Here is a 72,089-nt window from a genome sequence, read left to right on the forward strand (position 1 = left end):
CGCGAAAGCGCATGAAAGCATCGTGATACCTTAAAGAACGATGTCATTTAGCGAGATACAGCGTTCTGTACTGTACTAGGTCGGTGAAAAACTGTGAGGTCATGCAATTATCGTAATTGTGAACGAAACAGTGTAATAGAGCGTTTTTAGATACAAGCGCGAATGTTAGGTAAGGTTAAGATATGAACCGTCGTAAAACCGCATCAAACAATGTCACTTAGTGGGATGCAGTGTTTTTCAATATTACAAGTTGGGAACTTCGATATCTAATGTGAAAGCCTCCGAAACCGTCGTAATGTTGTAGAAAGCATTGTAAAGTAGCGAGTAAAACGATTTCTCACGATAGAAGTGCGAAGGTTATGTTAGGTTGAGTTAGTTTAGGCTAGGTAGCGTCGTAAAACCACCAAAAACGACGTCATCTAACGAGATAGTGTTGTTTAATTGCGAGTACGAAACTGCGATAGGTGAAATATTGTGAAAGCACACAAAACGGCATTAAGAAGCCAGATACTGCGTCTTGTACTGTTACAAGAGCGAAACTGCTATATATTGATATTCTCGTTAAAGCGCATGCAAGCATCGTGAAACCTTAAAGAACGCTGTCATTTAGCGAGATACAGCGTTCTGTACTGTACTAGGTTGGTGAAAAACTGTGAGGTCATGCAAATATCGTAATTGTGAACGAAACAGTGTAATAGAGCGTTTTTAGATACAAGCACGAATGTTAGGTAAGGTTATGAAGCGTCATAAAACCGCAATAAAAAATTTCAGCTATTGAGATGCAGTGTTTTTCAGCATTACAAGTCGGAAACTGCGATATCTAATGTGAAAGCGCATGAAACCGTCGTAATGTTGCAAAAAGCACTGTAAAGTAGCGAGTAAAACGTTTTCTAACGCTAGAAGTGCGAAGGTTAGGTTAGGTTGAGTTGTGTTAGGTCAAGCTAGGTCGCACCGTGAAACCACCCAAAATGACGTCATCTATTGAGATAGTGTTGTTTTTTTGCGAGTACGAAACTGGATAGGTGAAAAATTGTGAAAGCACACAAAACGGCATGAACTAGCTGAGTACTGCGTCTTGTACCGTTACAAGTGCGAAACTGCTATTTTGTGATATTCTCGTGAAAGCGCATGCAAGCATCGTGAAACCTTAAAGAACGATGTCATCTAGCTAGATACAGCGATCTGTACTGTACTAGGTTGGTGAAAAACTGTGAGGTCATGCAAATATCGTAATTGTGAACGAAACAGTGTAATGGAGCGTTTTTAGATACAAGCGCGAATGTAAGGTAGGGTTAAGATATGAACCGTCGTAAAACCGCATTAAACAATGTCACTTAGTGAGATGCAGTGTTTTTCACCATTACAAGTTGGGAACTGCGATATCTAATGTGAAAGCGTCCGAAACCGTCGTAATGTTGTAGAAAGCATTCTAAAGTAGCGAGTAAAACGTTTTCTAACGATAGAAGTGTGAAGGATATGTTAGGTTGAGTTATGTTAGTTTAAGCTAGGTAGCGTCGTGAAACCACCAAAAACGACGTCATCTAACGAAATAGTGTTGTTTTATTGCGAGTACGAAACTGCGATAGGTGAAATATTATGAAAGCGCACAAAACGGCATGAACTAGCCGGATACTGCGTCTTGTACCGTTACAAGTGTGAAACTGCTGTTTTGTGATATTCTCGTGAAAGCGCATGCAAGCATCGTGAAACCTTAAGGAACGATGTCATCTAGCTAGATACAGCGTTCTGTAACACTGTGAAACACTGTAAGGTCATGCAAATATCGTAATTGTGAACGAAACAGTGTAATAGAGCGTTTTTAGATACAAGTGCAAAGGATAGGTTAGGTTAAGTCATTGAGCGACAAAAAACCGCATCAAACAATGTCAGCTATTGAGATGCAGTGTTTTTCACCATTACAAGTCGGGAACTGCGATATCTAACGTGAAAGCGCATGAAACCGTCGTAACGTTGTAGAAAGCGTTGTAAAGTAGCGAGTAAATCGTTTTTCAACGATAGTAGTGCGAAGATTATGTTGGGTGTAGTTATGTTAGTTTAAGCTAGGTAGCGTCGTGAAACCACCAAAAACGACGTCGTCTAACGAGTTAGTGTTGTTTTATTGCGAGTACGAAACTGCGATAGGTGAAATATTGTGAAAGCACACAAAATGGCATGAACTAGTCAGATAGTGCGTCTTGTACCGTTCCAAGTGCGAAACTGCTATATCATGAGATTCTCGCTAAAGCGCATGAAAGCATCCGGATACCTTAAAGAACGATGTCATTTAGCGAGATACAGCATTCTGTACTGTACTAGGTCGGTGAAAAACTGTGAGGTCATGCAAATATCGTAATTGTGAACGAAACAGTGTAATAGAGCGTTTTGAGATACAAGCGCGAATGTTAGGTAAGGTTAAGATATGAACCGTCGTAAAACCGCATCAAACAATGTCACTTAGTGGGATGCAGTGTTTTTCAATATTACAAGTTGGGAACTGCGATATCTAATGTGAAAGCCTCCGAAACCGTCGTAATGTTGTAGAAAGCATTGTAAAGTAGCGAGTAAAACGATTTCTCACGATATAAGTGCGAAGGTTATGTTAGGTTGAGTTAGTTTAGGCTAGGTAGCGTCGTAAAACCACCAAAAACGACGTCATCTAACGAGATAGTGTTGTTTAATTGCGAGTACGAAACTGCGATATGTGAAATGTTGTGAAAGCACACAAAACGGCATGAACAAGCCAGATACTTCGTGTTACCGTTACAAGTGCGAAACTGCTATACTGTGATATTCTCGTTAAAGCGCATGCAAGCATCGTGAAACCTTAAAGAACGATGTCATTTAGCGAAATACAGCGTTCTGTACTGTACTAAGTTGGTGAAAAAACTTTGAGGTCATGCAAATATCGTAATTGTCAATGAAACAGTGTAACCAAGCGTTTTTAGATACAAGTTCGAAGTTTAGGTTAGATTAAGTTATGAAGCGTCATAAAACCGCATTAAGCAATGTCAGCCAATGAGATGTAGTGTTTTTCACCATTACAAGTCGGAAACTGCGATATCTAATGTGAAAGTGCATGAAACCGTCGTAATGTTGCAAAAAGCATTGTAATGTAGCGAAGAAAACGCTTTCTAACGCTAGAAGTGCAATGGATCAGTAAGGTTGAGTTATGTTAGTTCAAGCTAGGTAGCGTCGTGAAGCCACGAAAAACGACGTCATCTAACGAGATAGTGTTGTTTTGTTGCGAGTACGAAACTGCGATAGGTGAATTATTGTGAAAGCACACAAAACGGCGTGAACTAGCCAGATACTGCGTCTTGTACTGTTACAAGTGCGAAACTGGTATATTGTGTTATTCTTGTGAAAGCGCATGCAAGCATCGTGGAACCTTAAAGAACGATGTCATTTAGCGGGATACAGCGTTCTGTACTCTACTAAGTGGGTGAAAAACTGTAAGGTCATGCAAATATCGTAATTGTGAACGAAACAGTGTAATAGAGCGTTTTTTGAAAGAAGTGCCAAGGTTAGGTTAGGTTAAGTCGTGAAGCGACAAAAAACCGCATTAAAGAATGTCAGCTATATAGATGCAGTATTTTTCACCATTACAAGTTGGGAACTGCGATATCTAATGTGAAAGCGCATGAAACCGTCGTAACGCTGTAGAAAGCATTGTAAAGTAACGAGTAAAGCGTTTTTAACGATAGAAGTGCGAAGGTTATGTTAGGTTGAGTTATGTTAGTTTAAGCTAGGTAGCGCCATGAAACCACCAAATACGACGTCATCTAACGAGACAGTGTTGTTTTATTGCGAGTACAAAACTGCGATAGGTGAAATATTGTGAAAGCACACAAAATGGCATGAACTAGCCAGATACTGCGTCTTGGACCGTTACAAGTATGAAACTGCTATATTGTGATATTCTCGTGAAAGCGCATGCAAGCATCGTGAAACCTTAAGGAACGATGTCATCCAGCTAGATACACCGTTCTGTACTGTACTAGTTGGTGAAACACTGTAAGGTCATGCAAATATCGTAATTGTGAACGAAACAGTGTAATAGAGCGTTTTTAGAAAGAAGTGCCAAGGTTAGGTTAGGTTAAGTCGTGAAGCGACAAAAAAACCGCATAAACAATGTCAGCTATATAGATGCAGTGTTTTTCACCATTACAAGTCGGAAACTGCGATATCTAATGTGAAAGTGCATGAAACTGTCCTAATGTTGCAAAAAGCGTTGTAATGTAGCGAATAAAACGCTTTCTAACGCTAGAAGTGCAAAGGATCAGTAAGGTTGAGTTATGTTAGTTCAAGCTAGGTCGCCTCGTGAAACCACCAAAAATGACGTCATCTAACGATATAGTGTTGTTTTTTGCGAGTACGAAACTGGATAGGTGAAATATTCTGAAAGCGCACAAAACGGCCTGAACTAGCCGGATACTGCGTCTTGTACCGTTACAAGTGCGAGACTGCTATTTTGTGATATTCTCGTGAAAGCGCATGCAAGCATCGTGAAACCTTAAAGAACGATGTCATCTAGCTAGATACACCGTTCTGTACTGTACTAGTTGGTGAAAAACTGTGAGGTCATGCAAATATCGTAATTGTGAACGAAACAGTGTAATAGAGCGTTTTTAGATACAAGTGCGAAGGTTAGGTTAGGTTAAGATATGAACCGTCGTAAAACCGCATTAAACAATATCACTTAGTGAGATGCAGTGTTTTTCATCATTACTAGTCGGGAACTGCGATATCTATTGTAAAAGCGCATGAAACCGTCGTAATGTTGCAGAAAGCATTCCAAAGTAGCGAGTAAAACGTTTTCTAACGATAGAAGTTTGAAGGATATGTTAGGTTGAGTTATGTTAGTTTAAGCTAGGTAGCGTCGTGAAACCACCAAAAACGACGTCATCTAACGAAATAGTGTTGTTTTATTGCGAGTACGAAACTGCAATTGGTGAAATATTATGAAATCGCACAAAACGGCATGAACTAGCCGGATACTGCGTCTTGTACCGTTACAAGTGTGAAACTGCTGTTTTGTGATATTCTCGTGAAAGCGCATGCAAGCATCGTGAAACCTTAAAGAACGATGTCATCTAGCTAGATACAGCGTTCTGTACTGTACTAGTTGGTGAAAAACTGTGAGGTCATGCAAATATCGTAATTGTGAACGAAACAGTGTAATAGAGCGTTTTTAGTTACAAGTGCGAAGGTTAGGTTAGGTTAAGATATGAACCGTCGTAAAACCGCAATAAACAATGTCACTTAGTGAGATGCAGTGTTTTTCACCATTAAGAGCCGGGAACTGCGATATCTAATGTGAAAGCGCATGAAACTGTCGTAACGTTGTAGAAAGCGTTGTAAAGTAGCGAGTAAAACGTTTTCTAACGATAGGAGTGCGAAGGTTATGTTAGGTTGAGGTATGTTAGTTTAAGCTAGCTAGCGTCGTGAAACCACCAAAAACGGCGTCATCTAACGAGATAGTGTTGTTTTATTGCGAGGATAAAACTGCGATAGGTGAAATATTGTGAAAGCACACAAAACGGCATGAACAAGCCAGATACTGCGTGTTGTACCGTTACAAGTGCGAAACTGCTGTATTGTGATATTCTCGTTAAAGCGCATGCAAGCATCGTGGAACCTTAAAGAACGATGTCATTTAGCGAGATACAGCGTTCTGTACTGTAATAAGTTGATGAAAAACTGTGAGGTCATGCAAATATTGTAATTGTGAACGAAACGTTGTAATAGAGCGTTTTTAGATACAAGCGCGAATGTTAGGTTAGGTTAAGATATGAACCGTCGTAAAACCGCATTAAACAATGTCACTTAGTGAGAGGCAGTGTTTTTCTCCATTACAAGTCGGGAACTGCGATATCTATTGTGAAAGCGCATGAAACCGTCGTAATGTTGTAGAAAGCATTGTAAAGTAGCGAGTAAAACGTTTTCTAACGATAGAAGTGCGAAGGTTATGTTAGGTTGAGTTATGTTAGTTTAAGCTAGGTAGCGTCGGGAAACCACCAAAAACGACGTCATCTAACGAGACAGTGTTGTTTTATTGCGAGTACGAAACTGCGATAGGTGAAATATTGTGAAAGCACACAAAATGGCATGAACTAGCCAGATACTGCGTCTTGGACCGTTACAAGTATGAAACTGCTATATTATGGTATTCTCGTGAAAGTACTTGCAAGCATCGTGAAACCTTAAAAAACGATGTCATTTAGCGAGATACAGCGTTCTGTACTGTACTAAGTTGGTGAAAAAACTTTGAGGTCATGCAAATATCGTAATTGTCAACGAAACAGTGTAACCGAGCGTTTTTAGATACAAGTTCGAAGGTAAGGTTAGATTTAGTTATGAAGCGTCATAAAACCGCATTAAGCAATGTAAGCCAATGAGATGTAGTGTTTTTCACCATTACAAGTCGGAAACTGCGATATCTAATGTGAAAGTGCATGAAACCGTCCTAATGTTGCAAAAAGCATTGTAATGTAGCGAATAAAACGCTTTCTAATGCTAGAAGTGCAAAGGATCAGTAAGGTTAAGTTATGTTAGTTCAAGCTAGGTAGCGTCGTGAAGCCACCAAAAACGACGTCATCTAACGAGATAGTGTTGTTTTGTTGCGAGTACAAAACTGCGATAGGTGAGTTATTGTGAAAGCACACAAAACGGCGTGAACTAGCCAGATACTGCGTCTTGTACTGTTACAAGTGAGAAACTGGTATATTGTGTTATTCCCGTGAAAGCGCATGCAAGCATCGTGGAACCTTAAAGAACGATGTCATTTAGCGGGATACAGCGTTCTGTACTGTACTAAGTGGGTGAAAAATTGTGCGGTCATGCAAATATCGTAATTGTGAACGAAACAGTGTAATAGAGCGTTTTTAGTTACAAGTGCGAAGGTTAGGTTAGGTTAAGATATGAACCGTCGTAAAACCGCATTAAACAATGTAACTTAGTGAGATGCAGTGTTTTTCACCATTAAGAGCCGGGAACTGCGATATCTAATGTGAAAGCGCATGAAACCGTCGTAATGTTGCAGAAACCATTGAAAAGTAGCGAGTAAAACGTTTTCTAACGATAGGAGTGCGAAGGTTATGTTAGGTTGAGTTATGTTAGTTTAAGCTAGCTAGCGTCGTGAAACCATCAAAAACGGCGTCATCTAACGAGATAGTGTTGTTTTATTGCGAGGATAAAACTGCGATAGGTGAAATATTGTGAAAGCACACAAAACGGCATGAACAAGCCAGATACTGCGTGTTGTACCGTTACAAGTGCGAAACTGCTGTTTTGTGATATTCTCGTTAAAGCGCATGCAAGCATCGTGAAACTTTAAAGAACGATGTCATTTAGCGAGATACAGCGTTCTGTACTGTAATAAGTTGGTGAAAAACTGTGAGGTCATGCAAATATCGTAATTGTGAACGAAACAGTGTAATAGAGCGTTTTTAGTTACAAGTGCGAAGGTTAGGTTAGGTTAAGATATGAACCGTCGTAAAACCGCATTAAACAATGTCACTTAGTGAGATGCAGTGTTTTTCCCCATTAAGAGCCGGGAACTGCGATATCTAATGTGAAAGCGCATGAAACCGTCGTAATGTTGCAGAAACCATTGAAAAGTAGCGAGTAAAACGTTTTCTAACGATAGGAGTGCGAAGGTTATGTTAGGTTGAGTTATGTTAGTTTAAGCTAGCTAGCGTCGTGAAACCACCAAAAACGGCGTCATCTAACGAGATAGTGTTGTTTTATTGCGAGGATAAAACTGCGATAGGTGAAATATTGTGAAAGCACACAAAACGGCATGAACAAGCCAGATACTGCGTGTTGTACCGTTACAAGTGCGAAACTGCTGTATTGTGATATTCTCGTTAAAGCGCATGCAAGCATCGTGGAACCTTAAAGAACGATGTCATTTAGCGAGATACAGCGTTCTGTACTGTAATAAGTTGATGAAAAACTGTGAGGTCATGCAAATATTGTAATTGTGAACGAAACGTTGTAATAGAGCGTTTTTAGATACAAGCGCCAATGTTAGGTTAGGTTAAGATATGAACCGTCGTAAAACCGCATTAAACAATGTCACTTAGTGAGATGCAGTGTTTTTCACCATTACAAGTCAGCAACTGCGATATCTATTGTGAAAGCGCATGAAACCGTCGTAATGTTGTAGAAAGCATTGTGAAGTAGCGAGTAAAACGATTTCTAACGATTGAAGGTCGAAGGTTAGGTTAGGTTAAGTTAGTTTAAGGTAAGTAGCGTCGTGAAACCACCAAAAACGTCGTCATCTAACGAGATAGTGTTGTTTTATTGCGAGTACGAAACTGCGATATGTGAAATGTTGTGAAAGCACACAAAACGGCATGAACAAGCCAGATACTTCGTGTTGTACCGTTACAAGTGCGAAACTGCTATACTGTGATATTCTCGTTAAAGCGCATGCAAGCATCGTGAAACCTTAAAGAACGATGTCATTTAGCGAGATACAGCGTTCTGTACTGTACTAAGTTGGTGACAAAACTTTGAGGTTATGCAAATATCGTAATTGTCAACGAAACAGTGTAACCGAGCGTTTTTAGATACAAGTGCAAAGGTTAGGTAACTTAAGTCATTGAGCGTCAAAAAACCGCATCAAACAATGTCAGCTATGGAGATGCAGTGTTTTTCACCATTACAAGTCGGGAACTGCGATATCTAATGTGAAAGCGCATGAAACTGTCGTAACGTTGTAGAAAGCGTTGTAAAGTAGCGAGTAAAACGTTTTTTAACGATAGAAGTGCGAAGATTATGTTAGGTTGAGTTATGTTAGTTTAAGCTAGGTAGCGTCGTGAAACCACCAAAAACGACGTCGTCTAACGAGATAGTGTTGTTTTTTTTGCGAGTACGAAACTGGGTAGGTGAAAAATTGTGAAAGCACACAAAACGGCATGAACTAGCCGAGTACTGCGTCTTGTACCGTTACAAGTGCGAAACTGCTATTTTGTGATATTCTCGTGAAAGCGCATGCAAGCATCGTGAAACCCTAAAGAACGATGTGATCTAGCTAGATACAGCGTTCTGTACTGTACTAGTTGGTGAAACACTGTAAGGTCATGCAAATATCGTAATTGTGAACGAAACAGTGTAATAGAGCGTTTTTAGATACAAGTGCAAAGGTTAGGTTAGGTTAAGTCATTGAGCGACAAAAAACCGCATCAAACAATGTCAGCTATTGAGATGCAGTGTTTTTCACCATTACAAGTCGGGAACTGCGATATCTAATGTGAAAGCGCATGAAACCGTCGTAACGTTGTAGAAAGCGTTGTAAAGTAGCGAGTAAATCGTTTTTCAACGATAGTAGTGCGAAGATTATGTTGGGTGTAGTTATGTTAGTTTAAGCTAGGTAGCGTCGTGAAACCACCAAAAACGACGTCGTCTAACGAGATAGTGTTGTTTTATTGCGAGTACGAAACTGCGATAGGTGAAATATTGTGAAAGCACACAAAATGGCATGAACTAGCCAGATAGTGCGTCTTGTACCGTTCCAAGTGCGAAACTGCTATATCATGAGATTCTCGCGAAAGCGCATGAAAGCATCGTGATACCTTAAAGAACGATGTCATTTAGCGAGATACAGCGTTCTGTACTGTACTAGGTCGGTGAAAAACTGTGAGGTCATGCAATTATCGTAATTGTGAACGAAACAGTGTAATAGAGCGTTTTTAGATACAAGCGCGAATGTTAGGTAAGGTTAAGATATGAACCGTCGTAAAACCGCATCAAACAATGTCACTTAGTGGGATGCAGTGTTTTTCAATATTACAAGTTGGGAACTGCGATATCTAATGTGAAAGCCTCCGAAACCGTCGTAATGTTGTAGAAAGCATTGTAAAGTAGCGAGTAAAACGATTTCTCACGATAGAAGTGCGAAGGTTATGTTAGGTTGAGTTAGTTTAGGCTAGGTAGCGTCGTAAAACCACCAAAAACGACGTCATCTAACGAGATAGTGTTGTTTAATTGCGAGTACGAAACTGCGATAGGTGAAATATTGTGAAAGCACACAAAACGGCATTAAGAAGCCAGATACTGCGTCTTGTACTGTTACAAGAGCGAAACTGCTATATAGTGATATTCTCGTTAAAGCGCATGCAAGCATCGTGAAACCTTAAAGAACGCTGTCATTTAGCGAGATACAGCGTTCTGTACTGTACTAGGTTGGTGAAAAACTGTGAGGTCATGCAAATATCGTAATTGTGAACGAAACAGTGTAATAGAGCGTTTTTAGATACAAGCACGAATGTTAGGTAAGGTTATGAAGCGTCATAAAACCGCAATAAAAAATTTCAGCTATTGAGATGCAGTGTTTTTCAGCATTACAAGTCGGAAACTGCGATATCTAATGTGAAAGCGCATGAAACCGTCGTAATGTTGCAAAAAGCACTGTAAAGTAGCGAGTAAAACGTTTTCTAACGCTAGAAGTGCGAAGGTTAGGTTAGGTTGAGTTGTGTTAGGTCAAGCTAGGTCGCACCGTGAAACCACCCAAAATGACGTCATCTATTGAGATAGTGTTGTTTTTTTGCGAGTACGAAACTGCGATAGGTGAAATATTATGAAAGCGCACAAAACGGCATGAACTAGCCGGATACTGCGTCTTGTACCGTTACAAGTGTGAAACTGCTGTTTTGTGATATTCTCGTGAAAGCGCATGCAAGCATCGTGAAACCTTGAGGAACGATGTCATCTAGCTAGATACAGCGTTCTGTAACACTGTGAAACACTGTAAGGTCATGCAAATATCGTAATTGTGAACGAAACAGTGTAATAGAGCGTTTTTAGATACAAGTGCAAAGGATAGGTTAGGTTAAGTCATTGAGCGACAAAAAACCGCATCAAACAATGTCAGCTATTGAGATGCAGTGTTTTTCACCATTACAAGTCGGGAACTGCGATATCTAACGTGAAAGCGCATGAAACCGTCGTAACGTTGTAGAAAGCGTTGTAAAGTAGCGAGTAAATCGTTTTTCAACGATAGTACTGCGAAGATTATGTTGGTTGTAGTTATGTTAGTTTAAGCTAGGTAGCGTCGTGAAACCACCAAAAACGACGTCGTCTAACGAGTTAGTGTTGTTTTATTGCGAGTACGAAACTGCGATAGGTGAAATATTGTGAAAGCACACAAAACGGCATGAACAAGCCAGATACTGCGTGTTGTACCGTTACAAGTGCAAAACTGCTATATCATGAGATTCTCGCGAAAGCGCATGAAAGCATCTTGATACCTTAAAGAACGACGTCATTTAGCGAGATACAGCGTTCTGTACTGTACTAGGTCGGTGAAAAACTGTGAGGTCATGCAAATATCGTAATTGTGAACGAAACAGTGTAATAGAGCGTTTTGAGATACAAGCGCGAATGTTAGGTAAGGTTAAGATATGAACCGTCGTAAAACCGCATCAAACAATGTCACTTAGTGGGATGCAGTGTTTTTCAATATTACAAGTTGGGAACTGCGATATCTAATGTGAAAGCCTCCGAAACCGTCGTAATGTTGTAGAAAGCATTGTAAAGTAGCGAGTAAAACGATTTCTCACGATATAAGTGCGAAGGTTATGTTAGGTTGAGTTAGTTTAGGCTAGGTAGCGTCGTAAAACCACCAAAAACGACGTCATCTAACGAGATAGTGTTGTTTAATTGCGAGTACGAAACTGCGATATGTGAAATGTTGTGAAAGCACACAAAACGGCATGAACAAGCCAGATACTTCGTGTTACCGTTACAAGTGCGAAACTGCTATACTGTGATATTCTCGTTAAAGCGCATGCAAGCATCGTGAAACCTTAAAGAACGATGTCATTTAGCGAAATACAGCGTTCTGTACTGTACTAAGTTGGTGAAAAAACTTTGAGGTCATGCAAATATCGTAATTGTCAATGAAACAGTGTAACCAAGCGTTTTTAGATACAAGTTCGAAGTTTAGGTTAGATTAAGTTATGAAGCGTCATAAAACCGCATTAAGCAATGTCAGCCAATGAGATGTAGTGTTTTTCACCATTACAAGTCGGAAACTGCGATATCTAATGTGAAAGTGCATGAAACCGTCGTAATGTTGCAAAAAGCATTGTAATGTAGCGAAGAAAACGCTTTCTAACGCTAGAAGTGCAATGGATCAGTAAGGTTGAGTTATGTTAGTTCAAGCTAGGTAGCGTCGTGAAGCCACCAAAAACGACGTCATCTAACGAGATAGTGTTGTTTTGTTGCGAGTACGAAACTGCGATAGGTGAATTATTGTGAAAGCACACAAAACGGCGTGAACTAGCCAGATACTGCGTCTTCTACTGTTACAAGTGCGAAACTGGTATATTGTGTTATTCTTGTGAAAGCGCATGCAAGCATCGTGGAACCTTAAAGAACGATGTCATTTAGCGGGATACAGCGTTCTGTACTCTACTAAGTGGGTGAAAAACTGTGCGGTCATGCAAATATTGTAATTGTGAACGAAACAGTGTAACAGAGCGTTTTAGATACAAGTGCGAAGGTTAGGTTAGGTTATGAAGCGTCATGAAACCGCATTAAACAATGTCAACTATTGATATGCAGTGTTTTTCACAATTAAAAGTCGGAAACTGCGATATCTAATGTGAAAGCGCATGAAACCGTCGTAGTGTTGCAGAAAGCACTGTAAAGTAGCGAGTAAAACATTTTCTAACGCTAGAAGTGTGAAGGTTAGGTTAGGTTGAGTTATGTTAGTTTAAGCTAGGTCGCGTCGTAAAAACCACCAAAATTGACGTCATCTAACGAGATAGTGTTGTTTTTTGCGAGTACGAAACTGGATAGGTGAAATATTCTGAAAGCGCACAAAACGGCCTGAACTAGCCGGATACCGCGTCTTGTACTGTTACAAGTGCGAGATTGCTATTTTGTGATATTCTCGTGAAAGCGCATGCAAGCATCGTGAAACCTTAAGCAACGATGTCATCCAGCTAGATACACCGTTCTGTACTGTACTAGTTGGTGAAACACTGTAAGGTCATGCAAATATCGTAATTGTGAACGAAACAGTGTAATAGAGCGTTTTTTGAAAGAAGTGCCAAGGTTAGGTTAGGTTAAGTCGTGAAGCGACAAAAAAACCGCATTAAAGAATGTCAGCTATATAGATGCAGTGTTTTTCACCATTACAAGTTGGGAACTGCGATATCTAATGTGAAAGCGCATGAAACCGTCGTAACGCTGTAGAAAGCATTGTAAAGTAACGAGTAAAGCGTTTTTAACGATAGAAGTGCGAAGGTTATGTTAGGTTGAGTTATGTTAGTTTAAGCTAGGTAGCGCCATGAAACCACCAAATACGACGTCATCTAACGAGACAGTGTTGTTTTATTGCGAGTACAAAACTGCGATAGGTGAAATATTGTGAAAGCACACAAAATGGCATGAACTAGCCAGATACTGCGTCTTGGACCGTTACAAGTATGAAACTGCTATATTGTGATATTCTCGTGAAAGCGCATGCAAGCATCGTGAAACCTTAAGGAACGATGTCATCCAGCTAGATACACCGTTCTGTACTGTACTAGTTGGTGAAACACTGTAAGGTCATGCAAATATCGTAATTGTGAACGAAACAGTGTAATAGAGCGTTTTTAGAAAGAAGTGCCAAGGTTAGGTTAGGTTAAGTCGTGAAGCGACAAAAAAACCGCATTAAACAATGTCAGCTATATAGATGCAGTGTTTTTCACCATTACAAGTCGGAAACTGCGATATCTAATGTGAAAGTGCATGAAACTGTCCTAATGTTGCAAAAAGCGTTGTAATGTAGCGAATAAAACGCTTTCTAACGCTAGAAGTGCAAAGGATCAGTAAGGTTGAGTTATGTTAGTTCAAGCTAGGTCGCCTCGTGAAACCACCAAAAATGACGTCATCTAACGATATAGTGTTGTTTTTTGCGAGTACGAAACTGGATAGGTGAAATATTCTGAAAGCGCACAAAGCGGCCTGAACTAGCCGGATACTGCGTCTTGTACCGTTACAAGTGCGAGACTGCTATTTTGTGATATTCTCGTGAAAGCGCATGCAAGCATCGTGAAACCTTAAAGAACGATGTCATCTAGCTAGATACACCGTTCTGTACTGTACTAGTTGGTGAAAAACTGTGAGGTCATGCAAATATCGTAATTGTGAACGAAACAGTGTAATAGAGCGTTTTTAGATACAAGTGCGAAGGTTAGGTTAGGTTAAGATATGAACCGTCGTAAAACCGCATTAAACAATATCACTTAGTGAGATGCAGTGTTTTTCATCATTACTAGTCGGGAACTGCGATATCTATTGTAAAAGCGCATGAAACCGTCGTAATGTTGCAGAAAGCATTCCAAAGTAGCGAGTAAAACGTTTTCTAACGATAGAAGTTTGAAGGATATGTTAGGTTGAGTTATGTTAGTTTAAGCTAGGTAGCGTCGTGAAACCACCAAAAACGACGTCATTTAACGAAATAGTGTTGTTTTATTGCGAGTACGAAACTGCAATTGGTGAAATATTATGAAATCGCACAAAACGGCATGAACTAGCCGGATACTGCGTCTTGTACCGTTACAAGTGTGAAACTGCTGTTTTGTGATATTCTCGTGAAAGCGCATGCAAGCATCGTGAAACCTTAAAGAACGATGTCATCTAGCTAGATACAGCGTTCTGTACTGTACTAGTTGGTGAAAAACTGTGAGGTCATGCAAATATCGTAATTGTGAACGAAACAGTGTAATAGAGCGTTTTTAGTTACAAGTGCGAAGGTTAGGTTAGGTTAAGATATGAACCGTCGTAAAACCGCATTAAACAATGTCACTTAGTGAGATGCAGTGTTTTTCACCATTAAGAGCCGGGAACTGCGATATCTAATGTGAAAGCGCATGAAACCGTCGTAATGTTGTAGAAAGCATTGTAAAGTAGCGAGTTAAACGTTTTCTAACGATAGAAGTGCGAAGGTTATGTTAGGTTGAGTTATGTTAGTTTAAGCTAGGTAGCGTCGGGAAACCACCAAAAACGACGTCATCTAACGAGACAGTGTTGTTTTATTGCGAGTACGAAACTGCGATAGGTGAAATATTGTGAAAGCACACAAAATGGCATGAACTAGCCAGATACTGCGTCTTGGACCGTTACAAGTATGAAACTGCTATATTATGGTATTCTCGTGAAAGTACTTGCAAGCATCGTGAAACCTTAAAAAACGATGTCATTTAGCGAGATACAGCGTTCTGTACTGTACTAAGTTGGTGAAAAAACTTTGAGGTCATGCAAATATCGTAATTGTCAACGAAACAGTGTAACCGAGCGTTTTTAGATACAAGTTCGAAGGTAAGGTTAGATTTAGTTATGAAGCGTCATAAAACCGCATTAAGCAATGTAAGCCAATGAGATGTAGTGTTTTTCACCATTACAAGTCGGAAACTGCGATATCTAATGTGAAAGTGCATGAAACCGTCCTAATGTTGCAAAAAGCATTGTAATGTAGCGAATAAAACGCTTTTTAATGCTAGAAGTGCAAAGGATCAGTAAGGTTAAGTTATGTTAGTTCAAGCTAGGTAGCGTCGTGAAGCCACCAAAAACGACGTCATCTAACGAGATAGTGTTGTTTTGTTGCGAGTACAAAACTGCGATAGGTGAGTTATTGTGAAAGCACACAAAACGGCGTGAACTAGCCAGATACTGCGTCTTGTACTGTTACAAGTGAGAAACTGGTATATTGTGTTATTCCCGTGAAAGCGCATGCAAGCATCGTGGAACCTTAAAGAACGATGTCATTTAGCGGGATACAGCGTTCTGTACTGTACTAAGTGGGTGAAAAATTGTGCGGTCATGCAAATATCGTAATTGTGAACGAAACAGTGTAATAGAGCGTTTTTCATATACTTAGAAATTTGGCGCAACCTCGACTCACGCAAACACTCACACAAGCACACACACTTACACCAGAGCAACACACACGACACGCAGCGCTGTCGTGTGTGTTGCTCTGGTGTAAGTGTGTGTGCTTGTGTGAGTGTTTGCGTGAGTCGAGGTTGCGCCAAATTTCTAAGTATATGATGTATAACCAACTAGCCCAACAACAAGTTTTATTGAGCGTTTTTAGTTACAAGTGCGAAGGTTAGGTTAGGTTAAGATATGAACCGTCGTAAAACCGCATTAAACAATGTAACTTAGTGAGATGCAGTGTTTTTCACCATTAAGAGCCGGGAACTGCGATATCTAATGTGAAAGCGCATGAAACCGTCGTAATGTTGCAGAAACCATTGAAAAGTAGCGAGTAAAACGTTTTCTAACGATAGGAGTGCGAAGGTTATGTTAGGTTGAGTTATGTTAGTTTAAGCTAGCTAGCGTCGTGAAACCACCAAAAACGGCGTCATCTAACGAGATAGTGTTGTTTTATTGCGAGGATAAAACTGCGATAGGTGAAATATTGTGAAAGCACACAAAACGGCATGAACAAGCCAGATACTGCGTGTTGTACCGTTACAAGTGCGAAACTGCTGTATTGTGATATTCTCGTTAAAGCGCATGCAAGCATCGTGAAACTTTAAAGAACGATGTCATTTAGCGAGATACAGCTTTCTGTACTGTAATAAGTTGGTGAAAAACTGTGAGGTCATGCAAATATCGTAATTGTGAACGAAACAGTGTAATAGAGCGTTTTTAGTTACAAGTGCGAAGGTTAGGTTAGGTTAAGATATGAACCGTCGTAAAACCGCATTAAACAATGTCACTTAGTGAGATGCAGTGTTTTTCCCCATTAAGAGCCGGGAACTGCGATATCTAATGTGAAAGCGCATGAAACCGTCGTAATGTTGCAGAAACCATTGAAAAGTAGCGAGTAAAACGTTTTCTAACGATAGGAGTGCGAAGGTTATGTTAGGTTGAGTTATGTTAGTTTAAGCTAGCTAGCGTCGTGAAACCACCAAAAACGGCGTCATCTAACGAGATAGTGTTGTTTTATTGCGAGGATAAAACTGCGATAGGTGAAATATTGTGAAAGCACACAAAACGGCATGAACAAGCCAGATACTGCGTGTTGTACCGTTACAAGTGCGAAACTGCTATATCATGAGATTCTCGCGAAAGCGCATGAAAGCATCGTGATACCTTAAAGAACGATGTCATTTAGCGAGATACAGCGTTCTGTACTGTACTAGGTCGGTGAAAAACTGTGAGGTCATGCAAATATCGTAATTGTGAACGAAACAGTGTAATAGAGCGTTTTGAGATACAAGCGCGAATGTTAGGTAAGGTTAAGATATGAACCGTCGTAAAACCGCATCAAACAATGTCACTTAGTGGGATGCAGTGTTTTTCAATATTACAAGTTGGGAACTGCGATATCTAATGTGAAAGCCTCCGAAACCGTCGTAATGTTGTAGAAAGCATTGTAAAGTAGCGAGTAAAACGATTTCTCACGATATAAGTGCGAAGGTTATGTTAGGTTGAGTTAGTTTAGGCTAGGTAGCGTCGTAAAACCACCAAAAACGACGTCATCTAACGCGATAGTGTTGTTTAATTGCGAGTACGAAACTGCGATATGTGAAATGTTGTGAAAGCACACAAAACGGCATGAACAAGCCAGATACTTCGTGTTACCGTTACAAGTGCGAAACTGCTATACTGTGATATTCTCGTTAAAGCGCATGCAAGCATCGTGAAACCTTAAAGAACGATGTCATTTAGCGAAATACAGCGTTCTGTACTGTACTAAGTTGGTGAAAAAACTTTGAGGTCATGCAAATATCGTAATTGTCAATGAAACAGTGTAACCAAGCGTTTTTAGATACAAGTTCGAAGTTTAGGTTAGATTAAGTTATGAAGCGTCATAAAACCGCATTAAGCAATGTCAGCCAATGAGATGTAGTGTTTTTCACCATTACAAGTCGGAAACTGCGATATCTAATGTGAAAGTGCATGAAACCGTCGTAATGTTGCAAAAAGCATTGTAATGTAGCGAAGAAAACGCTTTCTAACGCTAGAAGTGCAATGGATCAGTAAGGTTGAGTTATGTTAGTTCAAGCTAGGTAGCGTCGTGAAGCCACCAAAAACGACGTCATCTAACGAGATAGTGTTGTTTTGTTGCGAGTACGAAACTGCGATAGGTGAATTATTGTGAAAGCACACAAAACGGCGTGAACTAGCCAGATACTGCGTCTTGTACTGTTACAAGTGCGAAACTGGTATATTGTGTTATTCTTGTGAAAGCGCATGCAAGCATCGTGGAACCTTAAAGAACGATGTCATTTAGCGGGATACAGCGTTGTGTACTCTACTAAGTGGGTGAAAAACTGTGCGGTCATGCAAATATTGTAATTGTGAACGAAACAGTGTAACAGAGCGTTTTAGATACAAGTGCGAAGGTTAGGTTAGGTTATGAAGCGTCATAAAACCGCATTAAACAATGTCAACTATTGATATGCAGTGTTTTTCACAATTAAAAGTCGGAAACTGCGATATCTAATGTGAAAGCGCATGAAACCGTCGTAGTGTTGCAGAAAGCACTGTAAAGTAGCGAGTAAAACATTTTCTAACGCTAGAAGTGTGAAGGTTAGGTTAGGTTGAGTTATGTTAGTTTAAGCTAGGTCGCGTCGTAAAAACCACCAAAATTGACGTCATCTAACGAGATAGTGTTGTTTTTTGCGAGTACGAAATTGGATAGGTGAAATATTCTGAAAGCGCACAAAACGGCCTGAACTAGCCGGATACCGCGTCTTGTACTGTTACAAGTGCGAGACTGCTATTTTGTGATATTCTCGTGAAAGCGCATGCAAGCATCGTGAAACCTTAAGCAACGATGTCATCCAGCTAGATACACCGTTCTGTACTGTACTAGTTGGTGAAACACTGTAAGGTCATGCAAATATCGTAATTGTGAACGAAACAGTGTAATAGAGCGTTTTTTGAAAGAAGTGCCAAGGTTAGGTTAGGTTAAGTCGTGAAGCGACAAAAAAACCGCATTAAAGAATGTCAGCTATATAGATGCAGTGTTTTTCACCATTACAAGTTGGGAACTGCGATATCTAATGTGAAAGCGCATGAAACCGTCGTAACGCTGTAGAAAGCATTGTAAAGTAACGAGTAAAGCGTTTTTAACGATAGAAGTGCGAAGGTTATGTTAGGTTGAGTTATGTTAGTTTAAGCTAGGTAGCGCCATGAAACCACCAAATACGACGTCATCTAACGAGACAGTGTTGTTTTATTGCGAGTACAAAACTGCGATAGGTGAAATATTGTGAAAGCACACAAAATGGCATGAACTAGCCAGATACTGCGTCTTGGACCGTTACAAGTATGAAACTGCTATATTGTGATATTCTCGTGAAAGCGCATGCAAGCATCGTGAAACCTTAAGGAACGATGTCATCCAGCTAGATACACCGTTCTGTACTGTACTAGTTGGTGAAACACTGTAAGGTCATGCAAATATCGTAATTGTGAACGAAACAGTGTAATAGAGCGTTTTTAGAAAGAAGTGCCAAGGTTAGGTTAGGTTAAGTCGTGAAGCGACAAAAAAACCGCATTAAACAATGTCAGCTATATAGATGCAGTGTTTTTCACCATTACAAGTCGGAAACTGCGATATCTAATGTGAAAGTGCATGAAACTGTCCTAATGTTGCAAAAAGCGTTGTAATGTAGCGAATAAAACGCTTTCTAACGCTAGAAGTGCAAAGGATCAGTAAGGTTGAGTTATGTTAGTTCAAGCTAGGTCGCCTCGTGAAACCACCAAAAATGACGTCATCTAACGATATAGTGTTGTTTTTTGCGAGTACGAAACTGGATAGGTGAAATATTCTGAAAGCGCACAAAACGGCCTGAACTAGCCGGATACTGCGTCTTGTACCGTTACAAGTGCGAGACTGCTATTTTGTGATATTCTCGTGAAAGCGCATGCAAGCATCGTGAAACCTTAAAGAACGATGTCATCTAGCTAGATACACCGTTCTGTACTGTACTAGTTGGTGAAAAACTGTGAGGTCATGCAAATATCGTAATTGTGAACGAAACAGTGTAATAGAGCGTTTTTAGATACAAGTGCGAAGGTTAGGTTAGGTTAAGATATGAACCGTCGTAAAACCGCATTAAACAATATCACTTAGTGAGATGCAGTGTTTTTCATCATTACTAGTCGGGAACTGCGATATCTATTGTAAAAGCGCATGAAACCGTCGTAATGTTGCAGAAAGCATTCCAAAGTAGCGAGTAAAACGTTTTCTAACGATAGAAGTTTGAAGGATATGTTAGGTTGAGTTATGTTAGTTTAAGCTAGGTAGCGTCGTGAAACCACCAAAAACGACGTCATCTAACGAAATAGTGTTGTTTTATTGCGAGTACGAAACTGCAATTGGTGAAATATTATGAAATCGCACAAAACGGCATGAACTAGCCGGATACTGCGTCTTGTACCGTTACAAGTGTGAAACTGCTGTTTTGTGATATTCTCGTGAAAGCGCATGCAAGCATCGTGAAACCTTAAAGAACGATGTCATCTAGCTAGATACAGCGTTCTGTACTGTACTAGTTGGTGAAAAACTGTGAGGTCATGCAAATATCGTAATTGTGAACGAAACAGTGTAATAGAGCGTTTTTAGTTACAAGTGCGAAGGTTAGGTTAGGTTAAGATATGAACCGTCGTAAAACCGCATTAAACAATGTCACTTAGTGAGATGCAGTGTTTTTCACCATTAAGAGCCGGGAACTGCGATATCTAATGTGAAAGCGCATGAAACCGTCGTAATGTTGCAGAAACCATTGAAAAGTAGCGAGTAAAACGTTTTCTAACGATAGGAGTGCGAAGGTTATGTTAGGTTGAGTTATGTTAGTTTAAGCTAGCTAGCGTCGTGAAACCACCAAAAACGGCGTCATCTAACGAGATAGTGTTGTTTTATTGCGAGGATAAAACTGCGATAGGTGAAATATTGTGAAAGCACACAAAACGGCATGAACAAGCCAGATACTGCGTGTTGTACCGTTACAAGTGCGAAACTGCTGTATTGTGATATTCTCGTTAAAGCGCATGCAAGCATCGTGGAACCTTAAAGAACGATGTCATTTAGCGAGATACAGCGTTCTGTACTGTAATAAGTTGATGAAAAACTGTGAGGTCATGCAAATATTGTAATTGTGAACGAAACGTTGTAATAGAGCGTTTTTAGATACAAGCGCGAATGTTAGGTTAGGTTAAGATATGAACCGTCGTAAAACCGCATTAAACAATGTCACTTAGTGAGAGGCAGTGTTTTTCTCCATTACAAGTCGGGAACTGCGATATCTATTGTGAAAGCGCATGAAACCGTCGTAATGTTGTAGAAAGCATTGTAAAGTAGCGAGTAAAACGTTTTCTAACGATAGAAGTGCGAAGGTTATGTTAGGTTGAGTTATGTTAGTTTAAGCTAGGTAGCGTCGGGAAACCACCAAAAACGACGTCATCTAACGAGACAGTGTTGTTTTATTGCGAGTACGAAACTGCGATAGGTGAAATATTGTGAAAGCACACAAAATGGCATGAACTAGCCAGATACTGCGTCTTGGACCGTTACAAGTATGAAACTGCTATATTATGGTATTCTCGTGAAAGTACTTGCAAGCATCGTGAAACCTTAAAAAACGATGTCATTTAGCGAGATACAGCGTTCTGTACTGTACTAAGTTGGTGAAAAAACTTTGAGGTCATGCAAATATCGTAATTGTCAACGAAACAGTGTAACCGAGCGTTTTTAGATACAAGTTCGAAGGTAAGGTTAGATTTAGTTATGAAGCGTCATAAAACCGCATTAAGCAATGTAAGCCAATGAGATGTAGTGTTTTTCACCATTACAAGTCGGAAACTGCGATATCTAATGTGAAAGTGCATGAAACCGTCCTAATGTTGCAAAAAGCATTGTAATGTAGCGAATAAAACGCTTTTTAATGCTAGAAGTGCAAAGGATCAGTAAGGTTAAGTTATGTTAGTTCAAGCTAGGTAGCGTCGTGAAGCCACCAAAAACGACGTCATCTAACGAGATAGTGTTGTTTTGTTGCGAGTACAAAACTGCGATAGGTGAGTTATTGTGAAAGCACAGAAAACGGCGTGAACTAGCCAGATACTGCGTCTTGTACTGTTACAAGTGAGAAACTAGTATATTGTGTTATTCCCGTGAAAGCGCATGCAAGCATCGTGGAACCTTAAAGAACGATGTCATTTAGCGGGATACAGCGTTCTGTACTGTACTAAGTGGGTGAAAAATTGTGCGGTCATGCAAATATCGTAATTGTGAACGAAACAGTGTAATAGAGCGTTTTTAGTTACAAGTGCGAAGGTTAGGTTAGGTTAAGATATGAACCGTCGTAAAACCGCATTAAACAATGTAACTTAGTGAGATGCAGTGTTTTTCACCATTAAGAGCCGGGAACTGCGATATCTAATGTGAAAGCGCATGAAACCGTCGTAATGTTGCAGAAACCATTGAAAAGTAGCGAGTAAAACGTTTTCTAACGATAGGAGTGCGAAGGTTATGTTAGGTTGAGTTATGTTAGTTTAAGCTACTAGCGTCGTGAAACCACCAAAAACGGCGTCATCTAACGAGATAGTGTTGTTTTATTGCGAGGATAAAACTGCGATAGGTGAAATATTGTGAAAGCACACAAAACGGCATGAACAAGCCAGATACTGCGTGTTGTACCGTTACAAGTGCGAAACTGCTGTATTGTGATATTCTCGTTAAAGCGCATGCAAGCATCGTGAAACTTTAAAGAACGATGTCATTTAGCGAGATACAGCGTTCTGTACTGTAATAAGTTGGTGAAAAACTGTGAGGTCATGCAAATATCGTAATTGTGAACGAAACAGTGTAATAGAGCGTTTTTAGTTACAAGTGCGAAGGTTAGGTTCGGTTAAGATATGAACCGTCGTAAAACCGCGTTAAACAATGTCACTTAGTGAGATGCAGTGTTTTTCCCCATTAAGAGCCGGGAACTGCGATATCTAATGTGAAAGCGCATGAAACCGTCGTAATGTTGCAGAAACCATTGAAAAGTAGCGAGTAAAACGTTTTCTAACGATAGGAGTGCGAAGGTTATGTTAGGTTGAGTTATGTTAGTTTAAGCTAGCTAGCGTCGTGAAACCACCAAAAACGGCGTCATCTAACGAGATAGTGTTGTTTTATTGCGAGGATAAAACTGCGATAGGTGAAATATTGTGAAAGCACACAAAACGGCATGAACAAACCAGATACTGCGTGTTGTACCGTTACAAGTGCGAAACTGCTGTATTGTGATATTCTCGTTAAAGCGCATGCAAGCATCGTGGAACCTTAAAGAACGATGTCATTTAGCGAGATACAGCGTTCTGTACTGTAATAAGTTGATGAAAAACTGTGAGGTCATGCAAATATTGTAATTGTGAACGAAACGTTGTAATAGAGCGTTTTTAGATACAAGCGCCAATGTTAGGTTAGGTTAAGATATGAACCGTCGTGAAACCGCATTAAACAATGTCACTTAGTGAGATGCAGTGTTTTTCACCATTACAAGTCAGCAACTGCGATATCTATTGTGAAAGCGCATGAAACCGTCGTAATGTTGTAGAAAGCATTGTGAAGTAGCGAGTAAAACGATTTCTAACGATTGAAGGTCGAAGGTTAGGTTAGGTTAAGTTAGTTTAAGGTAAGTAGCGTCGTGAAACCACCAAAAACGTCGTCATCTAACGTGATAGTGTTGTTTTATTGCGAGTACGAAACTGCGATATGTGAAATGTTGTGAAAGCACACAAAACGGCATGAACAAGCCAGATACTTCGTGTTGTACCGTTACAAGTGCGAAACTGCTATACTGTGATATTCTCGTTAAAGCGCATGCAAGCATCGTGAAACCTTAAAGAACGATGTCATTTGGCGAGATACAGCGTTCTGTACTGTAATAGATTGGTGAAAAACTGTGAGGTGATGCAAATATCGTAATTGTGAACGAGACAGTGTAATAGAGTGTTTTAGATACAAGTGCGAATGTTAGGTTAGGTTAAGATATGAACCGTCGTAAAACCGCATTAAACAATGTCACTTAGTGAGATGCAGTGTTTTTCACCATTACAAGTCAGCAACTGCGATATCTATTGTGAAAGCGCATGAAACCGTCGTAATGTTGTAGAAAGCATTGTGAAGTAGCGAGTAAAACGTTTTCTAACGATTGAAGGTCGAAGGTTAGGTTAGGTTAAGTTAGTTTAAGGTAAGTAGCGTCGTGAAACCACCAAAAACGTCGTCATCTAACGAGATAGTGTTGTTTTATTGCGAGTACGAAACTGCGATAGGTGAAATATTGTGAAAGCACACAAAATGGCATGAACTAGCCAGATACTGCGTCTTGGACCGTTACAAGTATGAAACTGCTATATTATGGTATTCTCGTGAAAGTACTTGCAAGCATCGTGAAACCTTAAAAAACGATGTCATTTAGCGAGATACAGCGTTCTGTACTGTACTAAGTTGGTGAAAAAACTTTGAGGTCATGCAAATATCGTAATTGTCAACGAAACAGTGTAACCGAGCGTTTTTAGGTACAAGTGCGAAGGTTAGGTTAGGTTATGAAGCGTCATAAAACCGTATTAAACAATGTCAACTATTGATATGCAGTGTTTTTCACAATTCCAAGTCGGAAACTGCGATATCTAATGTGAAAGCGCATGAAACCGTCGTAGTGTTGCAGAAAGCACTGTAAAGTAGCGAGTAAAACGTTTTTTAACGATAGAAGTGCGAAGGTTATGTTAGGTTGAGTTATGTTAGTTTAAGCTAGGTCGCGTCGTGAAACCACCAAAAATGACGTCATCTAACGAGAAAGTGTTGTTTTTTTCGAGTACGATACTGGATAGGTGAAATATTCTGAAAGCGCACAAAACGGCCTGAACTAGCCGGATACTGCGTCTTGTACCGTTACAAGTGGGAGACTGCTATTTTGTGATATTCTCGTGAAAGCGCATGCAAGCATCGTGAAACCTTAAGGAACGATGTCATCTAGCTAGATACACCGTTCTGTACTGTACTAGTTGGTGAAACACTGTAAGGTCATGCAAATATCGTAATTGTGAACGAAACAGTGTAATAGATCGTTTTTAGAAAGAAGTGCGAAGGTTAGGTTAGCTTAAGTCGTGAAGCGACAAAAAAACCGCATTAAACAATGTCAGCTATATAGATGCAGTGTTTTTCAACATTACAAGTCGGGAACTGCGATATCTAATGTGAAAGCGCATGAAACCGTCGTAACGTTGTAGAAAGCATCGTAAAGTAGCGAGTAAAACGTTTTTTAACGATAGAAGTGCGAAGGTTATGTTAGGTTGAGTTATGTTAGTTTAAGCTAGGTAGCGTCGTGAAACCACCAAAAACGACGTCGTCTAACGAGATAGTGTTGTTTTATTGCGAGCACGAAACTGCGATAGGTGGAATATTGTGAAAGCACACAAAATGGCATGAACTAGCTAGATACTGCATCTTGCTCTGTTACAAGTGCGAAACTGCTATATTGTGATATTCTCGTGAAAGCGCATGAAAGCATCGTGAAACCTTAAAGAACGACGTCATTTAGCGAGATACAGCGTTCTGTACTGTACTAGGTTGGTGAAAAACTGTGAGGTCATGCAAATATCGTAATTGTGAACGATACAGTGTAGTAGAGTGTTTTAGATACAAGTGCGAATGTTAGGTTAGGTTAAGATATGAACCATCGTAAAACTGCATTAAACAATGTCACTTAGTGAGATGCAGTGTTTTTCACCATTACAAGTCGGGAACTGCGATATCTATTGTGAAAGCGCATGAAGCCGTCGTAATGTTGTAGAAAGCATTGTAAAGTAGCGAGTAAAACGTTTTCTAACGATAGAAGTGCGAAGGTTATGTTAGGTTGAGTTATGTTAGTTTAAGCTAGGTAGCGTCGGGAAACCACCGAAAACGACGTCATCTAACGAGACAGTGTTGTTTTATTGCGAGTACGATACTGCGATAGGTGAAATATTTTGAAAGCACACAAGATGGCATGAACTAGCCAGATACTGCGTCTTGGACCGTTACAAGTATGAAACTGCTATATTGTGATATTCTCGTGAAAGTACTTGCAAGCATCGTGAAACCTTAAAAAACGATGTCATTTAGCGAGATACAGCGTTCTGTACTGTACTAAGTTGGTGAAAAAACTTTGAGGTCATGCAAATATCGTAATTGTCAACGAAACAGTGTAACCGAGCGTTTTTAGATACAAGTTCAAAGGTTAGGTTAGATTAAGTTATGAAGCGTCATAAAACCGCATTAAGCAATGTCAGCCAATGAGATGTAGTGTTTTTCACCATTACAAGTCGGAAACTGCGATATTTTATGTGAAAGTGCATGAAACCGTCCTAATGTTGCAAAAAGCATTGTAATGTAGCGAAAAAAACGTTTTCTAATGCTAGAAGTGCAAAGGATCAGTAAGGTTGAGTTATGTTAGTTCAAGTTAGGTAGCGTCGTGAAGCCACCAAAAACGACGTCATCTAACGAGATAGTGTTGTTTTGTTGCGACTACGAAACTGCGATAGGTGAGTTATTGTGAAAGCACACAAAACGGCGTGAACTAGCCAGATACTGCGTCTTGTACTGTTACAAGTGCGAAACTGGTATATTGTGTTATTCCCGTGAAAGCGCATGCAAGCATCGTGGAACCTTAAAGAACGATGCCATTTAGCGGGATACAGCGTTCTGTACTGTACTAAGTGGGTGAAAAACTGTGCGGTCATGCAGATATCGTAATTGTGAACGAAACAGTGTAACAGAGCGTTTTTAGATACAAGTGCGAAGGTTAGGTTAGATTATGAAGCGTCATAAAACCGCAATAAACAATGTCAACTATTGATATGCAGTGTTTTTCACAATTACAAGTCGGAAACTGCGATGTCTAATGTGAAAGCGCATGAAACCGTCGTAGTGTTCCAGAAAGCACTGTAAAGTAGCAATTAAAACGTTTTCTAACGCTAGAAGTGCGAAGGTTAGGTTAGGTTGAGTTATGTTAGTTTAAGCTAGGTCGCGTCGTGAAACCACCAAAAATGACGTCATCTAACGAGATAGTGTTGTTTTTTGCGAGTACGATACTGGATAGGTGAAATATTCTGAAAGCGCACAAAACGACCTGAACTAGCCGGATACTGCGTCTTGTACCGTTACAAGTGCGAGACTGCTATTTTGTGATATTCTCGTGAAAGCGCATGCAAGCATCGTGAAACCTTAAGGAACGATGTCATCTAGCTAGATACACCGTTCTGTACTGTACTAGTTGGTGAAACACTGTAAGGTCATGCAAATATCGTAATTTTGAACGAAACGGTGTAATAGAGCGTTTTTAGAAGTGCAAAGGTTAGGTTAGGTTAAGTCGTGAAGCGACAAAAAAAACCGCATTAAACAATGTCAGCTATATAGATGCAGTGTTTTTCAACATTACAAGTCGGGAACTGCGATATCTAATGTGAAAGCGCATGAAACCGTCGTAACGTTGTAGAAAGCATCGTAAAGTAGCGAGTAAAACGTTTTTTAACGATAGAAGTGCGAAGGCTATGTTAGGTTGAGCTCTGTTAGTTTAAGCTAGGTAGCGTCGTGAAACCACCAAAAACGACGTCGTCTAACGAGATAGTGTTGTTTTTTTGCGAGTACGAAAGTGCGATAGGTGAAATATTGTGAAAGCACACAAAATGGCATGAACTAGCTAGATACTGCATCTTGTTCCGTTACAAGTGCGAAACACCTATATTGTGATATCCTCGTGAAAGCGCATGAAAGCATCGTGAAACCTTAAAGAACGACGTCATTGAGCGAGATACAGCGTTCTGTACTGTACTAGTCTGGTGAAAAACTGTGAGGTCATGCAAATATCGTAATTGTGAACGAAACAGTGTAATAGAGCGTTTTTAGATACAAGTGCGAAAGTTAGGTTAGGTTAAGATATGAACCGTCGTAAAACCACATTAAACAATATCACTTAGTGAGATGCAGTGTTTTTCATCATTACTAGTCGGGAACTGCGATATCTATTGTGAAAGCGCATGAAACCGTCGTAATGTTGCAGAAAGCATTGTAAAATAGCGAGTAAAACGTTTTCTAACGATAGAAGTGCGAAGGTTATGTTAGGTTGAGTTATGTTAGTTTAAGCTAGGTAGCGTCGGGAAACCACCGAAAACGACGTCATCTAACGAGACAGTGTTGTTTTATTGCGAGTACGAAACTGCGATAGGTGAAATATTGTGAAAGCACACAAAATGGCATGAACTAGCCAGATACTGTGTCTTGGACCGTTACAAGTATGAAACTGCTATATTGTGATATTCTCGTGAAAGTACTTGCAAGCATCGTGAAACCTTAAAAAACGATGTCATTTAGCGAGATACAGCGTTCTGTACTGTACTAAGTTGGTGAAAAACTTTGAGGTCATGCAAATATCGTAATTGTCAACGAAACAGTGTAACCGAGCGTTTTTAGATACAAGTTCAAAGGTTAGGTTAGATTAAGGTTTGAAGCGTCATAAAACCGCATTAAGCAATGTCAGCCAATGAGATGTAGTGTTTTTCACCATTACAAGTCGGAAACTGCGATATTTTATGTGAAAGTGCATGAAACCGTCCTAATGTTGCAAAAAGCATTGTAATGTAGCGAAAAAAAACGCTTTCTAATGCTAGAAGTGCAAAGGATCAGTAAGGTTGAGTTATGTTAGTTCAAGTTAGGTAGCGTCGTGAAGCCACCTAAAACGACGTCATCTAACGAGATAGTGTTGTTTTGTTGCGACTACGAAACTGCGATAGGTGAGTTATTGTGAAAGCACACAAAACGGCGTGAACTAGCCAGATACTGCGTCTTGTACTGTTACAAGTGCGAAACTGGTATATTGTGTTATTCCCGTGAAAGCGCATGCAAGCATCGTGGAACCTTAAAGAACGATGTCATTTAGCGGGATACAGCGTTCTGTACTGTACTAAGTGGGTGAAAAACTGTGCGGTCATGCAAATATCGTAATTGTGAACGAAACAGTGTAACAGAGCGTTTTTAGATACAAGTGCGAAGGTTAAGTTAGGTTATGAAGCGTCATAAAACCGCAATAAACAATGTCAACTATTGATATGCAGTGTTTTTCACAATTACAAGTCGGAAACTGCGATGTCTAATGTGAAAGCGCATGAAACCGTCGTAGTGTTGCAGAAAGCACTGTAAAGTAGCAATTAAAACGTTTTCTAACGCTAGAAGTGCGAAGGTTAGGTTAGGTTGAGTTATGTTAGTTTAAGCTAGGTCGCGTCGTGAAACCACCAAAAATGACGTCATCTAACGAGATAGTGTTGTTTTTTGCGAGTACGATACTGGATAGGTGAAATATTCTGAAAGCGCACAAAACGACCTGAACTAGCCGGATACTGCGTCTTGTACCGTTACAAGTGCGAGACTGCTATTTTGTGATATTCTCGTGAAAGCGCATGCAAGCATCGTGAAACCTTAAGGAACGATGTCATCTAGCTAGATACACCGTTCTGTACTGTACTAGTTGGTGAAACACTGTAAGGTCATGCAAATATCGTAATTTTGAACGAAACGGTGTAATAGAGCGTTTTTAGAAAGAAGTGCGAAGGTTAGGTTAGGTTAAGTCGTGAAGCGACAAAAAAACCGCATTAAACAATGTCAGCTATATAGATGCAGTGTTTTTCAACATTACAAGTCGGGAACTGCGATATCTAATGTGAAAGCGCATGAAACCGTCGTAACGTTGTAGAAAGCATCGTAAAGTAGCGAGTAAAACGTTTTTTAACGATAGAAGTGCGAAGGTTATGTTAGGTTGAGCTCTGTTAGTTTAAGCTAGGTAGCGTCGTGAAACCACCAAAAACGACGTCGTCTAACGAGATAGTGTTGTTTTTTTGCGAGTACGAAACTGCGATAGGTGAAATATTGTGAAAGCACACAAAATGGCATGAACTAGCTAGATACTGCATCTTGTTCCGTTACAAGTGCGAAACTTCTATATTGTGATATCCTCGTGAAAGCGCATGAAAGCATCGTGAAACCTTAAAGAACGACGTCATTGAGCGAGATACAGCGTTCTGTACTGTACTAGTCTGGTAAAAAACTGTGAGGTCATGCAAATATCGTAATTGTGAACGAAACAGTGTAATAGAGCGTTTTCAGATACAAGTGCGAAAGTTAGGTTAGGTTAAGATATGAACCGTCGTAAAACCACATTAAACAATATCACTTAGTGAGATGCAGTGTTTTTCATCATTACTAGTCGGGAACTGCGATATCTATTGTGAAAGCGCATGAAACCGTCGTAATGTTGCAGAAAGCATTGTAAAATAGCGAGTAAAACGTTTTCTAACGATAGAAGTGCGAAGGTTATGTTAGGTTGAGTTATGTTAGTTTAAGCTAGGTAGCGTCGGGAAACCACCGAAAACGACGTCATCTAACGAGACAGTGTTGTTTTATTGCGAGTACGAAACTGCGATAGGTGAAATATTGTGAAAGCACACAAAATGGCATGAACTAGCCAGATACTGCGTCTTGGACCGTTACAAGTATGAAACTGCTATATTGTGATATTCTCGTGAAAGTACTTGCAAGCATCGTGAAACCTTAAAAAACGATGTCATTTAGCGAGATACAGCGTTCTGTACTGTACTAAAATGGTGAAAAACTTTGAGGTCATGCAAATATCGTAATTGTCAACGAAACAGTGTAACCGAGCGTTTTTAGATACAAGTTCAAAGGTTAGGTTAGATTAAGGTTTGAAGCGTCATAAAACCGCATTAAGCAATGTCAGCCAATGAGATGTAGTGTTTTTCACCATTACAAGTCGGAAACTGCGATATTTTATGTGAAAGTGCATGAAACCGTCCTAATGTTGCAAAAAGCATTGTAATGTAGCGAAAAAAAACGCTTTCTAATGCTAGAAGTGCAAAGGATCAGTAAGGTTGAGTTATGTTAGTTCAAGTTAGGTAGCGTCGTGAAGCCACCAAAAACGACGTCATCTAACGAGATAGTGTTGTTTTGTTGCGACTACGAAACTGCGATAGGTGAGTTATTGTGAAAGCACACAAAACGGCGTGAACTAGCCAGATACTGCGTCTTGTACTGTTACAAGTGCGAAACTGGTATATTGTGTTATTCCCGTGAAAGCGCATGCAAGCATCGTGGAACCTTAAAGAACGATGTCATTTAGCGGGATACAGCGTTCTGTACTGTACTAAGTGGGTGAAAAACTGTGCGGTCATGCAAATATCGTAATTGTGAACGAAACAGTGTAACAGAGCGTTTTTAGATACAAGTGCGAAGGTTAGGTTAGGTTATGAAGCGTCATAAAACCGCAATAAACAATGTCAACTATTGATATGCAGTGTTTTTCACAATTACAAGTCGGAAACTGCGATGTCTCATGTGAAAGCGCATGAAACCGTCGTAGTGTTGCAGAAAGCACTGTAAAGTAGCAATTAAAACGTTTTCTAACGCTAGAAGTGCGAAGGTTAGGTTAGGTTGAGTTATGCTAGTTTAAGCTAGGTCGCGTCGTGAAACCACCAAAAATGACGTCATCTAACGAGATAGTGTTGTTTTTTGCGAGTACGATACTGGATAGGTGAAATATTCTGAAAGCGCACAAAACGACCTGAACTAGCCGGATACTGCGTCTTGTACCGTTACAAGTGCGAGACTGCTATTTTGTGATATTCTCGTGAAAGCGCATGCAAGCATCGTGAAACCTTAAGGAACGATGTCATCTAGCTAGATACACCGTTCTGTACTGTACTAGTTGGTGAAACACTGTAAGGTCATGCAAATATCGTAATTTTGAACGAAACGTTGTAATAGAGCGTTTTTAGAAAGAAGTGCGAAGGTTAGGTTAGGTTATGTCGTGAAGCGACAAAAAAACCGCATTAAACAATGTCAGCTATATAGATGCAGTGTTTTTCAACATTACAAGTCGGGAACTGCGATATTAATGTGAAAGCGCATGAAACCGTCGTAACGTTGTAGAAAGCATCGTAAAGTAGCGAGTAAAACGTTTTTTAACGATAGAAGTGCGAAGGTTATGTTAGGTTGAGCTCTGTTAGTTTAAGCTAGGTAGCGTCGTGAAACCACCAAAAACGACGTCGTCTAACGAGATAGTGTTGTTTTTTTGCGAGTACGAAACTGCGATAGGTGAAATATTGTGAAAGCACACAAAATGGCATGAACTAGCTAGATACTGCATCTTGTTCCGTTACAAGTGCGAAACTGCTATATTGTGATATCCCCGTGAAAGCGCATGAAAACATCGTGAAACCTTAAAGAACGACGTCATTGAGCGAGATACAGCGTTCTGTACTGTACTAGTCTGGTGTAAAACTGTGAGGTCATGCAAATATCGTAATTGTGAACGAAACAGTGTAATAGAGCGTTTTTAGATACAAGTGCGAAAGTTAGGTTAGGTTAAGATATGAACCGTCGTAAAACCACATTAAACAATATCACTTAGTGAGATGCAGTGTTTTTCATCATTACTAGTCGGGAACTGCGATATCTATTGTGAAAGCGCATGAAACCGTCGTAATGTTGCAGAAAGCATTGTAAAATAGCGAGTAAAACGTTTTCTAACGCTAGAGATGCGAAGGTTATGTTAGGTTGAGTTATGTTAGTTTAAGCTAGGTAGCGTCGTGAAACCACAAAAAACGACGTCATCTAACGAAATAGTGTTGTTTTATTGCGAGTACGAAACTGCGATAGGTGAAATATTGTGAAAGCGCACAAAACGGCATGAACTAGCCGGATACTGCGTCTTGTACCGTTACAAGTGTGAAACTGCTGCTTTGTGATATTCTCGTGAAAGCGCATGCAAGCATCGTGAAACCTGCAAGAACGATGTCATCTAGCTAGATACAGCGTTCTGTACAGTACTAGTTGGTGAAACACTGTGAGGTCATGCAAATATCGTAATTGTCAACGAAACAGTGTAACCGAGCGTTTTTAGATACAAGTTCAAAGGTTAGGTTAGATTAAGTTATGAAGCGTCATAAAACCGCATTAAGCAATGTCAGCCAATGAGATAAAGTGTTTTTCACCATTACAAGTCGGAAACTGCGATATTTTATGTGAAAGTGCATGAAACCGTCCTAATGTTGCAAAAAGCATTGTAATGTAGCGAAAAAAACGCTTTCTAATCCTAGAAGTGCAAAGGATCAGTAAGGTTGAGTTATGTTCGTTCAAGTTAGGTAGCGTCGTGAAGCCACCAAAAACGACGTCATCTAACGAGATAAAGTTGTTTTGTTGCGACTACGAAACTGCGATAGGTGAGTTATTGTGAAAGCACACAAAACGGCGTGAACTAGCCAGATACTGCGTCTTGTACTGTTACAAGTGCGAAACTGGTATATTGTGTTATTCCCGTGAAAGCGCATGCAAGCATCGTGGAACCTTAAAGAACGATGTCATTTAGCGGGATACAGCGTTCTGTACTGTACTAAGTGGGTGAAAAACTGTGCGGTCATGCAAATATCGTAATTGTGAACGAAACAGTGTAACAGAGCGTTTTTAGATACAAGTGCGAAGGTTAGGTTAGGTTATGAAGCGTCATAAAACCGCAATAAACAATGTCAACTATTGATATGCAGTGTTTTTCACAATTACAAGTCGGAAACTGCGATGTCTAATGTGAAAGCGCATGAAACCGTCGTAGTGTTGCAGAAAGCACTGTAAAGTAGCAATTAAAACGTTTTCTAACGCTAGAAGTGCGAAGGTTAGGTTAGGTTGAGTTATGTTAGTTTAAGCTAGGTCGCGTCGTGAAACCACACAAAATGACGTCATCTAACGAGATAGTGTTATTTTTTGCGAGTACGATACTGGATAGGTGAAATATTCTGAAAGCGCACAAAACGACCTGAACTAGCCGGATACTGCGTCTTGTACCGTTACAAGTGCGAGACTGCTATTTTGTGATATTCTCGTGAAAGCGCATGCAAGCATCGTGAAACCTTAAGGAACGATGTCATCTAGCTAGATACACCGTTCTGTACTGTACTAGTTGGTGAAACACTGTAAGGTCATGCAAATATCGTAATTGTGAACGAAACGGTGTAATAGAGCGTTTTTAGAAAGAAGTGCGAAGGTTAGGTTAGGTTAAGTCGTGAAGCGACAAAAAAACCGCATTAAACAATGTCAGCTATATAGATGCAGTGTTTTTCAACATTACAAGTCGGGAACTGCGATATCTAATGTGAAAGCGCATGAAACCGTCGTAACGTTGTAAAAAGCATCGTAAAGTAGCGAGTAAAACGTTTTTTAACGATAGAAGTGCGAAGGTTATGTTAGGTTGAGCTCTGTTAGTTTAAGCTAGGTAGCGTCATGAAACCACCAAAAAGGACATCGTCTAACGAGATAGTGTTGTTTTTTTGCGAGTACGAAACTGCGATAGGTGAAATATTGTGAAAGCACACAAAATGGCATGAACTAGCTAGATACTGCATCTTGTTCCGTTACAAGTGCGAAACTGCTATATTGTGATATCCTCGTGAAAGCGCATGAAAGTATCGTGAAACCTTAAAGAACGACGTCATTGAGCGAGATACAGCGTTCTGTACTGTACTAGTCTGGTGAAAAACTGTGAGGTTAGCAAATATCGTAATTGTGAACGAAACAGTGTAATACAGCGTTTTTAGATACAAGTGCGAAGGTTAGGTTAGGTTAAGATATGAACCGTCGTAAAACCACATTAAACAATATCACTTAGTGAGATGCAGTGTTTTTCAACATTACCAGTCGGGAACTGCGATATCTATTGTGAAAGCGCATGAAACCGTCGTAATGTTGCAGAAAGCATTGTAAAGTAGCGAGTAAAACGTTTTCTAACGATAGAAGTGCGAAGGTTATGTTAGGTTGAGTTATGTTAGTTTAAGCTAGGTAGCGTCGTGAAACCACCAAAAACGACGTCATCTAACGAAATAGTGTTGTTTTATTGCGAGTACGAAACTGCGATAGGTGAAATATTGTGAAAGCGCACAAAACGGCATGAACTAGCCGGATACTGCGTCTTGTACCGTTACAAGTGTGAAACTGCTGCTTTGTGATATTCTCGTGAAAGCGCATGCAAGCATCGTGAAACCTTCAAGAACGATGTCATCTAGCTAGATTTAGCGTTCTGTACTGTACTAGTTGGTGAAACACTGTGAGGTCATGCAAATATCGTAATTGTGAACGAAACAGTGTCCTAGAGCGTTTTTAGATACAAGTGCAAAGGTTAGGTTAGGTTAAGTCATGAAGCGGCAGAAAACCGCATGAAACAATGTCAGCTATTGAGAATGGAATGGAATGAAAAAAACTTTATTTTCAGCTATTGAGATGCAGTGTTTTTCGCCATTACAAGTCGGGAACTGCGATATCTAATGTGAAAGCGCATGAAACCGTCGTAACGTTGTAGAAAGCATTGTAAAGTAGCGAGTAAAACGTTTTCTAACGATAGAAGTGCGAAGGTTATGTTAGGTTGAGTTATGTTAGTTTAAGCTAGGTAGCATCGTGAAACCACCAAAAAACGACGTCGTCTAACGAGATAGTGTTGTTTTATTGCGAGTACGAAACTGCGATAGGTGAAATAGTGTGAAAGCACACAAAATGGCATGAACTAGCCGGATACTGCGTCTTGTACCGTTACAAGTGTGAAACTGCTGCTTTGTGATATTCTCGTGAAAGCGCATGCAAGCATCGTGAAACCTTAAAGAACGATGTCATTTAGCGAGATACAGCGTTCTGTACTGTAATAAGTTGGTGAAAAACTGTGAGGTCATGCAAATATCGTAATTGTGAACGAAACAGTGTAATAGAGCGTTTTTAGTTACAAGTGCGAAGGTTAGGCTAGGTTAAGATATGAACCGTCGTAAAACCACATTAAACAATGTCACTTAGTGAGATGCAGTGTTTTTCACCATTACAAGTCAGGAACTGCGATATCTAATGTGAAAGCGCATGAAACCGTCGTAATGTTGTAGAAAGCATTGTAAAGTAGCGAGTAAAACGTTTTCTAACGATAGATGTGCGAAGGTTAGGTTAGGTTAAGTTAGTTTAAGCTAGGTAGCGTCGTGAAACCACCAAAAACGACGTCATCTAACGAGATAGTGTTGTTTTATTGCGAGTACGAAACTGCGATAGGTGAAATGTTGTGAAAGCACACAAAACGGCGTGAACTAGCCAGATACTGCGTCTTGTACTGTTACAAGTGCGAAACTGGTGTATTGTGTTATTCTCGTGAAAGCGCATGCAAGCATCGTTGAACCTTAAAGAACGATGTCATTGAGCGGGATACAGCGTTCTGTACTGTACTAAGTGGGTGAAAAACTGTGTGGTCATGCAAATATTGTAAATGTGATCGAAACAGTGTAACAGAGCGTTTTTAGATACAAGTGCGAAGGTTAGGTTAGGTTATGAAGCGTCTTAAAACCGCATTAAACAATGTCAACTATTGATATGCAGTGTTTTTCACAATTACAAGTCGGAAACTGCGATATCTAATGTGAAAGCGCATGAAAACGTCGTAGTGTTGCGGAAAGCACTGTAAAGTAGCGAGTAAAATGTTTTCTAACGCTAGAAGTGCGAAGGTTAGGTTAGGTTGAGTTATGTTAGTTTTAGCTAGGCTGCGTCGTAAACCACCAAAAATGACGTCATCTAACGAGATAGTGTTGTTTTTTGCGAGTACGAAACTGGATAGGTGAAATATTCTGAAAGCGCACAAAACGGCCTGAACTAGCCGGATACTGCGTCTTGTACCGTTACAAGTGCGAGGCAGCTATTTTGTGATATTCTCGTGAAAGCGCATGCAAGCATCGTGAAACCTTAAGGATCGATGTCATCTAGCTAGATACACCATTCTGTACTGTACTAGTTGGTGAAACACTGTAAGGTCATGCAAATATCGTAATTGGGAACGAAACAGTGTAATAGAGCGTTTTTAGAAAGAAGTGCGAAGGTTAGGTTAGGTTAAGTCGTGAAGCGACAAAAAACCGCATTAAACAATGTCAGCTATATAGATGCAGTGTTTTTCACCATTACAAGTCGGGAACTGCGATATCTAATGTGAAAGCGCATGAAACCGTCGTAATGTTGCAGAAAGCATTGTAAAATAGCGAGTAAAACGTTTTCTAACGATAGAAGTGCGAAGGTTATGTTAGGTTGAGTTATGTTAGTTTAAGCTAGGTAGCGTCGGGAAACCACCGAAAACGACGTCATCTAACGAGACAGTGTTGTTTTATTGCGAGTACGAAACTGCGATAGGTGAAATATTGTGAAAGCACACAAAATGGCATGAACTAGCCAGATACTGCGTCTTGGACCGTTACAAGTATGAAACTGCTATATTGTGATATTCTCGTGAAAGTACTTGCAAGCATCGTGAAACCTTAAAAAACGATGTCATTTAGCGAGATACAGCGTTCTGTACTGTACTAAAATGGTGAAAAACTTTGAGGTCATGCAAATATCGTAATTTTCAACGAAACAGTGTAACCGAGCGTTTTTAGATACAAGTTCAAAGGTTAGGTTAGATTAAGGTTTGAAGCGTCATAAAACCGCATTAAGCAATGTCAGCCAATGAGATGTAGTGTTTTTCACCATTACAAGTCGGAAACTGCGATATTTTATGTGAAAGTGCATGAAACCGTCCTAATGTTGCAAAAAGCATTGTAATGTAGCGAAAAAAACGCTTTCTAATGCTAGAAGTGCAAAGGATCAGTAAGGTTGAGTTATGTTAGTTCAAGTTAGGTAGCGTCGTGAAGCCACCAAAAACGACGTCATCTAACGAGATAGTGTTGTTTTGTTGCGACTACGAAACTGCGATAGGTGAGTTATTGTGAAAGCACACAAAACGGCGTGAACTAGCCAGATACTGCGTCTTGTACTGTTACAAGTGCGAAACTGGTATATTGTGTTATTCCCGTGAAAGCGCATGCAAGCATTGTGGAACCTTAAAGAACGATGTCATTTAGCGGGATACAGCGTTCTGTACTGTACTAAGTGGGTGAAAAACTGTGCGGTCATGCAAATATCGTAATTGTGAACGAAACAGTGTAACAGAGCGTTTTTAGATACAAGTGCGAAGGTTAGGTTAGGTTATGAAGCGTCATAAAACCGCAATAAACAATGTCAACTATTGATATGCAGTGTTTTTCACAATTACAAGTCGGAAACTGCGATGTCTAATGTGAAAGCGCATGAAACCGTCGTAGTGTTGCAGAAAGCACTGTAAAGTAGCAATTAAAACGTTTTCTAACGCTAGAAGTGCGAAGGTTAGGTTAGGTTGAGTTATGCTAGTTTAAGCTAGGTCGCGTCGTGAAACCACCAAAAATGACGTCATCTAACGAGATAGTGTTGTTTTTTGCGAGTACGATACTGGATAGGTGAAATATTCTGAAAGCGCACAAAACGACCTGAACTAGCCGGATACTGCGTCTTGTACCGTTACAAGTGCGAGACTGCTATTTTGTGATATTCTCGTGAAAGCGCATGCAAGCATCGTGAAACCTTAAGGAACGATGTCATCTAGCTAGATACACCGTTCTGTACTGTACTAGTTGGTGAAACACTGTAAGGTCATGCAAATATCGTAATTTTGAACGAAACGTTGTAATAGAGCGTTTTTAGAAAGAAGTGCGAAGGTTAGGTTAGGTTATGTCGTGAAGCGACAAAAAAACCGCATTAAACAATGTCAGCTATATAGATGCAGTGTTTTTCAACATTACAAGTCGGGAACTGCGATATTAATGTGAAAGCGCATGAAACCGTCGTAACGTTGTAGAAAGCATCGTAAAGTAGCGAATAAAACGTTTTTTAACGATAGGAGTGCGAAGGTTATGTTAGGTTGAGCTCTGTTAGTTTAAGCTAGGTAGCGTCGTGAAACCACCAAAAACGACGTCGTCTAACGAGATAGTGTTGTTTTTTTGCGAGTACGAAACTGCGATAGGTGAAATATTGTGAAAGCACACAAAATGGCATGAACTAGCTAGATACTGCATCTTGTTCCGTTACAAGTGCGAAACTGCTATATTGTGATATCCTCGTGAAAGCGCATGAAAACATCGTGAAACCTTAAAGAACGACGTCATTGAGCGAGATACAGCGTTCTGTACTGTACTAGTCTGGTGTAAAACTGTGAGGTCATGCAAATATCGTAATTGTGAACGAAACAGTGTAATAGAGCGTTTTTAGATACAAGTGCGAAAGTTAGGTTAGGTTAAGATATGAACCGTCGTAAAACCACATTAAACAATATCACTTAGTGAGATGCAGTGTTTTTCATCATTACTAGTCGGGAACTGCGATATCTATTGTGAAAGCGCATGAAACCGTCGTAATGTTGCAGAAAGCATTGTAAAATAGCGAGTAAAACGTTTTCTAACGCTAGAGATGCGAAGGTTATGTTAGGTTGAGTTATGTTAGTTTAAGCTAGGTAGCGTCGTGAAACCACAAAAAACGACGTCATCTAACGAAATAGTGTTGTTTTATTGCGAGTACGAAACTGCGATAGGTGAAATATTGTGAAAGCGCACAAAACGGCATGAACTAGCCGGATACTGCGTCTTGTACCGTTACAAGTGTGAAACTGCTGCTTTGTGATATTCTCGTGAAAGCGCATGCAAGCATCGTGAAACCTTCAAGAACGATGTCATCTAGCTAGATACAGCGTTCTGTACAGTACTAGTTGGTGAAACACTGTGAGGTCATGCAAATATCGTAATTGTCAACGAAACAGTGTACCCGAGCGTTTTTAGATACAAGTTCAAAGGTTAGGTTAGATTAAGTTATGAAGCGTCATAAAACCGCATTAAGCAATGTCAGCCAATGAGATGTAGTGTTTTTCACCATTACAAGTCGGAAACTGCGATATTTTATGTGAAAGTGCATGAAACCGTCCTAATGTTGCAAAAAGCATTGTAATGTAGCGAAAAAAACGCTTTCTAATGCTAGAAGTGCAAAGGATCAGTAAGGTTGAGTTATGTTCGTTCAAGTTAGGTAGCGTCGTGAAGCCACCAAAAACGACGTCATCTAACGAGATAAAGTTGTTTTGTTGCGACTACGAAACTGCGATAGGTGAGTTATTGTGAAAGCACACAAAACGGCGTGAACTAGCCAGATACTGCGTCTTGTACTGTTACAAGTGCGAAACTGGTATATTGTGTTATTCCCGTGAAAGCGCATGCAAGCATCGTGGAACCTTAAAGAACGATGTCATTTAGCGGGATACAGCGTTCTGTACTGTACTAAGTGGGTGAAAAACTGTGCGGTCATGCAAATATCGTAATTGTGAACGAAACAGTGTAACAGAGCGTTTTTAGATACAAGTGCGAAGGTTAGGTTAGGTTATGAAGCGTCATAAAACCGCAATAAACAATGTCAACTATTGATATGCAGTGTTTTTCACAATTACAAGTCGGAAACTGCGATGTCTAATGTGAAAGCGCATGAAACCGTCGTAGTGTTGCAGAAAGCACTGTAAAGTAGCAATTAAAACGTTTTCTAACGCTAGAAGTGCGAAGGTTAGGTTAGGTTGAGTTATGTTAGTTTAAGCTAGGTCGCGTCGTGAAACCACCCAAAATGACGTCATCTAACGAGATAGTGTTATTTTTTGCGAGTACGATACTGGATAGGTGAAATATTCTGAAAGCGCACAAAACGACCTGAACTAGCCGGATACTGCGTCTTGTACCGTTACAAGTGCGAAACTGCTATATTGTGATATCCTCGTGAAAGCGCATGAAAGTATCGTGAAACCTTAAAGAACGACGTCATTGAGCGAGATACAGCGTTCTGTACTGTACTAGTCTGGTGAAAAACTGTGAGATTAGCAAATATCGTAATTGTGAACGAAACAGTGTAATACAGCGTTTTTAGATACAAGTGCGAAGGTTAGGTTAGGTTAAGATATGAACCGTCGTAAAACCACATTAAACAATATCACTTAGTGAGATGCAGTGTTTTTCAACATTACTAGTCGGGAACTGCGATATCTATTGTGAAAGCGCATGAAACCGTCGTAATGTTGCAGAAAGCATTGTAAAGTAGCGAGTAAAACGTTTTCTAACGATAGAAGTGCGAAGGTTATGTTAGGTTGAGTTATGTTAGTTTAAGCTAGGTAGCGTCGTGAAACCACCAAAAACGACGTCATCTAACGAAATAGTGTTGTTTTATTGCGAGTACGAAACTGCGATAGGTGAAATATTGTGAAAGCGCACAAAACGGCATGAACTAGCCGGATACTGCGTCTTGTACCGTTACAAGTGTGAAACTGCTGCTTTGTGATATTCTCGTGAAAGCGCATGCAAGCATCGTGAAACCTTCAAGAACGATGTCATCTAGCTAGATTTAGCGTTCTGTACTGTACTAGTTGGTGAAACACTGTGAGGTCATGCAAATATCGTAATTGTGAACGAAACAGTGTCCTAGAGCGTTTTTAGATACAAGTGCAAAGGTTAGGTTAGGTTAAGTCATGAAGCGGCAGAAAACCGCATCAAACAATGTCAGCTATTGAGAATGGAATGGAATGAAAAAAACTTTATTTTCAGCTATTGAGATGCAGTGTTTTTCGCCATTACAAGTCGGGAACTGCGATATCTAATGTGAAAGCGCATGAAACCGTCGTAACGTTGTAGAAAGCATTGTAAAGTAGCGAGTAAAACGTTTTCTAACGATAGAAGTGCGAAGGTTATGTTAGGTTGAGTTATGTTAGTTTAAGCTAGGTAGCATCGTGAAACCACCAAAAAACGACGTCGTCTAACGAGATAGTGTTGTTTTATTGCGAGTACGAAACTGCGATAGGTGAAATAGTGTGAAAGCACACAAAATGGCATGAACTAGCCGGATACTGCGTCTTGTACCGTTACAAGTGTGAAACTGCTGCTTTGTGATATTCTCGTGAAAGCGCATGCAAGCATCGTGAAACCTTAAAGAACGATGTCATTTAGCGAGATACAGCGTTCTGTACTGTAATAAGTTGGTGAAAAACTGTGAGGTCATGCAAATATCGTAATTGTGAACGAAACAGTGTAATAGAGCGTTTTTAGTTACAAGTGCGAAGGTTAGGTTAGGTTAAGATATGAACCGTCGTAAAACCACATTAAACAATGTCACTTAGTGAGATGCAGTGTTTTTCACCATTACAAGTCAGGAACTGCGATATCTAATGTGAAAGCGCATGAAACCGTCGTAATGTTGTAGAAAGCATTGTAAAGTAGCGAGTAAAACGTTTTCTAACCATAGATGTGCGAAGGTTAGGTTAGGTTAAGTTAGTTTAAGCTAGGTAGCGTCGTGAAACCACCAAAAACGACGTCATCTAACGAGATAGTGTTGTTTTATTGCGAGTACGAAACTGCGATAGGTGAAATGTTGTGAAAGCACACAAAACGGCGTGAACTAGCCAGATACTGCGTCTTGTACTGTTACAAGTGCGAAACTGGTGTATTGTGTTATTCTCGTGAAAGCGCATGCAAGCATCGTTGAACCTTAAAGAACGATGTCATTGAGCGGGATACAGCGTTCTGTACTGTACTAAGTGGGTGAAAAACTGTGTGGTCATGCAAATATCGTAAATGTGAACGAAACAGTGTAACAGAGCGTTTTTAGATACAAGTGCGAAGGTTAGGTTAGGTTATGAAGCGTCTTAAAACCGCATTAAACAATGTCAACTATTGATATGCAGTGTTTTTCACAATTAAAAGTCGGAAACTGCGATATCTAATGTGAAAGCGCATGAAAACGTCGTAGTGTTGCGGAAAGCACTGTAAAGTAGCGAGTAAAATGTTTTCTAACGCTAGAAGTGCGAAGGTTAGGTTAGGTTGAGTTATGTTAGTTTTAGCTAGGCTGCGTCGTAAACCACCAAAAATGACGTCATCTAACGAGATAGTGTTGTTTTTTGCGAGTACGAAACTGGATAGGTGAAATATTCTGAAAGCGCACAAAACGGCCTGAACTAGCCGGATACTGCGTCTTGTACCGTTACAAGTGCGAGGCAGCTATTTTGTGATATTCTCGTGAAAGCGCATGCAAGCATCGTGAAACCTTAAGGATCGATGTCATCTAGCTAGATACACCATTCTGTACTGTACTAGTTGGTGAAATACTGTAAGGTCATGCAAATATCGTAATTGGGAACGAAACAGTGTAATAGAGCGTTTTTAGAAAGAAGTGCGAAGGTTAGGTTAGGTTAAGTCGTGAAGCGACAAAAAACCGCATTAAACAATGTCAGCTATATAGATGCAGTGTTTTTCACCATTACAAGTCGGGAACTGCGATATCTAATGTGAAAGCGCATGAAAATGTTGTAACGTTGTAGAAAGTATTGCAAAGTAGCGAGTAAAACGTTTTTTAACGATAGAAGTGCGAAGGTTATGTTAGGTGGAGTTATGTTAGTTTAAGCTAGGTAGCGTCGTGAAACCACCAAAAACGACGTCGTCTAACGAGATAGTGTTGTTTTATTGCGAGTACGAAACTGCGATAAGTGAAATATTATGAAAGCACACAAAATGGCATGAACTAGCAAGATACTGCATCTTGTTCCGTTACAAGTGCGAAAGTGCTATATTGTGATATTCTCGTGAAAGCGCATGAAAGCATCGTGAAACCTTAAAGAACGATGTCATTTAGCGAGATACAGCGTTCTGTACTGTACTAGGTTGGTGAAAAACTGTGAGGTCATGCAAATATCGTAATTGTGAACGAAACAGTGTAATAGAGCGTTTTTAGACACAAGTGCGAAGGTTAGGTTAGGTTAAGATATGAACCGTTGTAAAACCGCATAATCAATGTCACTTAGTGAGATGCAGTGTTTTTCATCATTACAACTCGGAAACTGCGATATCTATTGTGAAAGCGCATGAAACCGTCGTAATGTTGCAGAAAGCATTGTAAAGTAGCGAGTAAAACGTTTTCTAACGATAGAAGTGCGAAGGTTAGGTTAGGTTAAGTTAGTTTAAGCTAGGTAGCGTCGTGAAACCACCAAAAACGACGTCATCTAACGAGATAGTGTTGTTTTATTGCGAGTACGAAACTGCGATAGGTGAAATGTTGTGAAAGCACACAAAACGGCGTGAACTAGCCAGATACTGCGTCTTGTACTGTTACAAGTGCGAAACGGGTATATTGTGTTATTCTCGTGAAAGCGCATGCAAGCATCGTGAAACCTTAAAGAACGATGGCATTTAGCGGGATACAGCGTTCTGTACTGTACTAAGTGGGTGAAAAACTGTGCGGTCATGCAAATATCGTAAATGTGAACGAAACAGTGTAACAGAGCGTTTTTAGATACAAGTGCGAAGGTTAGGTTAGGTTATGAAGCGTCTTAAAACCGCATTAAACAATGTCAACTATTGATATGCAGTGTTTTTCACAATTACAAGTCGGAAACTGCGATATCTAATGTGAAAGCGCATGAAAACGTCGTAGTGTTGCGGAAAGCACTGTAAAGTAGCGAGTAAAATGTTTTCTAACGCTAGAAGTGCGAAGGTTAGGTTAGGTTGAGTTATGTTAGTTTTAGCTAGGCTGCGTCGTAAACCACCAAAAATGACGTCATCTAACGAGATAGTGTTGTTTTTTGCGAGTACGAAACTGGATAGGTGAAATATTCTGAAAGCGCACAAAACGGCCTGAACTAGCCGGATACTGCGTCTTGTACCGTTACAAGTGCGAGGCAGCTATTTTGTGATATTCTCGTGAAAGCGCATGCAAGCATCGTGAAACCTTAGGGATCGATGTCATCTAGCTAGATACACCATTCTGTACTGTACTAGTTGGTGAAACACTGTAAGGTCATGCAAATATCGTAATTGGGAACGAAACAGTGTAATAGAGCGTTTTTAGAAAGAAGTGCGAAGGTTAGGTTAGGTTAAGTCGTGAAGCGACAAAAAACCGCATTAAACAATGTCAGCTATATAGATGCAGTGTTTTTCACCATTACAAGTCGGGAACTGCGATATCTAATGTGAAAGCGCATGAAAATGTCGTAACGTTGTAGAAAGTATTGCAAAGTAGCGAGTAAAACGTTTTTTAACGATAGAAGTGCGAAGGTTATGTTAGGTGGAGTTATGTTAGTTTAAGCTAGGTAGCGTCGTGAAACCACCAAAAACGACGTCGTCTAACGAGATAGTGTTGTTTTATTGCGAGTACGAAACTGCGATAAGTGAAATATTATGAAAGCACACAAAATGGCATGAACTAGCAAGATACTGCATCTTGTTCCGTTACAAGTGCGAAAGTGCTATATTGTGATATTCTCGTGAAAGCGCATGAAAGCATCGTGAAACCCTAAAGAACGATGCCATTTAGCGAGATACAGCGTTCTGTACTGTACTAGGTTGGTGAAAAACTGTGAGGTCATGCAAATATCGTAATTGTGAACGAAACAGTGTAATAGAGCGTTTTTAGACACAAGTGCGAAGGTTAGGTTAGGTTAAGATATGAACCGTCGTAAAACCGCATAATCAATGTCACTTAGTGAGATGCAGTGTTTTTCATCATTACAACTCGGAAACTGCGATATCTATTGTGAAAGCGCATGAAACCGTCGTAATGTTGCAGAAAGCATTGTAAAGTAGCGAGTAAAACGTTTTCTAACGATAGAAGTGCGAAGGTTAGGTTAGGTTAAGTTAGTTTAAGCTAGGTAGCGTCGTGAAACCACCAAAAACGACGTCATCTAACGAGATAGTGTTGTTTTATTGCGAGTACGAAACTGCGATAGGTGAAATGTTGTGAAAGCACACAAAACGGCGTGAACTAGCCAGATACTGCGTCTTGTACTGTTACAAGTGCGAAACGGGTATATTGTGTTATTCTCGTGAAAGCGCATGCAAGCATCGTGAAACCTTAAAGAACGATGGCATTTAGCGGGATACAGCGTTCTGTACTGTACTAAGTGGGTGAAAAACTGTGCGGTCATGCAAATATCGTAAATGTGAACGAAACAGTGTAACAGAGCGTTTTTAGATACAAGTGCGAAGGTTAGGTTAGGTTATGAAGCGTCATAAAACCGCATTAAACAATGTCAACTATTGATATGCGGTGTTTTTCACAATTACAAGTCGGAAACTGCGATATCTAATGTGAAAGCGCATGAAAACGTCGTAGTGTTGCAGAAAGCACTGTAAAGTAGCGAGTAAAACGTTTTCTAACGCTAGAAGTGCGAAGGTTAGGTTAGGTTAAGTTAGTTTAAGCTAGGTAGCGTCGTGAAACCACCAAAAAGGACGTAATCTAACGAGATAGTGTTCTTTTATTGCGAGTACGAAACTGCGATAGGTGAAATGTTGTGAAAGCACACAAAACGGCATGAACAAGCCAGATACTGCGTGTTGTACCGTTACAAGTGCGAGACTGCTATACTGTGATATTCTCGTGAAAGTGCTTGCAAGCAACGTGAAACCTTGAAGAACGATGTCATTTAGCGAGATACAGCGTTCTGTACTGTACTAAGTTGGTGAAAAAACTTTGAGGTCATGCAAATATCGTAATTGTGAACGAGACAGTGTAATAGAGCGTTTTTAGATACAAGCGCGAATGTAAGGTTAGGTTATAAAGCGTCATAAAACCGCAATAAACAATTTCAGCTATTGAGATGCAGTGTTTTTCACTATTACAAGTCGGGAACTGCGATATCTAATGTGAAAGCGCATGAAGCCGTCGTAACTTTGTAGAAAGCATTGTAAAGTAGCGAGTAAAACGTCTTCTAACGATAGAAGTGCGAAGGTTAGGTTAGGTTAAGTTAGTTTAAGCTAGGTAGCGTCGTGAAACCACCAAAAACGACGTCATCTAACGAGATAGTGTTGTTTTATTACGAGTGCGAAACTGCTATAGGTGAAATATTGTGAAAGCACACAAAACGGCATGAACAAGCCAGATACTGCGTGTTGTTTAGTTACAAGTGCGAAACTGTATACTGTGATATTCTCGTTAAAGCGCATGCAAGCATCGTGAAACTTTTAAGAACGATGTCATTTAGCGAGATACAGCGTTCTGTACTGTAATAGATTGGTGAAAAACTGTGAGGTCATGCAAATATCGTAATTGTGAACGAAACAATGTAATAAGTGTTTTTAGATACAAGTGCGAATGTTAGGTTAGGTTAAGATATGAACCGTCGTAAAACCGCATTAAACAATGTCACTTAGTGAGATGCAGTGTTTTTCACCATTACAAGTCGGGAACTGCAATATCAATTGTGAAAGCGCTTGAAACCGTCGTAATGTTGTAGAAAGCATTGTAAAGTAGCGAGTGAAACGTTTTCTAATGATGGAAGTGCGAAGGTTATGTTAGGTTGAGTTATGTTAGTTTAAGCTAGGTGGCGTCGTTAAACCACCAATTGCGACGTCCTCTAACGAGTTAGTGTTGTTTTGTTGCGAGTGCGAAACTGCGATATGTGAAATATTGTGAAAGCACACATAACGGCACGAACTTGCCAGATACTGCGTCTTCTACAGTTACAAGCGCGAAACTGCCATTGTGATATTCTCGTGATAGTGCTTGCAAGCATCGTGAAACCTTAAAGAACGATGTCATTTAGCGAGATACAGCGTTCTGTACTGTACTAGGTTGGTGAAAAACTATGAGGTCATGCAAATATCGTAATTGTGAACGAAACAGTGTAATAGAGTGTTTTATACACGTGCGAATGTTAGGTTAGGTTAAGATATGAACCGTCGTAAAACCGCATTAAACAATGTACCTTAGTGAGATGCAGTGTTTTTCCCCTATACAAGTCGGGAACTGCGATATCTAATGTGAAAGCCTCCGAAACCGTCATAATGTTGTTGAAAGCATTGTAAAGTAGCGAGTAAAACGATTTCTCACAATAGAAGTGCGAAGGTTATGTTAGGTTGAGTTAGTTTAGGCTAGGTAGCGTCGCGAAACCACCAAAAACAACGTCATCTAACGAGATAGTGTTGTTTAATTGCGAGTACGAAACTGCGATAGGTGAAATATTGTGAAACCACACAAAACGGCATGAACAAGCCAGATACTGCGTCTTGTACCGTTACAAGTGCGAAACTGCTGTATTGTGATATTCTCGTTTAAGCGCATGCAAGCATCGTGGAACCTTAAAGAACAATGTCATTTAGCAAGATACAGCGTTCTGTACTGTAATAAGTTGGTGAAAAACTGGGAGGTCATGCAAATATCGTAATTGTGAAGGAAACAGTGTAATAGAGCGTTTTTAGATACAAGCGCGAATGTTAGGTTAGGTTAAGATATTAACCGTCGTAAAACCACATTAAACAATGTCACTTAGTGAGATGCAGTGTTTTTCACCATTACAAGTCGGGAACTGCGATATTTAATGTGAAAGCGCATGAAACCGTCGTAATGTTGTAGAAAGCACTGTAAAGTAGCGAGTAAAACGTTTTCTAACGATAGAAGTGCGTAGGTTAGGTTAGGTTAAGTTAGTTTAAGCTAGGTAGCGTCGTGAAAACACCAAAAACGACGTGATCTAACGAGATAGTGTTGTTTTATTGCGCGTACGAAACTGCGATAGGTGAAATGTTGTGAAAGCACACAAAACGGCATGAACAAGCCAGATACTGCGTGTTGTATCGTTACAAGTGCGAAACTGCTGTATTGTGACATTCTCGTTAAAGCGCATGCAAGCATCGTGAAACCTTAAAGAACGATGTCATTTAGCGAGATACAGCGTTCTGGACTGTAATAAGTTAGTGAAAAACTGTGAGGTCATGCAAATATCGTAATTGTGAACGAAACAGTGTAATAGAGCGTTTTTAGATACAAGCTCGAATGTTAGGTTAGGTTATGAAGCGTCATAAAACCGCAATAAACAATTTCAGCTATTGAGATGCCGTGTTTTTTACCATTACAAGTCGGAAACTGCGATATCTAATGTGAAAGCGCATGAAACCGTCGTAATGTTGCAGAAAGCATTGTAAAGTAGCCAGTAAAACGTTTTCTAACGCTAGAGATGCGAAGGTTAGGTTAGGTTGAGTTATGTTATTTCAAGCTAGGTGGCGTCGTTAAACCACCAATTGCGACTTCCTCTAACGAGTTAGTGTTGTTTTGTTGCGAGTGCGAAACTGCGATATGTGAAATATTGTGAAAGCACACATAACGGCACGAACTAGCCAGATACTGCGTCTTCTACAGTTACAAGCGCGAAACTGCTATTCTGATATTCTCGTGATAGTGTTTGCAAGCATCGTGAAACCTTAAAATACGATGTCATTTAGCGAGATACAGCGTTCTGTACTGTACTAAGTTGGTGAAAAAACTTTGAGGTTATGCAAATATCGTAATTGTCAACGAAACAGTGTAACCGAGTGTTTTTAGATACAAGTTCGAAGGTTACGTTAGATCAAGTTATGAAGCGTCATAAAACCGCATCAAACAATGTCAGCCAATGAGATGTGTTTTTCACCATTACAAGTCGGAAACTGCGATATCTAATGTGAAAATGCATGAAACCGTCGTAATGTTTTAAAAAGCATTGTAAAGTAGCGAATAGAACGTTTTCTAACGATAGAACTGCGTAGGTTAGGTTAGGTTAGGTTATTTTAAGCTAGGTAGCATCGTGAAAACGCCACAAACAACGTAATCTAACGAGATAGTGTTGTTTTATTGCGCGTACGAAACTGCGATAGGTGAAATGTTGTGAAAGCACACAAAACGGCATGAACAAGCCAGATACTGCGTGTTGTACCGTTACAAGTACGAAACTGCTATATAGTGATATTCTCGTTAAAGCGCATGCAAGCATCGTGAAACCTCAAAGAACGATGTCATTTAGCGAGATACAGCGTTCTGTACTGTAATAAGTTGGTGAAAAACTGTAGTTCATGCAAACATCGTAATTGTGAACGAAACAGTGTAATAGAGCGTTTTTAGTTACAAGCGCGAAGGTTAGGTTAGGTTGAGATATGAACCGTCGTAAAACCGCATTAAACAATGTCACTTAGTGAAATGCAGTGTTTTTCACCATTACAAGTCGGGAACTGCGATATCTAATGTGAAAGCGCATGAAACCGTCGTAATGTTGCAGAAACCATTGAAAAGTAGAGAGTAAAACGTTTTCTAACGATAAGAGTGCGAAGGTTATGTTAGGTTGAGTTATGTTAGTTTAAGCTAGCTAGCGTCGTGAAACCACCAAAAACGACGTCATCTAACGAGATAGTGTTGTTTTATTGCGAGGATGAAACTGCGATAGGTGAAATATTGTGAAAGCACACAAAACGGCATGAACAAGCCAGATACTGCGTGTTGTACCGTTACAAGTGCGAAACTGCTGTATTGTGATATTCTCGTTAAAGCGCATGCAAGCATCGTTGAACCTTAAAGAACGATGTCATTTAGCGAGATACAGCGTTCTGTACAGTAATAAGTTGGTGAAAAAGTGTGAGGTCATGCAAATATCGTAATTGTGAACGAAACATTGTAATAGGGCGTTTTTAGATTCAAGCGCGAATGTCAGCTTAGGTTAAGATATGAACCGTCGTAAAACCGCTATAAACAATGTCACTTAGTGAGATGCAGTGTTTTTCACCATTACAAGTCGGGAACTGCGATATCTAATGTGAAAGCGCATGAAACCGTCGTAATGTTGTAGAAAGCATTGTAAAGTAGGGAGTAAAACGTTTTCTAACGACAGAAATGCGAAGGTTAGGTTAGGTTAAGTTAGTTTAGCTAGGTAGCGTCGTGAAACCACCAAAAACGACGTCATCTAACGAGATAGTGTTGTTTTATTGCGAGTACGAAACTGCGATAGGTGAAATGTTGTGAAAGCACACAAAACGGCATGAACAAGCCAGATACTGCGTGTTGTATCGTTACAAGTGCGAAACTGCTATACTGTGATATTCTCGTTAAAGCGCATGCAAGCATCGTGAAACCTTAAAGAACGATGTCATTTAGCGAGATACAGCGTTCTGTACTGTAATAGATTGGTGAAAAACTGTGAGGTCATGCAAATATCGTAATTGTGAACGAAACAGTGTAATAGAGTGTTTTATACACGTGCGAATGTTAGGTTAGGCTAAGATATGAACCGTCGTAAAACCGCATTAAACAATGTCACTTAGTGAGATGCAGTGTTTTTCACCATTACAAGTCGGGAACTGCGATATCTATTGTGAACGCGCATGAAACCGTCGTAATGTTGCAGAAAGCATTGTGAAGTAGCGAGTAAAACGTTTTCTTAAGATAGGAGTGCGAAGGTTAGTTAGGCTAAGTTAGTTTAAGCTAGGTAGCGTCGTGAAACCACCAAAAACGACGTCATCTAACGAGATAGTGTTCTTTTATTGCGAGTACGAAACTGCGATAGGTGAAATGTTGTGAAAGCACACAAAACGGCATGAACAAGCCAGATTCTGCGTGTTGTATCGTTACAAGTGCGAAACTGCTTTACTGTGATATTCTCGTGAAAGTGCTTGCAAGCATCGTGAAACCTTAAAGAACGATGTCATTTAGCGAGATACAGCGTTCTGTACTGTACTAAGTTGGTGAAAAAACTTTGAGGTCATGCAAATATTGTAATTGTCAACGAAACAGTGTAACCGAGCGTTTTTAGATACAAGTTCGAAGGTTTGGTTAGATTAAGCTATGAAGCGTCATAAAACGGCATTAAGCAATGTCAGCCACTGAGATGAAGTGTTTTTCACCATTACAAGTCGGAAGCTGCGATATCTAATGTGAAAGTGCATGAAACCGTCGTAATGTTGCAAAAAGCATTGTAAAGTAGCGAGTGAAACGTTTTCTAACGATAGAAGTGCGAAGGTTATGTTAGGTTGAGTTATGTTAGTTTAAGCTATGTAGCGTCGTGAAACCACCAAAAACGACGTCATCTAACGAGATAGTGTTGTTTTATTGCGAGTGTGAATCTGCGATAGGTGAAATATTGTGAAAGCACACAAAACGGCATTAACAAGCCAGATACTGCGTCTTGTACCGTTACAAGCGCGAAACTGCTATATAGTGGTATTCTCGTTAAAGCGCATGCAAGCATCGTGAAACCTTAAAGAACGATGTCATTTAGCGAGATACAGCGTTCTGTACTGTAATAAATTGGTGAAAAACTGTGAGGTCATGCAAATATCGTAATTGTGAACGAAACAGTGTAATAGAGCGTTTTTAGTTACAAGCGCGAAGATTAGGTTAGGTTAAGATATGAACCGTCGTAAAACTGCATTAAACAATGTCACTTAGTGAGATGCAGTGTTTTTCACCATTACAATCCGGGAACTGCGACATCTAATGTGAAAGCGCATGAAACCATCGTAACGTTGTAGAAAGCATTGTAAAGTAGCGAGTAAAACGTTTTCTAACGATAGAAGTGCGAAGGTTATGTTAGGTTAAGTTATGTTAGTTTAAGCTAGGTAGCGTCGTGAAACCACCAAAAACGACGTCATCTAACGAGATAGTGTTGTTTTATTGCGATTACGAAACTGCGATGGGTGAAATGTTGTGAAAGCACACAAAACGGCATGAACAAGCCAGATACTGCGTGTTGTATCGTTACAAGTGCGAAACTGCTGTATTGTGACATTCTCGTTAAAGCGCATGCAAGCATCGTGAAACCTTAAAGAAAGATGTCATTTAGCGAGATACAGCGTTCTGTACTGTAATAAGTTGGTGAAAAACTGTGACGTCATGCAAATATCGTAATTGTGAACGAAACAGTGTAATAGAGCGTTTCTAGATACAAGCGCGAATGTTAGGTTAGGTTATAAAGCGTCATAAAACCGCAATAAACAATTTCAGCTATTGAGATGCAGTGTTTTTCACCATTACAAGTCGGGAACTGCGATATCTAATGTGAAAGCGCATGAAGCCGTCGTAACTTTGTAGAAAGCATTGTAAAGTAGCGAGTAAAACGTCTTCTAACGATAGAAGTGCGAAGTTTAGGTTAGGTTAAGATAGTTTAAGCTAGGTAGCGTCGTGAAACCACCAAAAACGACGTCATCTAACGAGATAGTGTTGTTTTATTGCGATTACGAAACTGCGATGGGTGAAATGTTGTGAAAGCACACAAAACGGCATGAACAAGCCAGATACTGCGTGTTGTACCGTTACAAGTGCGAAACTGCTGTATTGTGATATTCTCGTTAAAGCGCATGCAAGCATCGTGGAACCTTAAAGAACGATGTCATTTAGCGAGATACAGCGTTCTGTAGTGTAATAAGTTGGTGAAAAACTGTGAGGTCATGCAAATATCGTAATTGTGAACGAAACATTGTAATAGGGCGTTTTTAGATTCAAGCGCGAATGTTAGGTTAGGTTAAGATATTAACCGTCGTAAAACCGCATTAAACAATGTCACTTAGTGAGATGCAGTGTTTTTCACCATTACAAGTCGGGAACTTCGATATCTAATGTGAAAGTGCATGAAACCGTCGTAATGTTGTAGAAAGCATTGTAAAGTAGGGAGTAAAACGTTTTCTAACGACAGAAGTGCGAAGGTTAGGTAGGTTAAGTTAGTTTAAGCTAGGTAGCGTCGCGAAACCACCAAAAACAACGTCATCTAACGAGATAGTGTTGTTTAACCTCGAGTACGAAACTGCGATAGGTGAAATATTGTGAAACCACACAAAACGGCATGGACAAGCCAGATACTGCGTGTTGTACCGTTACAAGTGCGAAACTGCTGTATTGTGATATTCTCGTTAAAGCGCATGCAAGCATCGTGGAACCTTAAAGAACGATGTCATTTAGCGAGATACAGCGTTCTGTACTGTAATAAGTTGGTGAAAAACTGTGAGGTCATGCAAATATCGTAATTGTGAACGAAACATTGTAATAGGGCGTTTTTAGATTCAAGCGCGAATGTTAGGTTAGGTTAAGATATGAACCGTCGTAAAACCGCATTAAACAATGTCACTTAGTGAGATGCAGTGTTTTTCACCATTACAAGTCGGGAACTGCGATATCTAATGTGAAAGCGCATGAAACCGTCGTAATGTTGTAGAAAGCATTGTAAAGTAGGGAGTAAAACGTTTTCTAACAACAGAAGTGCGAAGGTTAGGTTAGGTTAAGTTAGTTTAAGCTAGGTAGCGTCGTGAAACCACCAAAAACGACGTCATCTAACGAGATAGTGTTGTTTTATTGCGTGTACGAAACTGCGATAGGTGAAATGTTGTGAAAGCACACAAAACGGCATGAACAAGCCAGATACTGCGTGTTGTATCGTTACAAGTGCGAAACTGCTATACTGTGATATTCTCGTTAAAGCGCATGCAAGCATCGTGAAACCTTAAAGAACGATGTCATTTAGCGAGATACAGCGTTCTGTACTGTAAAAGATTGGTGAAAAACTGTGAGGTCATGCAAATATCGTAATTGTGAACGAAACAGTGTAATAGAGTGTTTTATACACGTGCGAATGTTAGGTTAGGCTAAGATATGAACCGTCGTAAAACCGCATTAAACAATGTCACTTAGTGAGATGCAGTGTTTTTCACCATTACAAGTCGGGAACTGCGATATCTATTGTGAACGCGCATGAAACCGTCGTAATGTTGCAGAAAGCATTGTGAAGTAGCAAGTAAAACGTTTTCTAACGATAGAAGTGCGAAGGTTAGTTAGGCTAAGTTAGTTTAAGCTAGGTAGCGTCGTGAAACCACCAAAAACGACGTCATCTAACGAGATAGTGTTCTTTTATTGCGAGTACGAAACTGCGATAGGTGAAATGTTGTGAAAGCACACAAAACGGCATGAACAAGCCAGATTCTGCGTGTTGTACCGTTACAAGTGCGAAACTGCTGTATTGTGATATTCTCGTTAAAGCGCATGCAAGCATCGAGAAACCTTAAAGAACGATGTCATTTAGCGAGATACAGCGTTCTGTACTGTAATAAGTTGGTGAAAAACTGTGAGGTCATGCAAATATCGTAATTGTGAAGGAAACAGTGTAATAGAGCGTTTTTAGATACAAGCGCGAATGTTAGGTTAGGTTAAGATATGAACCGTCGTAAAACCGCATTAAACAATGTCACTTAGTGAGATGCAGTGTTTTTCACCATTACAAGTCGGGAACTGCGATATCTAATGTGAAAGCGCATGAAACCGTCGTAATGTTGTAGAAAGCATTCTAAAGTAGCGAGTAAAACGTTTTCTAACGATAGAAGTGCAAAGGTTAGGTTAGGTTAAGTTAGTTTAACCTAGGTAGCGTCGTGAAACCACCAAAAACGACGTCATCTTACGAGATAGTGTTGTTTTATTGCGAGTACGAAACTGCGATAGGTGAAATGTTTTGAAAGCTCACAAAACGGCATGAACAAGACAGATACTGCGTGTTGGACCGTTACAAGAGCGAAACTGCTATATTGTGATATTCTCGTTAAAGCGCATGGAAGCATCGTGAAACCTTAAAGAACGATGTCATTTAGCGAGATACAGCATTCTGTACTGTACTAGGTTGGTGAAAAACTATGAGGTCATGCAAATATCGCAATTGTGAACGAAACAGTGTAGTAGAGCGTTTTTAGATACAAGCCGGAATGTTAGGTTAGGTTATGAAGCGCATTAAAACCGCAATAAGCAATTTCAGCTATTGAGATGCAGTGTTTTTCACCATTACAAGTCAGGAACTGCGATATCTAATGTGAAAGCGCATGAAGCCGTCGTAACTTTGTAGAAAGCATTGTAAAGTAGCGAGTAAAACGTCTGCTGACGATATAAGTGCGAAGGTTAGGTTAGGTTAAGTTAGTTTAAGCAAGGTAGCGTCGTGAAACCACCAAAAACGACGTCATCTAACGAGATAGTGTTGTTTTATTGCGAGTGCGAAACTGCGATAGGTGAAATATTGTGAAAGCACACAAAACGGCATGAACAAGCCAGATACTGCGTGTTGTATCGTTACAAGTGCGAAACTGTATACTGTGATATTCTCGTTAAAGCGCATGCAAGCATCCTGAAACCTTAAGGAACGATGTCATTTAGCGAGATACAGCGTTCTGTACTGTAATAGATTGGTGAAAAACTGTGAGGTCATGCAAATATCGTAATTGTGAACGAAACAGTGTAATAGAGTGTTTTTAGATACAAGTGCGAATGTTAGGTTAGGTTAAGATATGAACCGTCGTAAAACCGCATTAAACAATGTCACTTAGTGAGATGCAGTGTTTTTCACCATTACAAGTCGGGAACTGCAATATCTCTTGTGAAAGCGCATGAAACCGTCGTAATGTTGTAGAAAGCATTGTAAAGTAGCGAGTAAAACGTTTTCTAACGATAGAAGTGCGAAGGTTATGTTAGGTTAAGTTATGTTAGTTTAAGCTAGGTAGCGTCGTGAAACCACCAAAAACGACGTCATCTAACGAGATAGTGTTGTTTTATTGCGATTACGAAACTGCGATGGGTGAAATGTTGGGAAAGCACACAAAACGGCATGAACAAGCCAGATACTGCGTGTTGTATCGTTACAAGTGCGAAACTGCTGTATTGTGACATTCTCTTTAAAGCGCATGCAAGCATCGTGAAACCTTAAAGAACGATGTCATTTAGCGAGATACAGCGTTCTGTACTGTAATAAGTTGGTGAAAAACTGTGAGGTCATGCAAATATCGTAATTGTGAACGAAACAGTGTAATAGAGTGTTTTATACACGTGCGAATGTTAGGTTAGGTTAAGATATGAACCGTCGTAAAACCGCATTAATCAATGTCACTTAGTGAGATGCAGTGTTTTTCAACATTACAAGTCGGGAACTGCGATATCTATTGTGAAAGCGCATGAAACCGTCGTAATGTTGTAGAAAGCATTGTGAAGTAGCGAGTAAAACGTTTTCTAACGATAGAAGTGCGAAGGTTGGGTTAGGTTAAGTTAGGTTAAGCTAAGTAGCGTCGTGAAACCACCAAAAACGACGTCATCTAACGAGATAGTGTTGTTTTATTGCGAGTACGAAACTGCGATAGGTGAAATATTGTGAAAGCACACAAAATGGCATGAACTAGCCAGATACTGCGTCTTGGACCGTTACAAGAGCGAAACTGCTATATTGTGATATTCTCGTGAAAGCGCATGAAAGCATCGTGAAACCTTAAAGAACGATGTCATTTAGCGAGATACAGCGTTCTGTACTGTACTAGGTTGGTGAAAAACTATGAGGTCATGCAAACATCGCAATTGTGAACGAAACAGTGTAATAGAGCGTTTTTAGATACAAGCGCGAATGTTAGGTTAGGTTATAAAGCGTCATAAAACCGCAATAAACAATTTCAGCTATTGAGATGCAGTGTTTTTCACCATTACAAGTCGGGAACTGCGACATCTAATGTGAAAGCGCATGAAGCCGTCGTAACTTTGTAGAAAGCATTGTAAAGTAGCGAGTAAAACGTCTTCTAACGATAGAAGTGCGAAGGTTAGGTTAGGTTAAGTTAGTTTAAGCTAGGTAGCGTCGTGAAACCACCAAAAACGACGTCATCTAACGAGATAGTGTTGTTTTATTGCGAGTGCGAAACTGGGATAGGTGAAATATTGTGAAAGCACACAAAACGGCATGAACAAGCCAGATACTGCGTGTTGTTTAGTTACAAGTGCGAAACTGTATACTGCGATATTCTCGTTAAAGCGCATGCAAGCATCGTGAAACCTTAAAGAACGATGTCATTTAGCGAGATACAGCGTTCTGTACTGTACTAGGTTGGTGAAAAACTATGAGGTCATGCAAATATCGCAATTGTGAACGAAAGAGTGTAATAGAGCGTTTTTAGATACAAGCGCGAATGTTAGGTTAGGTTATGAAGCGTCATAAAACCGCAATAAACAATTTCAGCTATTTAGATGCAGTGTTTTTCACCATTACAAGTCGGAAACTGCGATATCTAATGTGAAAGCGCATGAAACCGTCGTAATGTTGCAGAAAGCATTGTAAAGTAGCCAGTAAAACGTTTTCTAACGCTAGAGATGCGAAGGTTAGGTTAGGTTGAGTTATGTTATTTTAAGCTAGGTGGCGTCGTTAAACCACCAATTTCGACTTCCTCTAGCGAGTTAGTGTTGTTTTGTTGCGAGTGCGAAACTGCGATATGTGAAATATTGTGAAAGCACACATAACGGCACGAACTAGCCAGATACTGCGTCTTCTACAGTTACAAGCGCGAAACTGCTATTGTGATATTCTCGTGATAGTGTTTGCAAGTATCGTGAAACCTTAAAGAACGATGTCATTTAGCGAGATACAGCGTTCTAAGTTGGTGAAAAAACTTTGAGGTCATGCAAATTTTGTAATTGTCAACGAAACAGTGTAACCGAGCGTTTTTAGATACAAGTTCGAAGGTTAGGTTAGATTAAGTTATGAAGCGTCATAAAACGGCATTAAGCAATGTCAGCCACTGAGATGTAGTGTTTTTCACCATTACAAGTCGGAAGCTGCGATATCTAATGTGAAAGTGCATGAAACCGTCGTAATGTTGCAAAAAGCATTGTAAAGTAGCGAGTAAAACGTTTTCTAACGATAGAAGTGCGAAGGTTATGTTAGGTTGAGTTATGTTAGTTTAAGCTATATAGCGCCGTGAAACCACCAAAAACGACGTCATCTAACGAGATAGTGTTGTTTTATTGCGAGTGCGAAACTGCGATAGGTGAAATATTGTGAAAGCACACAAAACGGCATGAACAAGCCAGATACTGCGTGTTGTATTGTTACAAGTTCGAAACTGTATACTGTGATATTCTCGTTAAAGCGCATGCAAGCATCGTGAAACCTTAAGGAACGATGTCATTTAGCGAGATACAGCGTTCTGTACTGTACTAAGGGGGTGAAAAACTGTGCAGCCATGCAAATATCGTAATTGTGAACGAAACAGTGTAACAGAGCGTTTTTAGATACAAGCGCGAAGGTTAGGTTAGGTTAAGATATGAACCGTCGTAAAACCGCAATAAACAATTTCACTTAGTGAGATGCAGTGTTTTTCATCATTACAGGTCGGAACTTGCGATATCTATTGTGAAAGCGCATGAAACCGTCGTAATGTTGCAGAAAGCATTGTAAAGTAGCGAGTAAAACGTTTTCTAACGATAGAAGTGCGAAGGTTATGTTAGGTTGAGTTATGTTAGTTTAAGCTAGGTAGCGTCGTGAAACCACCAAAAACGACGTCATCTAACGAAATAGTGTTGTTTTATTGCGGGTACGAAACTGCGATAGGTGAAATATTGTGAAAGCGCACAAAACGGCATGAACTAGCCGGATACTGCGTCTTGTACCGTTACAAGTGCGAAACTGCTATTTTGTGATATTCTCGTGAAAGCGCATGCAAGCATCGTGAAACCTTAAAGAACGATGTCATCTAGCTAGATACAGCGTTATGTACTGTACTACTTGGTGAAACACTGTGAGGTCATGCAAATATCGTAATTGTGAACGAAACAGTGTAATAGAGCGTTTTTAGATACGAGTGCAAAGGTTAGGTTAGGTTAAGTCATGAAGCGGCAAAAAACCGCATTAAACAATGTCAGCTATTGAGAATGGAATGGAATGAAAAAACTTTATTTTCAGCTATTGAGATGCAGTGTTTTTCACCATTACAAGCCGGGAACTGCGACATCTAATGTGAAAGCGCATGAAACCATCGTAACGTTGTAGAAAGCATTGTAAAGTAGCGAGTAAAACGCTTTCTAACGATAGAAGTGCGAAGGTTATGTTAGGTTAAGTTATGTTAGTTTAAGCTAGGTAGCGTCGTGAAACCATCAAAAACGACGTCATCTATTGAGATAGTGTTGTTTTATTGCGAGTACGAAACTGCGATAGGTGAAATGTTGTGAAAGCACACAAAACGGCATGAACAAGCCAGATACTGCGTGTTGTATCGTTACAAGTGCGAAACTGCTGTATTGTGATATTCTCGTTATTCTTTTATTCTTTATTCTTTATTCAGTGAGTACCCCGCTTTGCTCAAAAAGGCGTTACAGCAGGGGGGTTACAGACTGGAATAAAACAATTCTTCGTTTATACAGCACACTTGCTCGTCTTGCAGCTGATTCCAATCTCTAATGGTCATCACAAAAAAGGAATTATAAAACATGGTCGTTCTTGCTCGATACTCTTTCACTTTGCGTCGGTGGTCATGTCGACTAGATATGTAGCTGGGTTCACTGAAATAGTTATGACGGTCAATCCCAGTCCGCCCATGAAAAACAGAAAAGAAAAACTTCAAACGCAGTTTTTTCCTGCGTAAAGAAAGCAATTCCCAACCCAATTCAGCTTTCATAGCACTGCAGCTGTCTCTCCGCTCGTACCGCCCTAAAACAAACCGCGCCGCTCTGTTTTGTATTTTTTCAAGCTTATCAATCAAGTTCGCCTGCATTGGGTCCCACACAGGACATGCGTATTCCAAAATCGGTCTAATACGTGTGAGATAGGCCGTATTTTTTAATGTTCGGGGTGCCAATCTTAGGTTCCTCTGAATGAAATTTAGAGCCCTTGCCGCTTTGCTAACAACGTGATCAACATTGGCATTCCATGAGCAATCATGCGACAAAACAACGCCAAGAGATTTGCATGTTGGTTCGGTAATAACAATATGCGTATCTATGGTGTACGCCGTTACTATTGGTTTCTTTTTTTTGGAAACTCGCATATGAACGCACTTTTTGGGGTTTAGCGTCATTTGCCACTTCTGGCACCACTGTACAATACAATCCAAATCGTTCTGCAAATAAGCACAGTCACCTTTGTTCTGAACCTGTCGATATAACACACAATCGTCGGCAAATAAACGCATGCGCGACGAAATACCCACAGAAATATCATTTACAAAAATAAGAAATAAGAGAGGCCCAAGGACAGAGCCTTGAGGCACGCCTGATGTAACGTTAACATAGGATGAACACTTCCCATTTAAAAGAACGCATTGACGCCTGTTCAGCAAGTAATTGGTTATCCAGATGAACACATTTGGGTCGAAATTTAGAGTCTGTAATTTAGCCAGGAGAAGGGAGTGTGACACGGTGTCAAAGGCCTTTCGAAAATCTAAAAACACGCAATCTGTTTGTCCACCTTCATCAACGTTGGAAGCCAGCTCGTGAAAGAACTCTACAAGTTGCGTCGTACAAGAAAAACCTTTACGAAAACCGTGCTGCTCATTTATTAATACATTATTAGCAGTAAGATGGGTCAATACGTGCTTGGATAAAATGTGCTCGAAAATTTTGCATGCCACTGACGTCAATGAAATAGGTCGGTAATTTGTTACATCTTTTTTTGAGCCACCCTTATGAACCGGAACAACATGAGAAATTTTCCAATCTTCGGGTAGAGTTCCCGTTGAAAGGGATTTTGAATAAATTATATAGAGGTAAAGAGAAATTGGCAGTGCACATCGCTTTAGAATACGAGGAGAGATGCCATCAGGACCAACTGCTTTGGATTCATCTTGGTTTTCTAGAAGAGAACATATGCCACGGACACTCAGTTCTACCGGTGGCATCAGCAGAATCGTGGTTGGGTGTGGTTTTGAAGGAACGTCAAGCTTGGGCAAGAACACAGACTGGAAATATTTGTTTAAACAGGTAGCTTTTGCTTCCTCATCAACCACAACCATATTATTAAAGCTTAGTTCAGCCACTCCAACATGATCAGACCCACACTCTTTGATATAATGCCAGAAACACTTTGAATTAGTTTTCATTTTATTGCTGAGCCCTTCGAAATATTTTGTTTTTGCGCTTTCCACACATGATTTATACTGCTCCGTTAATGCTTGTAATTCTTTCACGTGGTCACTGCTTCCAGATTTCTTTAATTTACCAAAAACCCGTCGCCTTTTCCGGATTAATCTCAAAATACCGGACGTCATCCATGGCTTCTTGCGTTTACGAAGCTCTCCGGCTTGTTTCGCAGGTATATACTTATCTACGAGTGCTAACAACTTGTCCTTAAAGCTAAGCCATAAATCATTCATACTGTAGTGTTCAGATAGGCATTCAAACACGGGCAAATAATCTTCTAGCTTTTCAACTATTCTTGTGTAGTCACCCCTACTGAACAGAAAAACCTTTCTTGCCGCACTATTTGAGGTGTTTTTACATTCTTTTTTAATTTCTGCAACAACAGCCATGTGGTCGCTGATTCCTGGAATAACATTGACATTATTCACCAAACTGGGTGAATTTGAGAACACAAGGTCAAGAAGGTTATTATTTCTAGTTGGGCAAGTAACAAACTGGGTAAGGCCGTAGTTGTCTATTATATTTTTCATTTCTATGTTTGTGCGGCACCCAGTGCCTCTTACGCATATTCCATCATGCCATTCTAAGTCTGGCAAATTAAAGTCTCCAGCAAGAAGGAATGTTCGGTTTGAAACTTCCGAGATAATCTCATTTAACGACTGAAGTGTTTTGTAGTCCGAGTTTGGGGGTCGATAAAATGCACCTACAGCGAATGAAGAATTATCATCTAGGGTAATCGTGCACCAAACAGATTCAATATCGCACTGAATGTCGAGGGCAGCAGATTTCAAAGAACTTCGCACAAGTAAGAATACACCGCCCCCATGGCTTGGTCTATCTTTGCGGTATGCGACAAAGTCACTTGGAAATACTTCACAGTCGCTGATATCACGGTGCAGCCACGATTCCGTTCCGATAACTACGTCAGCTTTAACAGACTCGATAAGCCCCGCCAATTCGTCCGTCTTTTTCGTTATGCTTCTACAATTTATTAAAACAGCGACGAAGCTGTGTCGGGCGTGTTTTTTTTCAAGTGCGCGTCATTTTTTACGCAATGGAACGACTTCCTTCTTCTCGTCATCCCATACGTACGTTTTTCCATCAAGGGAAAGCCTCTCAAAGTTCAGTCTTACTTTTGTGCTCTCACTTTTGTGGGCTTTACCGTATTCCCATAACCGCTTTCGCACTTCCCGAGTAGCTGGCGCAAAATCCTGATCAATGCTGAAACCTGACCCCTTCAATTTTTTTGCGTTGGACAAAATTTCTTGCCTTTCTTTGTACGAAGCGAAATTTGCGATGATAGGTCGCTTTTTTTGTTCTCGGTATACACCAATGCGATGTGCCCTTTCTAACGATGCCACCTCGATTCCAAGCTTGTCACCAACGATTTTTTTTATCAATTCCTGGGATTCGTCCCATGTTTCTTTTTTATTGTCATCTACCCCATAAAACAAAAGGTTTTGTCTACGACTTCTGTTTTCCAGGTCAACGTTTTTAGCCTGCAAATTCCTCAACTCTTTCTGCAGAATCGAAATGTTATCCTTACGCTCTGTAACTATTTTGCCCAGGTCTTCGACTTGCTTCTTAGTTGCTCCAAGGCTGTCCTTTATGTCCGCTATCATTCCCTCATGCTTCGCGATCCGGGATTCAATAGAATGTAGCTTATTTAGGATTTCAGTCTGCCCTTTTTGCAGGCTTTGTAAGATATCCATTTCAACAGGGCCCGGGTTAAGTTCCACATCACCGGAAAGCAACAACAGTAAGAACAAATAAAACACCCTTTTAGCAAACAGAAAAGACGTTCTTCGAGGCGCTCGCGCTCTTTTACGACAATGAGCATCAGCAAATGCCAAAGTGGGAGGAGCCGGCAACGCACACAATAGCCGAGAAGCCCGAATGGGATAATGCAAACCAACCTGCGCGAACAACAGGGAAATCAGCTGCATGTCCGCCAGCGTGCCAGCTCCAAATCCCACGAGGCAGAAGCGTTGCTCGTCTAAATAGGGTTCATTTTGGTGACATGGGCGCCAATGTCTGTAGGTGATTGGTCGATGGTAATCACTGAAGTTCCGCCACGCGCCGAGCTCGTCATCGAAGATAGCGGGCTCGGAATTCGTGGCGTGGTCCGACAAGGCGTGGGATGCGATACTCGCCGAAGATGACAGCACCGCTGAAGCTTGGTTTTGGCCAGAGTGTAGATCCGCGCTGCCGACAATCGCAGCGAGCCGGAAGGCAAATCCAAAACTTGCGAAAACCTGCGTGAACAACAGGGAATTCAGCTGCATGTCCGCCAGCGTGCCGGCTCCAAATCCCACGAGGCAGAAGCGTTGCTCGTCTAAATAGGGTTCATTTTGGTCACATGGGCGCCAATGTCCGTAGGTGATTGGTCGATGGTAATCACTGAAGTTCCGCCACGCGCCGAGCTCGTCATCGAAGATAGCGGGCTCGGAATTCGTGGCATGGTCCGACAAGGCGTGGGATGCGATACTCGCCGAAGATGACAGCACCGCTGAAGCTTGGTTTTGGCCAGAGTGTAGATCCGCGCTACCGACAATCGCAGCGAGCCGGAAGGCAAATCCAAAACTTGCGAAAACCTGCGTGAACAACAGGGAAATCAGCTGCATGTCCGCCAGCGTGCCGGCTCCAAATCCAAATTAAAGCGCATGCAAGCATCGAGAAACCTTAAAGAACGATGTCATTTAGCGAGATACGGCGTTCTGTACTGTAACAGGTTGGTGAAAAACTGTGAGGTCATGCAAACATCGTAATTGTGAACGAAACAGTGTAATAGAGCGTTTTTAGTTACAAGCGCGAAGGTTAGGTTAGGTTAAGATATGAACCGTCGTAAAACCGCATTAAACAATGTCACTTAGTGAGATGCAGTGTTTTTCACCATTACAAGTCGGGAACTGCGATATCTAATGTGAAAGCGCATGAAACCGTCGTAATGTTGCAGAAACCATTGAAAAGTAGGGAGTAAAACGTTTTCTAACGATAAGGGTGCGAAGGTTATGTTAGGTTGAGTTATGTTAGTTTAAGCTAGCTAGCGTCGTGAAACCACCAAAAACGACGTCATCTAACGAGATAGTGTTTTTTTATTGCGAGGATGAAACTGCGATAGGTGAAATATTGTGAAAGCACACAAAACGGCATGAACAAGCCAGATACTGCGTGTTGTACCGTTACAAGTGCGAAACTGCTGTATTGTGATATTCTCGTTAAATCGCATGCAAGCATCGTGGAACCTTAAAGAACGATGTCATTTAGCGAGATACAGCGTTCTGTACTGTAATAAGTTGGTGAAAAACTGTGAGGTCATGCAAATATCGTAATTGTGAACGAAACATTGTAATAGGGCGTTTTTACATTCAAGCGCGAATGTTAGGTTAGGTTAAGATATGAACCGTCGTAAAACCGCAATAAACAATTTCACTTAGTGAGATGCAGTGTTTTTCATCATTACAGGTCGGAACTTGCGATATCTATTGTGAAAGCGCATGAAACCGTCGTAATGTTGCAGAAAGCATTGTAAAGTAGCGAGTAAAACGTTTTCTAACGATAGAAGTGCGAAGGTTATGTTAGGGGTAGTTATGTTAGTTTAAGCTAGGTAGCGTCGTGAAACCACCAAAAACGACGTCATCTAACGAAATAGTGTTGTTTTATTGCGGGTACGAAACTGCGATAGGTGAAATATTGTGAAAGCGCACAAAACGGCATGAACTAGCCGGATACTTCGTCTTGTACCGTTACAAGTGCGAAACTGCTATTTTGTGATATTCTCGTGAAAGCGCATGCAAGCATCGTGAAACCTTAAAGAACGATGTCATCTAGCTAGATACAGCGTTATGTACTGTACTACTTGGTGAAACACTGTGAGGTCATGCAAATATCGTAATTGTGAACGAAACAGTGTAATAGAGCGTTTTTAGATACGAGTGCAAAGGTTAGGTTAGGTTAAGGCATGAAGCGGCAAAAAACCGCATTAAACAATGTCAGCTATTGAGAATGGAATGGAATGAAAAAAACTTTATTTTCAGCTATTGAGATGCAGTGTTTTTCACCATTACAAGCCGGGAACTGCGACATCTAATGTGAAAGCGCATGAAACCATCGTAACGTTGTAGAAAGCATTGTAAAGTAGCGAGTAAAACGCTTTCTAACGATAGAAGTGCGAAGGTTATGTTAGGTTAAGTTATGTTAGTTTAAGCTAGGTAGCGTCGTGAAACCATCAAAAACGACGTCATCTAACGAGATAGTGTTGTTTTATTGCGAGTACGAAACTGCGATAGGTGAAATGTTGTGAAAGCACACCAAACGGAATGAACAAGCCGATACTGCGTGTTGTATCGTTACAAGTGCGAAACTGCTGTATTGTGATATTCTCGTTAAAGCGCATGCAAGCATCGAGAAACCTTAAAGAACGATGTCATTTAGCGAGATACAGCGTTCTGTACTGTAATAAGTTGGTGAAAAACTGTGAGGTCATGCAAACATCGTAATTGTGAACGAAACAGTGTAATAGAGCGTTTTTAGTTACAAGCGCGAAGGTTAGGTTAGGTTAAGATATGAACCGTCGTAAAACCGCTATAAACAATGTCACTTAGTGAGATGCAGTGTTTTTCACCATTACAAGTCGGGAACTGCGATATCTAATGTGAAAGCGCATGAAACAGTCGTAATGTTGCAGAAACCATTGAAAAGTAGGGAGTAAAACGTTTTCTAACGATAAGGGTGCGAAGGTTATGTTAGGTTGAGTTATGTTAGTTTAAGCTAGCTAGCGTCGTGAAACCACCAAAAACGACGTCATCTAACGAGATAGTGTTTTTTTATTGCGAGGATGAAACTGCGATAGGTGAAATATTGTGAAAGCACACAAAATGGCATGAACAAGCCAGATACTGCGTGTTGTACCGTTACAAGTGCGAAACTGCTGTATTGTGATATTCTCGTTAAATCGCATGCAAGCATCGTGGAACCTTAAAGAACGATGTCATTTAGCGAGATACAGCGTTCTGTACTGTAATAAGTTGGTGAAAAACTGTGAGGTCATGCAAATATCGTAATTTTGAACGAAACATTGTAATAGGGCGTTTTTAGATTCAAGCGCGAATGTTAGGTTAGGTTAAGATATGAACCGTCGTAAAACCGCATTAAACAATGTCACTTAGTGAGATGCAGTGTTTTTCACCATTACAAGTCGGGAACTGCGATATCTAATGTGAAAGCGCATGAAACCGTCGTAATGTTGTAGAAAGCATTGTAAAGTAGGGAGTAAAACGTTTTCTAACCACAGAAGTGCGAAGGTTAGGTTAGGTTAAGTTAGTTTAAGCTAGGTAGCGTCGTGAAACCACCAAAAACGCCGTCATCTAACGAGATAGTGTTGTTTTATTGCGAGTACGAAACCGCGATAGGTGAAATGTTGTGAAAGCACACAAAACGGCATGAACAAGCCAGATACTGCGTGTTGTATCGTTACAAGTGCGAAACTGCTATACTGTGATATTCTCGTTAAAGCGCATGCAAGCATCGTGAAACCTTAAAGAACGATATCATTTAGCGAGATACAGCGTTCTGTACTGTAATAGATTAGTGAAAAACTGTGAGGTCATGCAAATGTCGTAATTGTGAACGAAACAGTGTAATAGAGTGTTTTATACACGTGCGAATGTTAGGTTAGGCTAAGATATGAACCGTCGTAAAACCGCATTAAACAATGTCACTTAGTGAGATGCAGTGTTTTTCACCATTACAAGCCGGGAACTGCGATATCTAATGTGAAAGCCTCCGAAACCGTCGTAATGTTGTTGAAAGCATTGTAAAGTAGCGAGTAAAACGATTTCTCACAATAGAAGTGCGAAGGTTATGTTAGGTTGAGTTAGTTTGGGCTAGGTAGCGTCGCGAAACCACCAAAAACAACGTCATCTAACGAGATAGTGTTGTTTAATTGCGAGTACGAAACTGCGATAGGTGAAATATTGTGAAACCACACAAAACGGCATGAACAAGCCAGATACTGTGTGGTTACCGTTACAAGTACCAAACTGCTATATAGTGATATTCTCGTTAAAGCGCATGCAAGCATCGTGAAACCTTAAAGAACGATGTCATTTAGCGAGATACAGCGTTCTGTACTGTACTAGGTTGGTGAAAAACTATGAGGTCATGCAAATATCGCAATTGTGAACGAAACAGTGTAATAGAGCGTTTCTAGATACAAGCGCGAATGTTAGGTTAGGTTATAAAGCGTCATAAAACCGCAATAAACAATTCCAGCTATTGAGATGCAGTGTTTTTCACCATTACAAGTCGGGAACTGCGATATCTAATGTGAAAGCGCATGAAGCCGTCGTAACTTTGTAGAAAGCATTGTAAAGTAGCGAGTAAAACGTCTTCTAACAATAGAAGTGCGAAGGTTAGGTTATGTTAACATAGTTTAAGCTAGGTAGCGTCGTGAAACCACCAAAAACGACGTCATCTAACGAGATAGTGTTGTTTTATTGCGAGGATGAAACTGCGATAGGTGAAATATTGTGAAAGCACACAAAACGGCATGAACAAGCCAGATACTGCGTGTTGTACCGTTACAAGTGCGAAACTGCTGTATAGTGATATTCTCGTTAAAGCGCATGCAAGCATCGTGGAACCTTAAAGAACGATGTCATTTAGCGAGATACAGCGTTCTGTACTGTAATAAGTTGGTGAAAAACTGTGAGGTCATGCAAATATCGTAATTGCGAACGAAACATTGTAATAGGGCGTTTTTAGATTCAAGCGCGAAATTTAGGTTAGGTTAAGATATGAACCGTCGTAAAACCGCATTAAACAATGTCACTTAGTGAGATGCAGTGTTTTTCACCATTACAAGTCGGGAACTGCGATATCTAATGTGAAAGCGCATGAAACCGTCGTAATGTTGTAGAAAGCATTGTAAAGTAGGGAGTAAAACGTTTTCGAACGACAGAAGTGCGAAGGTTAGGTTAGGTGAAGTTAGTTTAAGCTAGGTAGCGTCGTGAAACCACCAAAAACGACGTCATCTAACGAGATAGTGTTGTTTTATTGCGAATACGAAACTGCGATAGGTGAAATGTTGTGAAAGCACACAAAACGGCATGAACAATCCAGATACTGCGTGTTGTATCGTTACAAGTGCGAAACTGCTATACTGTGATATTCTCGTTAAAGCGCATGCAAGCATCGTGAAACCTTAAAGAACGATGTCATTTAGCGAGATACAGCGTTCTGTACTGTAATAGATTGGTGAAAAACTGTGAGGTCATGCAAATATCGTAATTGTGAACGAAACAGTGTAATAGAGTGTTTTTTACACGTGCGAATGTTAGGTTAGGTTAAGATATGAACCGTCGTAAAACCGCATTAAACAATGTCACTTAGTGAGATGCAGTGTTTTTCACCATTACAAGCCGGGAACTGCGATATCTAATGTGAAAGCCTCCGAAACCGTCGTAATGTTGTTGAAAGCATTGTAAAGTAGCGAGTAAAACGTCTTCTAACGATATAAGTGCGAAGGTTAGGTTAGATTAAGTTAGTTTAGGCAAGGTAGCGTCGTGAAACCACCAAAAACGACGTCATCTAACGAGATAATGTTGTTTTATTACGAGTGCGAAACTGCGATAGGTGAAATATTGTGAAAGCACACAAAACGGCATGAACAAGCCAGATACTGCGTGTTGTATCGTTACAAGTGCGAAACTGTATACTGTGATATTCTCGTTAAAGCGCATGCAAGCATCGTGAAACCTTAAGGAACGATGTCATTTAGCGAGATACAGCGTTCTGTACTGTAATAGATTGGTGAAAAACTGTGAGGTCATGCAAATATCGTAATTGTGAACGAAACAGTGTAATAGAGTGTTTTTTACACGTGCGAATGTTAGGTTAGGTTAAGATATGAACCGTCGTAAAACCGCATTAAACAATGTCACTTAGTGAGATGCAGTGTTTTTCACCATTACAAGTCGGGAACTGCGATATCTAATGTGAAAGCCTCCGAAACCGTCGTAATGTTGTTGAAAGCATTGTAAAGTAGCGAGTAAAACGTCTTCTAACGATATAAGTGCGAAGGTTAGGTTAGATTAAGTTAGTTTAGGCAAGGTAGCGTCGTGAAACCACCAAAAACGACGTCATCTAACGAGATAATGTTGTTTTATTACGAGTGCGAAACTGCGATAGGTGAAATATTGTGAAAGCACACAAAACGGCATGAACAAGCCAGATACTGCGTGTTGTATCGTTACAAGTGCGAAACTGTATACTGTGATATTCTCGTTAAAGCGCATGCAAGCATCGTGAAACCTTAAGGAACGATGTCATTTAGCGAGATACAGCGTTCTGTACTGTAATAGATTAGTGAAAAACTGTGAGGTCATGCAAATATCGTAATTGTGAACGAAACAGTGTAATAGAGTGTTTTATACACGTGCGAATGTTAGGTTAGGCTAAGATATGAACCGTCGTAAAACCGCATTAAACAATGTCACTTAGTGAGATGCAGTGTTTTTCACCATTACAAGCCGGGAACTGCGATATCTAATGTGAAAGCCTCCGAAACCGTCGTAATGTTGTTGAAAGCATTGTAAAGTAGCGAGTAAAACGATTTCTCACAATAGAAGTGCGAAGGTTATGTTAGGTTGAGTTAGTTTAGGCTAGGTAGCGTCGCGAAACCACCAAAAACAACGTCATCTAACGAGATAGTGTTGTTTAATTGCGAGTACGAAACTGCGATAGGTGAAATATTGTGAAACCACACAAAACGGCATAAACAAGCCAGATACTGCGTGTTGTACCGTTACAAGTACGAAACTGCTATATAGTGATATTCTCGTTAAAGCGCATGCAAGCATCGTAAAACCTTAAAGAACGATGTTATTTAGCGAGATACAGCGTTCTGTACTGTACTAGGTTGGTGAAAAACTATGAGGTCATGCAAATATCGCAATTGTGAACGAAACAGTGTAATAGAGCGTTTCTAGATACAAGCGCGAATGTTAGGTTAGGTTATAAAGCGTCATAAAACCGCAATAAACGATTTCAGCTATTGAGATGCAGTGTTTTTCACCATTACAAGTCGGGAACTGCGATATCTAATGTGAAAGCGCATGAAGCCGTCGTAACTTTGTAGAAAGCATTGTAAAGTAGCGAGTAAAACGTCTTCTAACAATAGAAGTGCGAAGTTTAGGTTAGGTTAAGATAGTTTAAGCTAGGTAGCGTCGTGAAACCACCAAAAACGACGTCATCTAACGAGATAGTGTTGTTTTATTGCGATTACGAAACTGCGATGGGTGAAATGTTGTGAAAGCACACAAAACGGCATGAACAAGCCAGATACTGCGTGTTGTACCGTTACAAGTACGAAACTGCTATATAGTGATATTCTCGTTAAAGCGCATGCAAGCATCGTGAAAGCTTAAAGAACGATGTCATTTAGCGAGATACAGCGTTCTGTACTGTACTAGGTTGGTGAAAAACTATGAGGTCATGCAAATATCGCAATTGTGAACGAAACAGTGTAATATAGCGTTTCTAGATACAAGCGCGAATGTTAGGTTAGGTTATAAAGCGTCATAAAACCGCAATAAACAATTTCAGCTATTGAGATGCAGGGTTTTTCACCATTACAAGTCGGGAACGGCGATATCTAATGTGAAAGCGCATGAAGCCGTCGTAACTTTGTAGAAAGCATTGTAAAGTAGCGAGTAAAACGTCTTCTACCGATAGAAGTGCGAAGGTTAGGTTAGGTTAAGATAGTTTAAGCTAGGTAGCGTCGTGAAACCACCAAAAACGACGTCATCTAAGGAGTAGTGTTGTTTTATTGCGAGGATGAAACTGCGATAGGTGAAATATTGTGAAAGCACACAAAACGGCATGAACAAGCCAGATACTGCGTGTTGTACCGTTACAAGTGCGAAACTCCTGTATTGTGATATTCTCGTTAAAGCGCATGCAAGCATCGTGGAACCTTAAAGAACGATGTCATTTAGCGAGATACAGCGTTCTGTACTGTAATAAGTTGGTGAAAAACTGTGAGGTCATGCAAATATCGTAATTGTGAACGAAACATTGTAATAGGGCGTTTTTAGATTCAAGCGCGAATGTTAGGTTAGGTTAAGATATGAACCGTCGTAAAACCGCATTAAACAATGTCACTTAGTGAGATGCAGTGTTTTTCACCATTACAAGTCGGGAACTGCGATATCTAATGTGAAAGCGCATGAAACCGTCGTAATGTTGTAGAAAGCATTGCGTCGTAAAACCGCATTAAACAATGTCACTTAGTGAGATGCAGTGTTTTTCACCATTACAAGCCGGGAACTGCGATATCTAATGTGAAAGCCTCCGAAACCGTCGTAATGTTGTTGAAAGCATTGTAAAGTAGCGAGTAAAACGATTTCTCACAATAGAAGTGCGAAGGTTATGTTAGGTTGAGTTAATTTAGGCTAGGTAGCGTCGCGAAACCACCAAAAACAAC

Source organism: Rhipicephalus microplus, unplaced genomic scaffold, assembly GCF_043290135.1.
Source record: "Rhipicephalus microplus isolate Deutch F79 unplaced genomic scaffold, USDA_Rmic scaffold_113, whole genome shotgun sequence".
Classification (NCBI taxonomy): domain Eukaryota; kingdom Metazoa; phylum Arthropoda; class Arachnida; order Ixodida; family Ixodidae; genus Rhipicephalus; species Rhipicephalus microplus.